Consider the following 71767-nt stretch of genomic DNA (forward strand, 5'->3'; position numbering starts at 1 on the left):
AAGTTGTAATCAGTCGACTTGTGGTGTTAGATTCGGATACCTGTGCTCTTGTGTTTACGTTTCACTGAGTGTGCTCACTGGGGAGAATCTACACTGCTTTCTGGTGTTAACTTTCTGGTGTTAACTGTCTGGTGTTAACTTTCTGGTGTCTACTTTCTGGTGTTTGCTTTCTGGTGTTAACTTTCTGGTGTTAACTTTCTGGTGTTAACTTTCTGGTGTTAACTTTCTGGTGTCTACTTTCTGGTGTACGTTAATTAAAAGTCACGTTATCGCAACCTCTGTCTTGGCGTCTCATTTATGCTTCCTGGCCTATTTCCCCCCCTTCCACTCCACCCCATCACATTGCCATGCGGCATGCAGTTTTTTTCCCCGCAATAGCCAACTTGCACAATACCCCGCTTGAATAGCTCTCCAGTGCGAAAGATAAGGAAGGTTCACTTCCCTGCGGGCAAACGTTTTGCTCTCACAAGCGCTGGTGTTCTCTGGCTTGTGTTAAAAAAAAAATTAAACCTCGATCGCCTTTCCTTTGTGCACGGGCCATGCTTGGGTACTTTGAACGAACTTTAGGATTATTCTTGCGGCTATCATTGCTGCAGCACACTGTTCACAGTGAAAATTCACATTTTTCAAGGCGAAGTGTCCGCATGAAACGCAACCTCTCACAGAGCTATCCGAACATGCCCGCATTTTGCGGCAAATCTCACAAGGTCACGTAAGTTAACGCAGATTTATTGCGCGACTTGGCGGCGCAGGCCGATAGGGCAAGTCGCGTAGTTATATATAAATCTAAGCTTGTACAAAAGGAATGATTGTGCGTAATTCTGCTTTTTTTCAAGCGCCTGTGGCGGCCACAATGAAGTGCATGAGAGATGAAATCCCTGTGTGCATTGGGGACTTCAACACCACCGTGCGTACCTTTGCCACGGAAATTGACCCCCGAGCTTTCCTTGTACCTATACCCGAAAAACTCTGCGTGTAAGTACACATGTTTTGCGAGGAAATATGAGCTACACTCACCACGTTTATAGTTTGTGTCTGTCTGTCTGTCTGTTTGCATGTGTGTCTGTCTGTCTGCCTGTTCGTGTTTGTTCGTTGTGGTCGCGTTTTTGTCTCGTATGAATGTTTATTTTCTGTTCATAGTCCCGACTGTGGAGTGATTGCCTTAATTCCCGCGCAGGGCCGAGTGCACGCATTGCCTACATTCTGTCTGTTGATCATTATCTCCCTGTGGTCGTCCCGCTAATGTGTGTGTAACTGTCCACTGACCAGAGCATCACAGACCTACATCAACTGTCTGCATCGGGTGTGTCCTGGTTTGATCACTCAGGTGGAGGTGGGCGCCATTAAAGTCAACCTGCTGCTGATCAACGTGGAATGCGGTCAGTGAACAATGTCTTTATACTCCATCTGTGACAAACAGAGGGAAGTTAGGGCAAAACCCTGTCACCAGGGCCGAGGTGCACGAGAACGTTACCAACCGGGTGGGAGCCACCCGCGGTGTTGTATGGCACAGTAAGCCTCCCGTAAACCATCACAGAGCTCCCCGAGCGTCTACATACAGTACAAGCATACTTCCATTTGAACGCTCACCGAACGGGAACATCCTGGCTGCTTTCTGTCGAGCGTGAAAAATTTTCAAAGAATTTATTTTCGTGGACTTGCTCCTCTACAACAATGGCGCCACGTTTTGGTGCTGAACGGCTGTTATGAATACTCAATACCGAAAATCACGCCCGGACAGTAAGTCTCCCGTAAACCATCACAGATACTGTCAGGCTTTTACACACAGTACAAACACCCTTCCATTTGAACGCTCACCAACGTAAAGAGCGAGCAATTTTTAAAGAATTAATTTTGCAGATTGTCTCGAACACTTTTTGGACCCATCCTGAACTCAGGTCAAAAATGAGTTACTTCCCTTCGGGTCTCATTCTATCGATGTAAACTGGCGATAACAATGGATCGATGATTATCAGAATGGTTTTGGACCGTGGTGCGTTTTTGCGCTAGACCTAACTTTTAAAATCTAAATAATAAATTGACAGCTTGTTACACAAACATTCTTTAATCATAAAAGAATTCTTTTTTCATCAAGACAAGATCAGTACAATTCCAAGTTGTGAAAGTTTGAAAAAAGAAAAGCCCGGAAGCAGGGTCACGCAAGGGTCGTAGCAGACGACGGTTTATGCATATCGCCGTTCCTCTCAACAGTCAAAAGCCATCGCTTGAGTTCTTGTGAACCACAGCCGTTTGTTTCGTGCATAAAAACGTGCTATTGTAAATAAGCTCACATCGAGTCCCATTCAAATGACTAACTGACGACTACATTGTGAAAAAGGGAAACTGAATCACACGGGTTCACGATGGCTCAGGGGTAAGATAAACCACGCAAAAATAAATTCTTTGAAAATTGTTCGCTCTTTACGGAGGGCACCTAGGATGTTCTCAATCGGTGAGTGTTTTAAAAATGAAAGGGTGTTTGTACTGTGTGTAAAAGCCTGGCCGTATCTGTGATGGTTTACGGGAGGCTGACAGTGCCTTTAAGATTTGTTGTGAATAATCAGACCCCACTTTCGGTTCGTGCAAATCAGCCCTGGTACAGAGTGACCCAAACGAATGCAACCCATACGAATGCTAACAACTTCTACATCTGATGACCAACGTACTTCATATTTGGCGAACATTAACTTCAGCTTATGGCACTTTGTAGCAGATATTTTAACCAGGGTTCAAAAAGTGTCGCAAGTTTGTTTCAATGGGTGATCTTGGGCAGTGTGTTCTTTGTAAGCGGCTAATCTGTATGGCGTGATTTCTGTTTTGTTTTGTTTTGTTGGGTTGTTTCGTGTACCATTTTTTATGAGGGGGTTGTCTGTTTGTTCGTGTGGATCATTTTTGTCTGGTTTCTGATTTTGTTCTTGTTCGTCTCTTGCTGCATTGGGTGGCGTGGTTTTTTTTTTCTTTCTTTGTCTGTTTTGTTTTTGTTGTGGTTTTGGTTTGTGTGTGTTTTGTTTGTATGTTCGTTTGTTTGTTTGTGTTTATTTGTTTTTTCTGGATTTGGGGAGGTTTGTGCTTGATTGCACAATTAGTTCAATTCTATCTGGCTTACTTTCCTGCATGATCCTTTGCTACCACATCCGTTATTAGTCTGTTCGTTACTGACCATACTCTCAATTACTATTCTTTATTTTTTCTCCTGATGCTCCTTTTCAAAATAATACTTCTAATTTTCGCATTACTTCGCGCGAATAAAAAAAACATGTGATAATTCTTGTGGGATTGTTCAGCTCTCCTTGCCGTCCCCACCGCAGCTTCACCAACTGGTACTGCAACGACGACAATCAGCATGCCCACAACACCTATGACGGACATTGCTTCAGTGATGAAAGCTACAACTGCCTTCCTGGGTAAGTTGGGTTCGATTGAGATGAGTAACTCGCGTGAGACATCAAACAAACAAAAAGGAAAATTGACTATTTTGGGGTTTTGTTGTTCCATGTGCCTTGGAGAGGGGGGGGGGGGGGGCATGCTGGACCGAATCAGCGTTTTCTTCATTCTGTTTTGACTCGGCTCACTTTTCTTCAACCATTCACGATGAAGACTTAGCACGGTAAAAGGTAAAAAGGTTCCATAAAACAGACGAGAAAGAAAGAAAGACAAGAGTGAACAGAAGTAAGGGGGAATAGAAAGAAAAAGTGAACAGATGGAAATAAAGGGCAAAGACAAAGGCGTGAAAGCAAAATGAATTAAAGAATCTGAAGGGAACGTATTTTGTTCAAAAATCTTTTTTTTCCAAGCAACATACATGGTGTTGGTGTTGGTGTTGTATTGTTGTTGTTGTTAGCTTCTTTGCTTGCTTACTTTCTAGTTTGCTTCAAATTGTGCGTGTTTACTTTGTGTAACAGTTTTCAGTTTAGCGTCTTTCCGTTAAGCATCTTATGTTGTTTCAGTTCCTCCTACAGACGCCACCACCTTTGCAACAACAACAGCAGCAACGACAGCAGCGGAAGCGACAACTACCATGCCACCATCACCAATCACAGACGCAGAACTACAGCAAACAGCTTCTCCTGCGGAAACCGGTGGGCCTTTATATTTCCCTCTTTCTCAGAGATGCAGGGCAGGTCACAGCATTGGCCATTGCCAAAGCATCGATTTGTCTTTTTGTCCCAGATTTACGATATAAAAAGTCAAAAGCTTTACACAAGTCTCACAGATGACTACATATAGCTGTAGTGTTGCCAGCCAAACGATACTTGATGCGGTTTGTCAGTTCGCATCTCCCACCAAAATGTAATTAACATTTCCTGTGAATAATTGTTTAGATTTCTTGTGAATAATCAGACCCCACACACTCTGTTTTATTAATTATATATTGTCTAATTTTCTCAAAATACTGAGAGAAAAAATCTTTTGTTTTTGACGATTCAGATCCCACCACTGTTACCACTACCACCACCACCACTACCACCACTACTGCAGCCCCAACTACACCAAGGACAGCTGCCACAAACCCTCCAGCCACCCTGGCCACTGAAGCAGAAACAGAGTCTACGGAAGCAGAAACAGAGTCTACTGAAGCAGAAACAGAGTCTATGACGGACACTACTCCATTCAAAACAGGTAAGCGGTTTGATTTAAATCTCGAAGAAGACGTTACCGGTTATAACCCTGCTTTCGAAGAATAAGAGGAACAGACAAATATTTCGTAAATTGTTTTTTTTATTATTTTTATTTGTGTTTTTTTGTTGGTTGGGAGTTTGTCATTTATGTCACGTAAGAATGAAGATATTCGAAGTTTTATCTGCGTTTTTAACATGATTGTTTCGATGGATATGTTTGTAGTTCTTCTCAAAGTACGTTTGTTTGTTTGTTTGTTTGTTTTGGGGCCGTTTCTAATGTATATATACATGCGCATGTGTGTGCTTGAATGGGTGCGCGTGTGTGTGCAATCACTTTTCTATATAGTAAAAAATTCAAAATCATCCACGCACTATTCATGCTGTTTTCTTTTCAGAATGATAGTACTACTGTATTCAACAGACATGTGCAAGATTTCTTCTTCGGAATTGGAACGACCTTGGAAACAATATCATGATGCATTGAGCTTTGGATGCATTTTCCTTATGTGATAATGTGGGGGAAAACATGAATTTATCTGAACATGACAAGTGCGAACTGTGTAACGATATTCTTTTCAGTCAAGAAGGTGAAATTGCGTAATTGGTTCATTTTCATTGACAGACGACTATTATATATTTAATTCCTATTTTTTTTTCGATGCCTTTGTTGAAGTTGTTACTGTACTTTGACAAAATGAAAACAACAAAGCAATCATGCAAGGTCCATGTACAAATATGAGGCGGTTTGGATTATGGACAACTGCTGAGTTCATTGAACCTAGGTGGCTTGAGTTTTCGAAATTAAGGTTGTCATGTATGTTTGAAGTTCTTGTGTAAAATTCTATATGGCCTCTGAATAAATTGTAAAATCACTGTTTCAGGCTCTCCGTGTCTGTGTGTGTGGGGGTCTCTCTCTCTCTCTCTTCTCTCTCTTCTCTCTCTCTCTCTCTCTCTCTCTCTCTCTCTCTCTCTCTCTCTCTCTCTCTCTCTCTCTCTCTCTACACGCAAACACACATGCGCGCATGTAAACTGCACAAGCACGTGCATGAACGCGCACGCACTCTAACACACTCGCACATGTATACAGGCACGCACGCACGCCCATCAATTGTACAAGCACGTGTATGAACACGCACACACGTATACTCGTACATACACACACACGCACGCTCATGCACGTCGGTATGAACAAACAGACACGCGCGCGCGTTCCGCGCTATCACACCACAGCTAATACGTCGACACAGACAGCAACTCTTGTCTTTGTAACGTGTGCAAAGAGAAACAGCCTTTTAAACAACGAGCCGAAGTGTATGATTATTCCCAAATATACTGTTCAAAAAAAGAAACGCATAGCTTGTAATATTTGGTTAATTTAGTTATATGGCTACAAGGATATCCACCAAACTGCAGAAAATGTTTATCTGGTCGTCGACCTTTCGTCCATTGCCACAAGTGAGCTCTGCACGTGACGCATGCGTTATCAGTGGCTACAGTGTCAAAATTGCTCATTTGGCATGACCACTCGTCATGCTTCAGTGTAATCTCGTGAAACTCGGGGAATATTGAGCTCTCACCATGTCTTCCAAAACCCATAAAAGCGGATTGTTCGCCACAAAGAAATCGGACGACAATTCAGCGACGAAAGATGGCCCGATTGAGCAGAGAAGACCGCCAAATTGCATTGGGTCGTTTACAAGCAGGCCAAAGTCAAAGTGCAATCGCCAGGCACTTTCACGTGTCCCAGAGCACCATCAGTAGACTGTGGGTCAGGTTTCAAGCCACTGGCTCCGTTGCTGACTTGCCACGAGCGGGAAGACCAAGGGCGACAACTGCTGCTCACGACCGCTTCATACGGCTCCGCCACCTCCGGAATCGTTTCCTGTCGGCCTCATCTTCTGTCCAGGCTCTCCCCGGGCCACACCGATTATCGGACCAGACCGTGAGGAACCGCCTGCATGAAGCTGGTTTGAGAGCTCGCAGACCTCACAGAGGAGCTGTCCTCACCCGCCGCCATCGCCAGAACCGAGTCCATCCCTGGCCATCCATGTCGCCAGACATGAACCCGATAGAACACCTCTGGGATGAATTGGACAGACGTGTGCGCAGGCGAGAAGAAGCGCCGGCAAATCACCGCGATCTATTGCAGGCACTTCAGGAGGAGTGGGACACCATCCCACAGCAAGATATCCGGCATCTGATCCAGTCCATGCCCAGAAGGTGCCGGGCAGTTGTTGCTGCTCAAGGCAGTCACACCCCCTACTGACTTGACAGCCTCGGCACCCAATCGTATTGATTGACTGATTGATTTGAAGATGCAAATGAACTGTGTGTGCATTCAACTGTGTCCATACCAAATTTCAAACAAATAATCTAAATATTGGATTTTCTGTTAATTTTTTCGAAAAATAAAACAAATTTGGCAAGTAGCAACTATGCGTTTCTTTTTTTGAACAGTATATTTGACAAGCGTTCATTTCATGCTCGTTCACAGATCAAAACGTCCAAAATCGCCATACGTCATTTTGACAGACATTTCTGCAAAACACTAGGACCTGCATGAGTTATGTAACAGGCTTCTTTAATCGTGCTTCTCAAATTGGCGTTAGAAACCTTTCTCTAAAATCTAACCTGCTCTGAAAGAGTCAAACAGACTTGCACCGCCGAATTGGTTAAAACTATTGCCCCCGGAAGAAAAAGCATTAAAATTGTTATTTTGGCCAAAAGCTGGGTTACTGAATGAGCCGATCTGGGCTGAAAGTCCTCCTGAGAATGATGTGGAAGCAGGGAAATTGTTCACACTTCTCTGCAAAGAACCAGTAGGTCCGAACGTGCTTTGAAATCTGTTTGTGTTTCCCCCAGTGTTTAAAGGGTTAAAGTTTGAAGGCTGGCCTCCTGCGAAACTGCCACCCCCATTAAAACGGTTTGCATTCAAGTTTTGCTGAGTAGCAGTAAAAGGGTTAATGTTGCTTTGTCCAGACTGTCCGCTAGGGAATTGTTGATTTGTTGATCCAAAGCTGTTGCTTTGTGATTGGCCGAAGGGAGTTCCCGGGAACCCTTCATGCCGCGAAAAGAAGTTCCCGAAACTGCCCTGATGGCCGAACAATCCGTTGCCAGGAATTTGTCCAAAGAAACTATTTCCTTGGTTTTGTCCAAAGGCGCCGTTTCCTGGATTTTGTCCGAAGAAGTTATTTCCTGGGCTTTGTCCGAAGGCGCCGTTTCCTTGGTTTTGTCTGAAGGCACTGTTTCCAGAGTTTTGTGCAAATAAATTATTTCCTGGATTTTGTCCAAAGAATCTGTTTCCAGGAGTCTGTGCGAAGAAATTGTTTCCATCATTTTGCTGGCCAAACGCAGGGAACAAAGTGGTACCAGATCCGCCATTTTGGGTGGGATTGAACTGCGAAAAACGACTCAGAAGAGAGTTTGTGGATGGGAAAACATTCGTACTTCCAAATAAATTTTGGACAGACTGTGTGTTGCTTCCTGGAAAAGTGAAAGGGGAATTCTGCGAACTAGGAAAAATGCCATTCCCGTTCACGCTTGTAAAACCGGTATTCGTATTAGGACGTTGGAACGCGTTACCGTTTGTTGGGAATCCGAACATGTTTCTTCCGATTTGGCCAAACTGCATGTTAGCGTTGAACCCATTGTTGGGGTTTGAAAATGCATTGTCGTTCCTCGGAAACCCAAGCCCATTCCCAGGATTTAAAGGTTGTCCAAACTGGTTTAATCCGGAATTCGTGTTTGTTCCGCGTTGAAACGCGTTGACGTTGTTCGGAAATTCAATGCCATTAGTTGGCTGACTAAAAGGGTTACCAGTCCCAAACGCGTTTGTATTTTGATTCAGGTTTTGGTTTGTACCCCCAAACCTGAACGGATTGGTAGCGCCTATTTGACTACTGCCAAACGGGTTCAAGTTTTGATTCGGGTTTTGATTGGCAGCCCCGAACTTGCTATTCCCAAACGGGTTTGGGTTTTGTCCTGGCGACCCAATGCCGAGGTTTGAAAACAACTGGTTGAAAGTTTGTCGTATCCGTGTAGTGCTTGAAACAGGGGTTAGCCCAGAGCCCTGCCCCGCCCCAAACGACTGCGAAAAGGGGCTCCCGCTGGTCGGGGCGAATGGGGCGGAGAGCGGAGAACCTGAGGGGGGTTCCAGCCTAGGGAAGAGATCCCTAAACGTAGGGATTTCACGCTTGAGAGTTTCGAAGGGGTCTGCAGCGTTGATGTCGAACCCGGTGGTCGTCAGACGGCGCTGGAAGGCCTGCTCGAAGGACGTGAGGGTTGGGATGGTCAGTTGGATGCTGCGATTGCTGGACAGAGAGACCAACACGGACACCGTCCCGTTGTTTCTGCTGCTGCTGTTAGGTCTCCCATTGTTGTTGTTGCTGCTGCTGCTGCTGCTTGTGGTATTGTCATTGGTGTTGCTGCTTCTTCCGATGCCGTTCGTGTTGCTTGTAGTAACACTGTCGCTGCTGCCTGTGTTCTGGTTCTTGTCAGTGTTCCCTGCGTTCGTAGCCGAAGTTGGAGTAGTCCCAGGTGTAACTGCAGTGCCTCGGTTGGCGGAAGAGGTGAAGACATTGTTCCTGATAGGAATTCCTCCCACATTCGTAAACAGGGAAGAAGATGTAGAGGAAGTCCCAACCTTCAAAGCAGTACTCCTGCTGTCAAATATCTGTGATGCATCATCAGTGTCACTGAAATCGTTATCGTCATCATCGTCGTTGTCATCGTTGGCTATGGTGGCGATGGTTAAAGCGTCGTTGGCGACGGTGGTAATGATGGTGTCGTCGTCGTCGTCGTCGTTGATGAAGGTGACGGCAGAGCGAGAGATGTTGAAAACTTGTACGATGAAGGTGTAGAAGTTGTCTGTCATAGGATACTGGTCGCTTCCTGTCAAGACGATTAAATCAGATCAAATCAACTTACGGTGTTTTTTTTTAATCTCAAACATAAGACGACAAGCACAAAACCACATTATAAGCATTTAAATACATTTTCTAAGGTTTCAACAGATTACTGATTAAACACCTCACTGCATACAAACAGTCTCGCCGTTCAGATGTAAAACATTTCTTCACACAAAATCACATTCAGTTCCTCTTAAAATCCAAAACTTAACAACTAACTAATTAGGCATCATATACAGCAACATCAGGATCAATGGAAACTAGGTACTGTTTGTTTGAAAGGGGAATTGAAAATGGTACAAAACTCTGCTCAGCCCTGACAAATGTATGTGGGATGGTAATAGTGTCGTAATATCAAGCAAGTACACGTGATTTGGCTAAAGTAAAGGAGAAGGTTCGATCACTATTAATTTGTTTTGAAAACAAAAATAAATTGACTTTCACAGTCTGCAGATTGGCAAACAAGCAAATAAATATATGAGATATGTAAAATGATACAAACAGACCATGAGAAATGGCAAACACATCCTATATCGTGAATCTGACCAGAATTTAAATCCAATGCACCATAAGCTTGTATCAGAGACAGTGGATTTTACCTGAAATTTCGTTCTCCAGGTAATGTGAATCCAGGACATAGACGTCGAAGTGTTGTACAACGATCCACACACTGCAACAAATCGTCAGTCGTCCATCATTGCATTAGATCTCTTTTTTACATTTAGTCAAGTTTTGACTAAATGTTTTAACATAGAGGGGGAATCGAGACGAGGGTCGTGGTGTATGTGTGTGTGTGTGTGTGTGTGTGTGTGTGTGCGTGTGTGTGTGTGTGTAGAGCGATTCAGACTAAACTACTGGAACGATCTTTATGAAATTTGACATGAGAGTTCCTGGGAATGATATCCCCGGACGTTTTTTTCTTTTTTTCGATAAATGTCTTTGATGACGTCATATCCGGCTTTTTGTAAAAGTTGAGGCGGCACTGTCACACCCTCATTTTTCAATCAAATTGATTGAAATTTTGGCCAAGCAATCTTCGACGAAGGCCGGACTTCGGTATTGCATTTCAGTTTGGTGGCTTAAAAATTAACTAATGACTTTGGTCATTAAAAATCTGAAAATTGTAAAAAAAAAAAACTTTTTTTATAAAACGATCCAAATTTACGTTCATCTTATTCTTCATCATTTTCTGATTCCAAAAACATATAAATATGTTATATTTGGATTAAAAACAAGCTCTGAAAATTAAACATATAAAAATTATGATTAAAATTAAATTTTCGAAATCGTTTCAAAAACTATTTCATCTTATTCATTGTCGGTTCCTGATTCCAAAAACATATAGATATGATATGTTTGGATTAAAAACACGCTCAAAAAGTTAAAACGAAGAGAGGTACAGTAAAGCGTGCTATGAAGCACAGCGCAACCGCTGCCGCGCCAAACAGGCTCGTCACTTTCACTGCCTTTTGCACTAGCGGCGGACTACGTTCAGTTTCATTCTGTGAGTTCCGCAACTTGACTAAATGTAGCAATTTCGCCTTACGCGACTTGTTTTATCATTTCCATCATTTTATTGTCCCATGGTTGGGAATTAACTCGGGTCGCTTCCTCCCAGTAGAAAGCTAGCAGCAACATATTCGCGCTACCAAGGTGTGTGCGTGTTTAGGTTTAATCTTGCAGCCACCTACACCTCTGGTAGAATGACCGGGGTCTTTTGACACGGTGGTGGGACATGGATACTGTCTCTAATTCGATCTGCACATATTAAGTAAACCCTTGTCAGTCCCGACGCTGATTCGCGTGTTACCCAGTTCTCTACCAACTGACTTACATGGCCCACTTGAATCGTTTCAGCTATGTTCATTGCAAAGATCACGCATTTAATTACCGTCGAAGCGAGTTTTAATTTTAATTTCAGTAGGTACAACAATGAATTTGACATTACTCAATCCAAACAGCTTTGCGGTATATATTGAACGTCTATATAATTATTATGTTTTATTCTGCGAACACGAGTCTATAAGCACTGAAAACTGCCGAAAATATTCCATTCACACTTGTATATAGGGTTTATTTCAGCTGCTGAGTCATTGACGATGACGACGATGATGATAATGATCCTAAACAACGACAATGACGATGATTATCACAACGACGACGAAGAATCTGTTTCCATACATTTCATTGCTATTACTCTTACTCTAATCTCGAATCTCACGGTGACATTACACGTACACGCCAACGACACCGTCTTACCGGAAGCGAATTCTGCCATAGTTTCTTGAATCGGGCAGCCAGGTGAGCGCGACGGATCGTCTGCTGAGACTGGCACGTGCGTGGAACGCGGTGTCGCCCTCCATCAGCGGGTCACATGACGCGATCAGCGCGTCTGGCTGTTCCATGAACCCCCCCACGATCCCCTCGTCCTCTGTGATGGCCACCACAGCAAAGCCCCGGATGTTGTTGCGGAACCCTCCACCTGGGTCGGCCGTGACAGACACTGCAAGGTGAACGTAAGAAATCCTGAGATTTCAGCCTCAATAAACGTTTTCCGGAAATAAGTCTGTCAGGTTTGTATGGGTTGTGAACGAGTGAATACTCTTGCTTTTACTCGGACAAACATTGGAGGGGCCAATCACTAGCGAGGGTGTGTCTGAAACACGTGGACAGGAGCGCGTGTCAATTTATTTGTCCGATGAAAAGCAAGGGTATTAACTCTTTCACAACCCATACAAACCCGACGGAGTTATTTCTGAAAATCATCTATTTGGTGAAGTCGACCACGCGTAGTTTAGTCCATGAAGCTCGCTGCACGAAGGTGAATTCTTCGCAAAGTCAACTTGGAGCAACTTAAGGACAGCCTTTGAGTATTTAGTGGGGAAGTCTGTTCTCTTGAGAAACGCATGACAAGGATTATGGCACAGAGGGTCGAGAGGAGCAGGACAGATTTAGTCAGTGTTATAAGTCAAACAGAAATTCCCAGATTTAGTTTAGCAATAATACACAGAATGTACACTATATGATTATCGATGCATCTAGTCAAAGTGCTGTAACTAATGCTACTACTACTTATGCTGCTGCTACTACCAATACCACTACTGCTCCTGCTACTCCTACTATTAGTATTACCACCAGTAGTATTACTCCTACTACTCCGACTACACTACTACGACTATACTATAACAACTACTATCTACTTTTTCTATTACTACTACTACTACTGCTGCTCCTGCTGCACGTTAGAAATAATCCTATCCAACTTAGATAAAGAAACAAAAAAGCGGGAGATCAGTGAATGTGTACGCCAAATACCGCAGTCACTTCGTAGATGTCTCTGGCGGTATAACACTGCTACCATAGCTTACACTGCCGAATAATAACTGATCCCTCGGGGAGGAGTGTGAATTTATTATCACTCAATAAAGACCCTGATGTAAAATCTCCAGAAAAACTTTGTTCGCATGTGCATGATTCTGCTTTGATTGGTGCGTGTGTTACACGACACTTGAGATTGCCACAAGTTCTCAAATGTCGTATAGTTGTGTTCTTTTATTCTACGTCGCCCGTCTTCGCAGCAGCAGAAAACAACTCGTCAAATTGAGTTCGAGGATTTATTTAGCATTCCATACATACAACTGCACATCGTAGCAGAACTCAAATAGAAGCTCTTTTAACATACAAATCACGCTGGCCTATATAGTAAATACTCAATCTCGAGAATATTCCAGACCGAACATGATACAACTAAAATTAGATGAATAGAACGGACTAGAATAGTGACGTTCTCTGTGACGTACATCAAAAGCGCCGACGCACTTAATCCGAACGAACGCCACGAACCCACGACTCAAAACAACGTGGTAAACAACTTGTTTTGACAGGACTAGAAAGTTCATCTGCATTCTCGTCCAAACATAAATATTGTGTTTACAAAATATAATATCGGTACTTTCCCACAAAGTACAAATAAATCAACCACATGCAACACACAAAACCGAACCAAAGTTCAGCAACGACAGCGTTTCCTAACAGCGTGTTTGATCAAAACTTTCTCTAAAGCTACATAAAATCACCCAAAATTTCATTCAAACTTCCGTTTTTCTTTAAAAAAATGCAAGCGTAGTATAAGCCCCACTCACTGGTTTTATCGCGTTGGTGTGCTAAAACATTACAGAGATTATGCCACAAGTTCAACGGTTAAACTGGTTTAAAGTACGTTGCATCTATTTCTAAGTACAATAAACACACTTAATAGGGGGGAGGGAGAAGGGGAGTTGGTTGGTTGGTTGGTTGGTTGTTATTGTTTATCGTTTCGGGAGAAGGGGGGTCTTTATTTGTACATCTTACGAAGTTCATCAAAACCATTGTTCCTATACGATTTAACAAAACAGTCAAAATATCCTGTTTAAAAGTCTCACATGCCGTAGTACTTTTACATAGCTATTTCACACCATCAATGAAAGGAAAGTTAACCTCAGTGTCCAAACCATCCTGACCCGACGGAACATAATATCAATATATATCAATATGAGGCTTATATCGCGCGTATTCCGTGGGTACAGTTCTAAGCGCAGGGATTTATTTCTATTTTTTTTATTTTATGCAATTTATATCGCGCACATATTCAAGGCGCAGGGATTTATTTATGCCGTGTGAGATGGAATTTTTTTTACACAATACATCACGCATTCACATCGGCCAGCAGATCGCAGCCATTTCGGCGCATATCCTACTTTTCACGGCCTATTATTCCAAGTCACACGGGTATTTTGGTGGACATTTTTATCTATGCCTATACAATTTTGCCCGGAAAGACCCTTTTGTCAATCGTGGGATCTTTAACGTGCACACCCCAATGTAGTGTACACGAAGGGACCTCGGTTTTTCGTCTCATCCGAAAGACTAGCACTTGAACCCACCACCTAGGTTAGGAAAGGGGGGAGAAAATTGCTAACGCCCTGACCCAGGGTCGAACTCGCAACCTCTCGCTTCCGAGCGCAAGTGCGTTACCACTCGGCCACCCAGTCCAATAATGACCGCAATCCATCAATTGCCTGACGTGTCACGTTGCCCTGGGACATACATGGTGTCTGAAGTGCCTTGTTTTACTGAGCTGGGCTTAATTAGACAGATTAGCGTTATATAAACTAATAAAGATGGACTGCTCAGATTGTGACACACTTTTTCGTGCTTAGATTTTACTTTTCATAAGTTTCTGCAAATTACGTGTCAGATTTTGACGATGGTTTATGGACTTTCTTGACTTTTATCTTTTATTCTAAATAGTTGAAAGAAATGTAGTACACGAACATTGTATTTTTTGTCATTACTCTGGCTTTGTCTTGTATGTATGTAGAACTAGAAAGCTGTACAAGCAGATGTCAGACGGAACAAAAAACAAAAACAAAAACGAACCAATGAGTTAACTCACTAACTCAGTGACAAATTCACTGACCCATCAATCAATCAATTAACCAGTCAATCAAAAGATAAGTATATTTATCTAAGTAACAGAAACTTTTTTATTAAGTTAATAAAACTTGCAAGTCAAAATAATTGGGGAAAACAATGGCACGTACACAATAACAATGACAAAACGTCCTCACCTCTGACACTGTCTCTGAAATAACTCGTGGCATTGACACGGATTGTGAATATATTTCTGACGTCATTCTTGGGAGCACACAATCCACGACACCTTGTGACGTCATAATGGACTGGGAACCTCTGGCTGGCAGGTCGATTACAGTACACTCCAAAGTTTGCCTGGTCACGACAGAAAATGTTACTTTTGATATATACAGATTACGTCATGTTCTAATTTTAACTCGCACTCGGAATCCCTCGCAACTTTTTGACAAGCATTGACCCGCTTACATTGCCCCTCCCCCCGCCCCCTCCCCCTCCCATAACAAAACACACGAACACGTGATAGGTTATACGTTAGTTATTCTAACATTTGCTTATTTACTTATAGGCCAAACAAACAAAACATTGACTTGTACATCGACCTAATGGGTTTTTTCGGGACGGACATGACTACCAAAAGAAGTTGGTAAAGGGTTAAAATTACCTCCTCGATATCGGGCATACGAAAGTCTCTCGGGATTTTCAGTGTTAGTAAAAGAATGGAACATGTTGTGATCTCTATTATGTACATAGTTTTTGCCAACCCCATACCCCACCAAAATTAGTTCCCACAACAGTAGAAAACGTTTTAAGCAAAAGCCATTGTTACTTGTGAAAGCTTTTTTTCTGTTGTGTTCAAGAACGTTTTTGTGAATGTTTGTCTGATGTCTTTTTCATATCAAAACAGTGGAGGCGAATTCAGTATTAGAGCTGCCTTGTTTTGTTTGGCGTGTGCTGACAAAACAAGCCCCGGCTCGTCAACCGTTAAACGGTTTGTCTTTCGCCGCTAGCCTGCAGGCGAGTTGCCGTTGTTTATCTCTGGTGGCCACTGTTTATAATTCAGAATCTCGGAACCGAGTCTCAGTAAAAACTCTTGGAGAAGTCTGCAGTCTGAATAGCACCACAGGGACTGTTGTCGCGACATTTCTACCTTGAGATGCTCTCCTCTTGTAACTGGTACATTCTTACAAGTTGATGTGAATAACAAGTAGTGTTTATGAATGGATACTGGGGAGCAGGGGTATTTGGACTTATGTTTGTTTGTGTTTGGTTGGATTGCTGGTTGCTTTCTTTTTGTTGATTTTTGTATAACACACACACACACACACACACACACACACACACACACACACACACACACACACACACACACACATAGATGCGCGCGCAGTTAATAAGTAAATAGCTCTTACCTGAATTTGAGTTCCTTGGCCAAATCCAGAAACAGGGGGAGGTGTTCGGCACAGCATGAATGTGACGATCACAATAGCTACCGTCGGGAGGGAAAACGACGAACAGCGGAGACATTCACGGTTATCCATTGTTATGTTAAAACTAGGTCTTGTGGATTTCAAGTATATTCCTGCAATAGATACAAGTTTATGTTCATTTGCATGTTCAAGGTATTGCCACAATTGTGGGTCGTGCGTTTGTCTTCCTTCATTCAGTTCTCCTTTCCTGCCCTACCTCTTCAGTTTTTTGTTTCCTTCCTACCTTCCCGCTCTGCCTCTTTTTTTCATTCCTTCTTCCTTTCTTCTTTCCTTCCTTCCTTTCCGATCTCCCTACTTCCTTCCGTACATCCTCAATTTTTCCTGCTTCAATACTTCAAAATAACACACACGCACACACACACACACACACACACACACACCCACACACACACACACGCACACACACACACACACACACACACTCACACACACACACACACACACACACACACACACATGCAAGCCTTCCTTGAGGTTTCAGCACTTTAAGTTAATCAAGCTTCACTATTCTCCCGTGCGTCATAGCTGAGGGTGAAAGGAAAGTAACTAACTACCGTTGACCTCATGACACTTTTAGAGTGTGACTCAACAAAATGAGTGAAACCCATCCTAATCTGCTTACGTTTGGACTACAGTATATCCCTTCATTTAAGATTGCCAATAAGCTGACAAGAAGGTGTAGTTTTAAAATAGAGGTGGCCTACCTCAAAATAGTTAGCAATTGAGAGATTAAAATCTAGGTTTTCTGTGGCAAGGTACCATCTGTATCATCTATATTTGAATGTTCAGAGCTACAATGCCTTCCTTCATTGTCCTATAAAAGTAATATTGACATATCCATACCCAATCAGCCCAGACTTGTTACCATTACAGTGAGCACTCTCACCAGTTCAAATGCACGTGTTCGTGTCATACCTGTAATGAAATCTTGTGCTTAGTGGTACACGTCACCCGTCCTAGCTCCTTGCTCTGAACGGTCTTTGTCGTCTGATACTTTTCATCTCTCTTGCTTCGTGCTCCTGAAAGGTAAACGGTAAATCATTCCAATGTCTCCCTCATTCTCAGCACGTCCATCAAGTTTAAGTTTGTGACACTTTGTTTTCTTTCTTTTTTCCATGCACGTTGTATTTGAGGACAAGAAAATATTGGTTAAGTCCGATGCGGAGATGTCGAAGTCAGACAGACAGACGGACGAATAGTGTAACTGTGTCCTGTTATGTACATGCAGGCGCCCATTTGTCCATTAATGTGCTTTTTTTTTAAATCAATAAACATTATAAGCTTCTTTTTTTACATTTAGTCAAGTTTTGACTAAATGTTTTAACGTAGAGGGGGAATCGAGACGAGGGTCGTGGTGTGTGTGTGTGTGTGTGTGTGTGTGTGTGTGTGTGTGTGTGTGTGTGTGTGTGTGTGTGTGTGTGTGTGTCTGTCTGTCTGTGCGTGTGTGTGTGTAGAGCGATTCAGACCAAACTACTGGACCGATCTTTATGAAATTTGACATGAGAGTTCCTGGGAATGATATCCCCGGAGGTTATTTTCTTTTTTTCGATAAATACCTTTGATGACGTCATATCCGGCTTTTTGTAAAAGTTGAGGCGGCACTGTCACACCCTCATTTTTCAATCAAATTGATTGACATTTTGGCCAAGCAATCTTCGACGAAGGCCGGACTTCGGTATTGCATTTCAGCTTGGTGGCTTAAAAATTAATTAATGACTTTGGTCATTAAAAATCTGAAAATTGTAAAAAAAAAAAAAAAAAATGTTTAACGATCCAAATTTACGTTTATCGTATTCTTGATCTTTTTCTGATTCCAAAAACATATAAATATGTTATATTCGGATTAAAAACAAGCTCTGAAAATTAAAAATATAAAAATTATTATTAAAATAAAATTTCTGAAATCGATTTAAAAACAATTTCATCTTATTCCTTGTGGCTTCCTGATTCGAAAAACATATAGATATGATATGTTTGGATTGAAAACACGCTTAGAAAGTTAAAACGAAGAGAGGTACAGTAAAGCGTGCTATGAAGCACAGCGCAACCGCTACCGCGCCAAACAGGCTCGTCACTTTCACTGCCTTTTGCACTAGCGGCGGACTACGTTCATTTTCATTCTGTGAGTTCCACAGCTTGACTAAATGTTGTATTTTCGCCTTACGCGACTTGTTTTTTTGTTGTGAATCACCTTTCCCCTGTTGTCCGAAAACACAAGGACACCCACAGGGACAACAAGTCGCGTAAGGCGAAAATACAATATTTAGTCAAGTAGCTGTCGAACTCACAGAATGAAACTGAACGCAATGCAACGCAGCAAGACCGTATACTCGTGGTCCACCGCTCACGGCATAGGCAGTGAAATTGACAGGAAGAGCGGGGTAGTGGTTACGCTATGCTGCATAGCACGCTTTTCTGTACCTCTCTTCGTTTTAACTTTCTGAGCGTGTTTTTAATCCAAACATATCATATCTATATATTTTTGGAATCAGGAACCGACAAGGAATAAGATGAAAGTGTTTTTAAATTGATTTCGAAAAAAAAAATTTGATAATAATTTTTATATATTTAATTTTCAGAGCTTGTTTTTAATCCGAATATAACATATTTATATGTTTTTGGAATCAGCAAATGATGGAGAATAAGATAAACGTAAATTTGGATCGTTTTATAATTTTTTATTTTTTTTTACAATTTTCAGATTTTTAATGACCAAAGTCATTAATTAATTTTTAAGCCACCAAGCTGAAATGCAATACCGAACCCCGGGCTTCGTCGAAGAGTACTTGACCAAAATTTCAACCAATTTGGTTGAAAAATGAGGGCGTGACAGTGCCGCCTCAACTTTCACGAAAAGCCGGATATGACGTCATCAAAGACATTTATCAAAAAAATGAAAAAAACGTTCCGAGATTTCATACCCAGGAACTCTCATGTCAAATTTCATAAAGATCGGTCCTGTAGTTTAGTCTGAATCGCTCTACACACACACACACACACACGCACGCACACACACACATACGCACATACACCACGACCCTCGTTTCGATTCCCCCTCGATGTTAAAATATTTAGTCAAAACTTGACTAAATATAACAAAAAGCAAGCGTTCCTAATCTGATAAATTGTTTCAGATTTTCCATCCTCTCATTTTTCCCTGCATTAAAGTGAGTTTCAATAGCAAATGTTCGCTTTGAACAGTGTCGGAAAACCTAAAAAAGAATGTTCATATACATTCTACACATATTCTAGTTGTTGTAACATGATATGACGTTTTCAGTAAGAAACTTGACTTTGAAGAGTACCAGAAAAGGAATGAATTTTTTTCAACGCTTAATTGTACATACATTCCAGTTATTGAAGTCTCTTATTGTGAAGTTGGTATCTTTTTTTTTAAACTGACTGGTCCTGAGGCACAATGTAAAAAACACAAAACTCACCTAAAACAAAGACAACATTATTAACCTTTGAATGTTGGCCCTTGAAAGCTTATTCCAAACCAACATAGATAAGCAAAAGAAAAGTAAACAAGTCAAGCATGGACTGAATGTAAAAGGTGAAGAAAGGTTTACCTCCATATCAAAATGTAAGGTAACGGTCTGTTGAGCTGGAAGGTTGACCCCGCAGTGTCATCTGTTTCCTATCCATCATTCCGCTGACATGATCGGTGTCAATAAGTGACGATCCTGGTCTTTCTGACCAATCAAAACGCGGTTGCAGCAAACACTGGAGGGTATGGAAGCTGAGAATGATATCTGCTATCCTCTGCGCTTCCGTTGTTCCTCTTCGTGCAGCCTAACCTCTCACGTACATGCGTGTGAGGGTGTTTGAGATGTGTGTACGTGTGTGTGTGTGTGTCGTGGGTTGGGGGTGTTTGCGTGTGTGTGGTTGTCTGTGTGTGTGTGTGTGTGTGTGTGTGTGTGTGTGTGTGTGTGTGTGTGCGTGCGAGCGTGCGTGTATATTTGTGTGTGTTGGGGGGGGGGGGCTAGAATAAATTAGTGACTGATTGGACAGAAATTATTTTGTGTGTGCGTGCGTGTGTTTCTCTCTGTGTATGTGTCTGTGTGTTTGTGTGTGTGTGTGTGTATGTGTGTGTGTGTGGGGGGGGGGGGCTTGAAAAAATTAGGGATGGAGCAGAAATTATTTTGTGTGTGCGTGCGTGCGTTTCTGTATGTGTGAGTGAGTGTGTGCCGTGTAGTGTGTGTGTGTGTGTGTGTGTGCAAATTCCCCCCACCCCCACACCCGCCCACATTCTGAATTTTAGCCGCTATAAGATGTGAAAAACGAAACTACTACATTTGTGATTAACACTCGGTTCGCTGAATCACCTGATTAATCTGTAGTAATTAGTAGTATGATGGATCGTTCGACTGGGCCAGACAGGAGCGGTCCACGGATGAATGCGTGGTCAACAAACCAAAGTCCAAGCAGTCACACACATTTCCTGAGGTTTAGAATAATCTAGACTGTTCTTTCACTCTTCCTTCCATCCTTTTATTTCGATTATGAAATTCAGGCTTAGAGATCAACAGATGACTTCATTCCTATTAATTAAGGACTAGAATAGTGTGATTGGCTATTTTCACAAGTGAATATTATAAAATACTACAAGTTCCTATCGATCCTGTTCATTGGCTCTATCGACGCCTGATTTTAACCGCTTGCTTCCCTTTATATAATAAACCGTCCATAAATCGTCGTTCTCCCGAACTAACTCCTAAGTATGTCATCGAGAATAGAGGATTTGGGGTATTTTTCATGCAATGACGTCAGCGCTTTTTGGCTATTGGTCAATGCATTTCGTATCAATAATGTCGGTCACGCTTGAAAATATCGCTACTTCATATTGCTTTCCAAATATATACAAAGTGACCGGGAGCGCAGGGTCAGTTATGAACTGAATTGGCCCCGAACAGTGAGATATAGAGAACAGTACACAAATGCGAACGGAGAGAGTCGGACACTCGAGTCAGTCGTTGCCACACTCGAGAACTCGAGTGTAACAATTGAAGTTAAAATCTCCCTCGCCTACAGTACGACAGAATAGTTCAGTGAGGCTGGCAACTCTCCACTGACCCATCACCCCCCCCCCCCCCCCCCCCTCCCCCCCCCCCCCCCCCCCTGAACTTCACCCCTGACCAAGCAATAGACCGGAACCACCATCACTAAGAAGAAGAAGATCCCGTATTCTAGTTTTAGTACTGGATATCCCCAAGGAAAGGTCAAAGGGCATATATGTATCACAGCGTGTCGACTGCTGGTAATAGTAGATAAATACTTCTAGATAATAGACTTCTGCTATTTTATATTTCAAAAGAGGACCTTTCAGACAAAACGTTCATTTTCTAGTTGCGGGTTGTTCAAACAACTGTTGAGGTGAGTCCAGTTTTCGTTGATATTGACCTCACACCCCTAAAATCACATACTTTAATTAAAGTAGGCCTAGTACAATGAATGATTGTGTGTGTGTGTGTGTGTGTGTACGTGCATGCGTGCGTGCATGCATGCCTCCGTGTACCTTAGTGTGTGCACGCTTATAGATGTGCATGTGGTTTCGTTTGAGCCTGTCTATTGATGCCTCTTGTCCGTGTCTGAGAGAGTGTATGTGTGTCTGTCTGCCTGTTTGTGTCTGTCTGCCTCTGTCTATATCTGTGTCAGTATTTATCCGTATGCCTGTGTTAAAATATTAACTTAAGATGTGGCTATAACTATGTATATTGCTATTTCATATGTTACATGGATTTCCATTGGTCAATTGGGCAAAACTGAGCTCAGTGCAAAAGTGATATCGACGACATTTCCGTCGATATCAGTTTTGATATCGACGACCTCTTTATTGCTTCCCCACTTCAAAAACAAAAACACCTAAATTTAAAAACAAACAAATATATATGAAAATTTAGTTATCCCAGAATTTAGTTGAGTGACTAAAGACTTTTTGAAAGAAAAAACATTTTGAAATACTGAAAAGTACAAGAAAAGAGTGAACAAAAAGAAATAATAATCAGAGGGAGGGATACGGAACAGCCAAAACTGAGACAAATACTTTTGTAATTTCTTTACAGTAAATATAAAATGTCCAGAGAATTAGCAATATATCTAACATTGACTGACTGTGTGATGATATCTTCTGCTATTGGTCTGTTTCGACAGTGATATCAAAATCTCGACCTCCGGTCTCGATTTTGATATCACTGTCTCAACAGACCATAGCAGAAGATATCATCAAACAGTCCGTCAATATTGGGTACTGTGAGCAGACAGGAACATTGACACACACACACACACCCACACACACACTAACACATACGCACACAGGATCAGGGTAACAGAACATGAATGTAAATTATGCAAATGGCAGCTATTGCTTTGTAGTTATATTATCACACACATACACATACACACACACACACACACACACACACACACACACACACACACAAATAAACAGGTAACAGAACATCAATGCAAATGCTTTGTCATTTTATTAGCGGGTCTAAGAAAAAAATCAGATTTATCTTTTAAACTAAACATTCAACTTCTTTTTGTAAACTGTGCGTCTACTGTTCAACATCTGTCACTCTTTTGACCGCTTTAGTTATAACATATGGCATGTTTGTGGTGGAAATTTCTAGCCAATTGCTTTGCACACGCAGTAGGTTGTTTGGGTTATTTTGCTCATGAATGCTTTTATTAGCATACAGCTCGGGTGTTTCTTTAATGATTCGCCTCAAATTTGGCGTAAGCATTGGCTTTATAAAATAACAGTTGAATCATTTGACAATCTCCAGAATTTTTGCATTTCATGACCATAACCAAAATTTGATAGAACCAGCCAGAGTCACATCTGTGTCAACTCTTCTACTCTCACACTTAAATGTCTCTTTGGCCACTAGCTGCCACATCAAGTTACATTTTAACAAAAGACAGTTGCATAGAAAACCTTCATTGTTGGTACAGTAGAACCCCCTGTTTACGACTTTGGAAAAACCTTGAAAATTAGGTCGTAAAAAGGGGGGGTCTTAAAAGGGGGGTTTGAGTTTTTGGCCGGTTGGTCATGAATTTGGTTGCAGTGTATCTACTGTCATGTTTACACACAAACACACAGTTGCAGTTTACTGTCATATCAAAACACACACACACACACACACACACACACATTACAGCAGAACAACTTGAACTCAAATTTCAAAAATTTACTCATGGCGTAATACTCGCTCCCCGCTGAGTGAAGCACATTTGACATTGTGCCGCAACCAGTAAAATCCGAATGTCCTAACTCGATAAAAAGCATAACGACTTTTCTCCCGAATCATCTTTCCGCTCATATGAATGATTCGTCACCTTGCATCGCTAAACTTGACCACGATCGTTGAGGTCTTCGTACAGGCTCCTCTCTTTGCGTACTTTCGCTTCGCTATCCTTCTCACTATCTAGATAACACCGAGTCATTATCCTTGACGACACACAGGATTTTCGTATTCCCGACTCCCAAGGAAGTTGCCGCGGATTGCCACTTCGCTCGATTAGCGATTACTTTATTAGCTCTCTACTCAAGAGTCGGCGCTTTTCTTTTTCTTTCGCAAATCTTCGTTTGTCAAGAAGACAGTCCTCGTGACAAGATAGTGTCCAGAAAAAAACCCAGATGTATCAGGATCTTGCGCTCGCGAGATTTGGTTTTTATTTCTTCTTGCGATAGTTGGAGGAGCGAGAGCCGCCATGTTGTGTTTTCGTCTGCTCGAAATATGCGCAAAAGTCGTAAATCATCCCAAAAAGCTCGGTCGTAAGTCGCGTTTTGGGTCTTTATCCTTGACGATACACAGGATTTGCGTCTTCCCGACTCCTAAGGAAGTCGCCGCGGATTCTATCGTGCGCGAGATTTAATTTTTTTTTCGTCTCGCGATAGTTCGAGGAGCAAGAGCCGCCATGTATTGTTTTCGTCTGCTCGACTACAAATGCGCGAAAGTCGTAATTCACCCTCAAAAGCTTGGTCGTAAGTCGCGTTTTGGGGTGAGTCGTTCACTGGGGCTTCATTATATAGTAGAATGCATCCGTGGTAGCAAAATCGATCGTAAAAAGGGGGTGGTCGTAAACAGGGGGGTCGCTAAGGGGGAGTTCTACTGTACATGTAGATCAGCTAAAGTACTGGCAGCTAAGTGTATCCATTTCAAATCTTAAACGCTCACACCAGTGTCTCTTTGGTCACTGCTGAACAAAATTTTATTTTAAATTAAAATCCCTGAGAATGACAGTGGCAAAAAGATCTTATTTTGTTGATAGATCAGCCAGAGTACTGGCGGCAAGCTGTATCTGTTTCAACTCCTCAACACTCGCGCTGATCTCATTTTCTCGTTCACCTGAAGTTACACCATTCCCTGAAGCAACCACTGCAGCGTCTTGAGAAGAAACTTGTGGCTCCATATCATCTCCTTCCTGCTCCTCCAAGGCAAGGTGAATAAGAGTGTGCTTCTCAGCCGCCTCGTAAGTCGCAAAACATGCGTTGCAGGTACCGCACAAAAAGACAGGTTGCTCCGAGTCCTGAGTTTCTAGAGTGTCCAAGGCTACTGCACTGAGGTCGGATTCAGGGGTTGTGTCTGGTGTGGTGTTGGTGTGGATTCTGGTGGTGGTTCTGGTGTGGGTGCTGAGCATCGACACTGCAGGGCATTTCAAGGTGTGCCGTCTGAGAGAGGTTGCAGCTGTGAACACCTTGAAAACAGAGAAAATTTGGAAATGAGTTTTATTTATTCTTTCGCTTATGATATTTTGTTGTTGTTGTTTTTCAAAGGTCAGCAAAACTATTAAGTTTTCTTGAAAGAACAGAATGCTTTATGTGAGAAAAATTGCATTGACAAAGTCAGGTCTTTATATATCTACCACAGCTTAATTATGCTTGAAAAAAAATTCATCAACATGATAGGTTAATTTGACTGCCACAGACAGTAACAAGTACAACAAAAATAGTTCAAACAAGTAATGACACATTTTAGACCCAGATAGTGCTTTGTCTCCCCTTGTTATCCTTGCTTATTAACATAATTTTAAAAACTTCAGTCTTGGTTTCATCAGTGCAAAGATGCAATGAAAAAAACCTTAATATGCAGTCAATAAAACTAAGGTCCTGCCTAAAAGCGTGTGCTAATTGTGAACAGATATATATACGTCTTATACAAAATTCTGATTTTTTTTAAAAAGCAAAAAGGTACAATGTATACCTTTTCGCATATGTCACAAGTATGCTTGGAGACGCCAGTGTGTGTGATCATGTGCTCATCCAGTTTGGGTTTCAGTGAAAAGGTCTTAGAACATTTGTTGCATGAAAACGGCTTCACTTTTTCATGAGTCAGCTTGTGTCTGCGTAAACCAACCCTGCAAAAACATGAACGCACAGCATGTCAGAGGCATTATATATATACAGCTGCAGACATGAGCACAAAAATACAAGGCATATACACACAGAATACAGCACACAACAAACTGGTACAGTTGAACCTGTCAATAACGACCTCCCAAGGTACCAACCAAATTAAGTTGTTTGTCACAGTCTCTATGGAAAGGTAAATTTAATTGAAAAAAATAGTCAGGGATCTTTTGGGCTGATCGTTTTGGGCAGGTGATCATTATAGAGAGGTGGTCTCACTTGTTTTATTTCTTTACTTACTCTCTCACAGCTGTTTACCGTAAAAAAATAAACATTGATTTTATTAGGTATTAGCCTGTTGTATGTCTTACATTGTTTGTTCATTTTAAACACAGCAAAAGATTTATAACTGTTTCCTGCACTGATTTAATGAAGCATTCCATAACTTATTAACTAAACCTTTCCAGCTTTTGAGTCGTATCTCGATCTACACAATTACCTGTGACCAAATGTTGCTCCACACTCATGACACTCAAAGGGTCGCAGCCCAGAGTGAGTGTTGCAATGGTCGCTCCACGTCGCCTTGTTGGCAAACTGTTTCCCACACAGCTCACAGCGATACGGTAACGACCTCTCGCTCTCTGCCTTATGCAGCTCCATGTGAAACTTGAGCTTGTGTCGCTCGAAGAAACGCCAGCCGCACCGGAGACACTCAAACTTCTTGACGCCAGCATGTCGCTGGAGGTGGGTGCGAAGGTAACGTTGACACTGGAACTGCTTGCCACAGATCTGAATCAATAGAAGAAAGGTGATGTGCAATAAAGATCATGAAAAGTGACAACAAGAATTTGGAGTAAATTTCTTGATGCCAGCATGTCACTGAAGGTCAAAGGTTGCGTTGACATTGGAACTCTTCGCCACAGATCTGAATCAATGGAAAAGTGAAGCGTATCATAAAGCCTGAAAATACTTTGAACAAATAACAAAAGGAGTTGACAGAAAAATTCTTGATTGCCAGTGTGTTGGTGGAGGTGGTTACAGAGGTAGCCTTGGAACTAGAACCTCTGTCACAGATCTGAGTCAAAAAGGGAAAAGTCAATGTAGGTTAAAAAGCTAGACTCAAAACAAAACAAAAGACAAAAGGAGCTTACATGAAACTACTGTCTCTGAGGGTGCAGGTACCAAGGTAGCATTGTAAAATAAGTTCTGGCCACAAATCTTAATTTGAAAAAAAGTAAAACAAATCATAGAGCATGAAAAGTTACATGATGTGGGAAATACAAATTCTTGCTAGAAAGAAACAGAAACAAGATAGTCTCGACTAACCACCCCCAAAGACAGTGACGGACAACGCTCGTCTTCGCGTAGCGTGCGAACGCAGTACAGTGGAACCCCCCGGTTAAGACTCCCTCCTTTTTAAGACCTTGTTTTCTCAGACTTTCTGTTCATAACCTCTGTAAAAGTACCCCCTGTTAAGACTCCCTCCTTTTTAAGACCTTGTTTTCTCAGACTTTCTGTTCATAACCTCTGTAAAAGTACCCCCCTGTTAAGACTCCCTCCTTTTTAAGACCTTGTTTTCTCAGACTTTCTGTTCATAACCTCTGTAAAAGTACCCCCCTGTTAAGACTCCCTCCTTTTTAAGACCTTGTTTTCTCAGACTTTCTGTTCATAACCTCTGTAAAAGTACCCCCTGTTAAGACTCCCTCCTTTTTAAGACCTTGTTTTCTCAGACTTTCTGTTCATAACCTCTGTAAAAGTACCCCCCTGTTAAGACTCGCTCCTTTTTAAGACCTTGTTTTCTCAGACTTTCTGTTCTTAACCTCTGTAAAAGTACCCCCATTTTAAGACTCCCTCCTTTTTAAGACCTGATTTTCTCAGATTTTTGGAGGTCTTAAAAGGGGGGTTCCACTGTACTTACTTAACTCATTCAAGGTGCGTCTAAATTTCCCCTGTCATCCCTGCCAGCGTGCGATTTAGAGCCATTTTGAAAAAATTATAAAAAATCAACAACACAAGATAACCTTACATACCTTTATATTTTTGCAAAGTTTGGAACTTATTCTTTTAGAAAATATATGAAACATTTGAAAGTACATTTCTTTTGTTGTCTTCATATCCAGGCAAAATATCCAATTTGAAGCACACAAAAAAACTTTTTTGTTCTTGAATGAAACACCAGTAACTCACTGTTGCAGTACTTTTTCTCACAAAATCAAGCTGATATGCACTGTTTCAAATGTCAAGAGTGTTGCTGGTGAATCAGAAACAAAAATTACTGTTAAATAGACTTGAACTGGTGAGTGTCAAGCATAATCGAGGCGCGTATAAATTGTTAAATTGTCCCTGTGTTCCCTCAAATCGCACGATTTTGACCCATTTTTAAAAAAATAATAAAAATCAACAACACAAAATAACCTTACCTACCTTACATTTTTGCAAAGTTTGAAACTTGCTCTTTTAGAAAATATATGAAACATTTGAAAGAACATACCTTTTGTTGTCTTCACATCCAGTCAAACTACCTCTTTGAAGCAAAAAAAAACCAAACTTTCTACGTCATGGGTTCATCATACACAATGTCATGATCAACACTTTCATTGTCAGGATCATCACCTAAATTATCGTCCATTGGCACAAACTCGTCACCAGAATCTAAAATATCATCTCCACTATCATCATCACTAAGGTCAAGATCAGAACCGTACTGAATAACAAGTTCTAGCACTCATTTCAAGTTACTACGTCTTGTAGCAGAGCGATCCGCCATCTTGGAAAAGTCAAAACACACCGTCAACAAAATCAAATTAATCCCAACAATTGAAAGGAAGGAACTGTTTACAGTGAATGGTTCCACTGTAGACAGATAGAAGTTTATTGTGGGGGTTGTTTCCCTTGGTCAGCAGGGCCGTTTACACCGTTAAAAATTCGTGATATCCGTCGGAACTAAACTACAGACGTGCGGGCAACGCTAAACACAGGTGTCGGAATTCCAATTACGATACACAGCGAATGAGTTAACCTATTTTTTGTAACTGAGCACATTTTTAGAGTAAACATAACACATGTACATGTATATATTTTTGAATTCAGAAGAAATTGAGGAATACGATGCAATCATTTTTAAATCTGTTCGTGAAAAATCGATTTTAATGACAACTTTAATGAGCAAACTAATTAACTAGTTTTTAAGCCTCCAAGCTGAAAAGCAATACCAAAGTCCGGGCTTTGTCAAAGATTACTTGACCAAACTTTCAACCAATTTGGTTGGATATGACGTCATCAAATATATTTATCAAAACAATGAAAAAAATGTCTGGGGATATTATTACCCAGGAACTCTCATATTAAATTTTATGAAGATCGATCCACTAGTTTTCTCTGAATCGCTCTGCACACACACACACACACACACACACACACACACACACACACACACACACACACATACATACATACATACATACATACATACATACATACATACATACATACACACACACACACACACACACCACCACCCTCGTCTCGATTCCTCGTCTATGTTAAAACATTTAGTCAAAACTTCACTAAATGTAACAAGTCGCGTAAGGCGAAATTACTACATTTAGTCAAGCTGTGGAACTCACAGAATGAAACTGAACGCACTGCATTTTTTCACAATGACCGTAGTCCGCCGCTTGTGCATAACGGAGTGAAACTGACGAGCCTGTTCAGCGCGGTAGTGGTTTCGATGTGCTGCATAGCACGCTTTTCTGTACCTCTCTTCGTTTTAACTTTCTGAGCGTGTTTTTAATCCAAACATATCATATCTATATGTTTTTGGAATCAGGAACCGACAAGGAATAAGATGAAATTGATTTTAAATCGATTTCGGAAATTTAATTTTGATCATAACTTTTATATTTTTAATTTTCAGAGCTTGTTTTTAATCCAGATATAACATATTTATATGTTTTTGGAATCAGGAAATGATGTAGAATAAGATGAACGTAAATTTGGATCGTTTTATATAAAACAATTTTCTGATTTTTAATGACCAAAGTCATTAATTAATTTTTAAGCCACCAAGCTGAAATGCAATACCGAAGTCCGGCCTTCGTCGAAGATTGCTTTAAAAAAATTTCAATCAATTTGATTGAAAAATGAGGGTGTGACAGTGCCGCCTCAACTTTTACAAAAAGCCGGATATGACGTCATCAAAAGTATTTATCGAAAAAAAGAAATAAACGTCCGGGGATATCATTCCCAGGAACTCTCATGTCAAATTTCATAAAGATCGGTTCAGTAGTTTGGTCTGAATCGCTCTACACACACACACGCACAGACAGACAGACACACACACACATACACCACGACCCTCGTCTCGATTCCCCCTCTATGTTAAAACATTTAGTCAAAACTTGACTGCATGTAAATTATGTAAAAAAAGAAGCTTGACCCTGCTTTCGCATGCAGATATATTCCCCCAAGAAAACTACTTATAAGGACAAAAATAAAGCAAATGACCAATGTTCGGACACACACACACACACACACTTTCTCTATCTATCTCTTTCTTTCTTACCTGACATGTCAAGTTAGCAGCTTCATGTGTGGACTTGAGATGCACCAGCAGTCTCCTCTTGTTGGGGAAGACCAAACTACACACGTCACAGTTCACCGCCTTTTCTCTCGACGCGTGTATCACCTCCATGTGTTGTGCGACTTGTTCCTTGACCAACTCCTCATGGCATAAACCACATCGAACTGCAGAATCCAAGGGAAGTATTCCAGGTAACGACGAAGGTAGAGTTTGAACAAAGTGGCTACCCTTTCTGGTCTGTGATTCATTGTGTGATTCCGTATCTCTACTCTCAGTCACTGAAGCACGACTTGCAGTCAAAGTTTTCATGGAAAGTTGGTTTATCAGTTCTTGGGTATTTGATTTTTCTGGAATTCCATCAATGATTTTAGATGATACCCTGCTTTCAAACAAACCCCTAGCTCCTAAAGATCTGCATGAAATATTTTTTATAGAGTTGTCATTGTGTTCATCTGTGTGCACGCAATTCTCCTCTGCCTCTCTGTAAACAACAGTTTCACCAATGGCCTCAGCATCTTCGCAATTTTCTGTTGCTGTGGAAACAATGGTAGAGTTGACAGCAGCATTGTGGGAACATTTTTGGACTGGTGGTATTGGTATTGGTACTTCAACTGTCACTGGAACATCTTCACCACGGTTGCTCTTTATGTAAACTGTGGTTACGTCTGAAATAAAGCAAAAAGTTTTGTTTGACACATTCACTCACATCAAAAGTGAGTCATACAAGTATAAATTATAATAGTAATAACTGTAAATGTGTATTATACAGTAGTTTTTTTTTTATTATTCAATAATGTACAGTATCTTCATTATTAAAAGGATTCTGTGTGTTTTGTTACTTGTTTGTTTTAGTTGTTGTTTCTCAGGGAATTTATTGTTTATTGTTGTTGTTGGTTTTTTTTTGGGGGGAGGGGGGGGGGTGGTGGTGCATCTATATGTCTTGGGGCTAGTTAACTAGTAAAACAAGAAGGGCAAAGCCCATACGACTCACATGCTTGACCTTGACATGACCTTGACCTTCAGGGTCAAGGTCAAATAACTAAACCTAGCAATGACATCATACACTAAGAACTGCTTTACACATTTTTCCTACCAAAATACATGTGACCTTGACCCAAGGTCAAGGTCATCCAAGGTCATGCAACACAAAGCTGTTAATTCAAGACATAGGAAGTACAATGGTGCTTATTGGCTCTTTCTACCATGAGATATGGTCACTTTTAGTGGTTCACTACCTTATTTTGGTCACATTTCATAAGGGTCAAAGTGACCTTGACCTTGATCATATGTGACCAAATGTGTCTCATGATGAAAGCATAACATGTGCCCCACATAATTTTTAAGTTTGAAACAGTTATCTTCCATAGTTCAGGGTCAAGGTCACTTCAAAATATGTATACAATCCAACTTTAAAGGACCCTTGCGACCTTGACCTTGAAGCAAGGTCAACCAAACTGGTGTCCAAAGATAGGGCTTACATTGCCCTGTATAGCATACATAGCTAAGGTTGCCATTCTCGATAACTTCAGAAAAAAATGCGAAAATGTGAAAAATGGTCATTTTTAAGACAACAATTACGGCCCCTGTGACCTTGAACTTGAAGTGAGGTCAAGTTGCCGCACATGTTTTTTGAGATCTTGTAACCATACACCATCAGGTGTTGATAGACTTAATAGTGTCCAAGAAATATCCAACGTTAAAGTTTTCCGGACGGACGGACGCCGGGACGGACGGACGGACGGACGGACGGACGGACGACTGGGGTGAGTACATAGACTCACTTTTTGCTTCGCATGTGAGTCAATAAAAACACTGACTCCATTTTGTGTAATTTCAGGGTTTTTTGTGTACGCTCATACATAACTTTGTTTTATACAAATCAAAAGTCAAAATAGAGAGAGAAAATGATGTACACACTTTGTCCTCCCTCTTTGTTGCTGTTTTCAGCAGACACATCAGAAACAGCATTCACTTTTGCAACACATTCTTGTGCTGTAGGAGGCACAGACGCTGCCTTACTTTTTATCTGCACAAAGAGTAAAGTTCATTGAGAGTTCACACATTTCACAACACAATGAAAGTCATGAAAAACTTAATATACAATTTAAGACCTCAAAACCTCAAGACCTAAACAAAAACATCCTGAGAAAATCAGGTCTTAAAAAGGTGGAGTCTTAAGATGGGGGTAAATTTACAAAGGTAATACATTGTAAACAGAAAATCTGAGAAAACAGGGACTTAAAGGGAGAGAGTCTTAACTCATTGTCTCCCAGGTACGGATATATCCGTACCCACTCATATGGCTCTATCTGACCTGGTACGGATATACCCGTACACACAGTCACTTCCTGTAACGTCGATCTAACGCCTGCATTCAATCGTGTTGATACACAGTTGCTACACAGTTACTACAATGGTCTCAGCTAAAAAATAACTTGGTCAACAAAGGTGGGGTAGAAAGTGTTAACTTAATAGAGGGATTCCACTGTAGTTTCATTTCATTTACTCAGCAAATAAAGTTTGATAGACTTTTAAAACCAGATTCTTCAAACAAACAAACAAAACTGATTACCTTTGCGAGCCGCTGCAAGACACGATGCACCTGTTCGATTGTGCCTTTGATGGTCAGTTGGCCTTCTGACTGTTCCATCCTCACAGGGCTTTGTTCCCATGGCAACGAATCACCATGGAGAAAGCCTTTCACTGCTGCTGAGGACACTGTGTCATCTTGGACGACTGCCACAACATTCTGCACAGGCTCCTGGCAATTAGTGAGTGAAATAGATGAGTCAACCCAAACAAGACCAGAATCAGTGAAATAGTGTCTTAAAACACGGACAATATTTTAATATTTGAAAGCCCTGTCATTCTGCTACGTCAACCTCAGCTTTCCTTATAACTCTCTCTCTCTCTCGCTCTCGCTCTCTCTCTCTCTCTCTCTCTCTCTCCAACCTTCAGACAGACAGAACAACCTAAAATTTCAAATCAATAAATACCTAAGTCATCCTAGCTTTGCTTAGAATTTTAAAAAAAATGTATTTAAAATCAAATGTTAGCAGCTTGGTACTTCAACATATTTCCCTGCAAAAAGCAGAGGATTTTAATGAGTCAGATATTATCACAGTGGTACCTGCGATGAAAGGACACCCATGGGACCAGCTGGAAGGGTCCCCACATTGCAGGTGGCCGGTCATGACAGGTAAATTTTGGTCAAGATAATAGGCAACAGGATTACAAAGGTTGTTCTTTATTGGGAGGTGTCCCTCTGATATGAGGTGCTTTACATCGCAGATACCAGTGCACTTCCAAGGGCGGATCCAATATTCTGCTCATGTTACTATTGTTAGAAATAGAAGCAGTAGTACAGTGATACCTGCTATGTGAGGCCCCTACAATGAGAGAATGCCTCACATGTAAGGACACACTCTGTTGTCCCTTTTGTCTAACATCATCACCAATATACCTATCATGACAGGCAACCGGAAATGTAGGAACCCTTTCGGCTGGTACCAATGGTGTTCTTTCATCGCAGGTACCACAGTATTGGACACTTTACATAATTAGCAAAAGTTAGTTCTGACCTTCCTTTCCTGTGCCTCTGGCTCTGTCTGCCCATCTTGGGTGGGGGCTGCTGCACCAGTGCTGGGCAGTTCCCGTTGCTTGCTGCGGTCTGGTGTGCCTTTCTTGTGTTTTCCATTGTCTTCCTTGCTCACAGGCTCTGCCAGTACCTTCCTTGTTGCCGCCTGGCGTCTTTTGATATTGTTGTCATCCCTGCACATTTGCAAACTATTTTATTTCATTTCAGACTCTATTCATTATTATTATATGAAGTCTTATATCGCGCGCGTATCTCCAGACTCGGACTCAAGGCGCAGGGATCTATTTATGCCGTGTGAGATGGAATTTTTTACACAATACATCACGCATTCACATCGACCAGCAGATCGCAGCCATTTCGGCGCATATCCTACTTTTCACGGCCTATTATTCCAAGTCACACGGGTATTTTGGTGGACATTTTTTTTATCTATGCCTATACAATTTTGCCAGGAAAGACCCTTTTGTCAATCGTGGGATCTTTAACGTGCACACCCCAATGTAGTGTACACGAAGGGACCTCGGCTTTTCGTCTCATCCGAAGGACTAGCACTTGAACCCACCACCTAGGTTAGGAAAGGGGGGAGAAAATTGCTAACGCCCTGACCCAAGGTCGAACTCGCAACCTCTCGCTTCCGAGCGCAAGTGCGTTACCACTCGGCCACCCAGTCTATTATCCCAGGGATGAGCCTGAGAGTGAGACAAAATAAAAGACACAAGTCATTTCATCCCCTCAAGAAAACTGTGATGGGATGTATATATAGTACAAGGAGCAAAGAGCAAAGCCCCTTCCTCATGCCCTCTCCCTTGTGTTTCCAAAAAAGCAAACTGATGCAATCTGGTGCCATCTGAGCTTAAAATTTGCATTCAAATTGTCTGACTTAGTGCATGCTTTGCTTTACTCGTTCCAACACTGTCCTCACTCTAATGTAAAATATGTGCACACGGTGGCTCAGTGGTACACAATCTTGGTGCACCTTTATGTGACCGGGTGACGTACTAGCTAGTCCCTCTTGTCACAGGCAGCTGCTCAGCATTGATGGAGTTGTCTCCCTGCCAAAGCACGAGTTATTTATAGTAGTACAGCACACCCATGAGATATGGAGAAGCTGTTTGTGATGTGTGTACCAACAGTTTTTATAGGGTTATTAATTTATAGCTCTAAAATCTCCATCCTGTTTGACTGGCTTAATTTGCCTCCAAAGGTGATTCTTGTGCTTCAGCTTAGTCCCTGTGACTTGCTGAAGGACTTACACTTAGTCCCTGTGACTTGCTGAAGGACATTTTAGATTGTATGCACCAATGGCACATGGTGTGTTAGTAAACCAAACCCTGTTATCCCAATGCTGGGAAATTCATATCGCTTCTTCCCTAAGTTAAGCTGGCAACAAAAAGAGTAACGCTACCAGGTGTGTGCGTGTTTAGGTGTTATCAGCCACCTGCGCTTCTAGCAGAATGACTGAGGTCTGTCATGCTCCACGTCTGTGACAAAGGGGAAGGACATGAATGCTTTCCATGACTCTGAGACGTCCCATAAAGTCGACCAGTGTCAATCCTTGTCTGGATTCTAAGGTGTGGCCACAAGTCTAACTCTCCATTAACTGAGTTATGAGACAAGATCATTACATGTACTATGTTGCCTGTTGATTTTAAGTTTAACTTACCGTTTGGGCGTTGCTGTTCTGCCTTTGACTTTGAGTAAATCGGAGTAAAATCCTTGCTCTTGCTGAACCCTCCTCTCTCTCTGCTTTACTGCTGGCAGGTCAGGTGGAGTCTTCTGCATTGCAATTTCAAATGCATCAAACTTAGACAAATGCCATCAAGGCAACAGTGTTTGGGTTAATTAAATCTGTGTACAATTTTGACACTCTCATTCATGAATCATGCTAATTATTATTGTAATTCAATCGAGTTGGCGTTTTAATGAAACAGATCCTGTGATTGGTCAGAATGCCCCAACTCATTAAAAATTACCGGTCATTAATTGTCGATAACCACTCGCTAAAAAAGCCATTAACAACCTGCTGGCGAGGCGCATTGATACAACCTCAACAAGTCTCGGTTAGCTTTGAGGGTCATTTTACAAGTAGGAAATATGAAGTACCAACGAAATACCGAGACCATAACGGCATAAGGTATGCGAAGTGATGACGTACGTAAATTGATGCATGAATTCTTTCGGACAACATCAGTCAATTCCAAAGATCGCTTTTGTGATGAAAAGAATTTGTTTTGAGTTTGCTGTCCAGAAACCCGTCAAAAAAGAAGGGAAAATGTATGTGAAAGAAAACAAAACAGGAGGAGAGTGATACGATAAGAATACAGAGACATATTTCTTGGGACTTGACCCTTGCAGGTAGGTGGACTGAAAGTAGTGTGTGAACAGAACAGAACCAATTCTGTCTGTTTACCATCGCATGAAAGCAGGAAAGAGATCGTCGTCAGATTGAATTACAATAAGTGAATAACATTAACACGCTTCCATTTGAAACTTCTCGGTCGTCATCGTGGATTGACGCCCTCCCAAAGTCTAATTGAAGCCCTCCGTCGCTTCGCTCCGTCGGGCTTCAATTAGCTTTGGTCGGGCGTCAATCCACGATGACGACCTCGAAGTTTCAAATGAAAGCATGTTAATGTGTAATTGTTGTTGTTGTTGATTGTTGCTGTAGCTGAGGATGGGGAGGACAAGAAAGGGGTGGGGGTGAGGGGGAGCTTGGTGCAATTAGCAACTTCATTGATCTTATAGCCTCTGTGATTGCTTTATAATATAATACGTAGGTAGGTGATTCTGGTAAATCTCATTCTCAACATTTGATTTGACACTGACAGTTACAGTGGGCTTTTCTGCTGAGCTCAAAAAGGCTGAAGCATTCCACTTACTCAACATCTACTAGCTGGTCTGTCTGATTGAGCTGTTAAATCCTATCAAAAGATTTCGAGAATGGTACCTGTGACAAGTGTATCGATATCGAAACTAATGTTTTGGTGCGCCGCCATATTGAATCGGATCAATGCGAGTGTCACAACATGGACCACTTACAAAAATGTCCATGTAAACTTAAAAGTGAAACATTTTGCATTTTTACCTTCGCTGTTGTCTTCTTCGGCATATTAAATAGCTACTGCTTCTCGTAAACGAAGAACTCTTATCTTCAAAAAGATAGTTACGGTGCTCGCGTGGAACAAACACTGACTTTGTCGTCGTTGTCAGATGTCTATAAGGGTAAGCTACTCTGTGGTAATTTAAAGATAGGGTAAAATAGTTACCTCCCGTATTGTGTTCTTCACAAAACGAAACTGCAATGTATACAGCCGGTGTGACGTTTTCATCTTTCGCCGTGTTGATATTTCGCTTCTCGGCCTCGTCGATCTAGTATAAACTCTACACTGAACAAAAAAACACCCTTCGATAGTACTGATGAGCGACCTTGTGTACCTTACATTCATGGGGCCAAATTTGTCCAACCAATTTGTTTTATTTAACTCAGAAAATGATTTGATTCATCCTAAAATGTTTCCTTCTTACTCAAGGGACGTAACCACTCAGTACACGTTTTCGAAGAATTCGATTTTGGGGTTGAAATCTATTAAATTTTACCACCAATTTTCTTCACATGCAAGAAACTGACCTGCTTTTCGTCCTTAAATAATTTCACTTCTTAATTTTACCAGGAAACAACATTTCAGTCTTGAGTATATGTCGAGGGGGAAATATGTACACAGGCGAAAGATGAAATCGTGACACCGGCCGAGCAGGAGAGAGAGAGAGAGAGCACGGGACAGTTTCTATCCTTAGCGGAATATGACTTTATTCAGTTATTCTGCAGAAAAACAGAAATGCTCCAGAACAAAACGGGTTTTCTCCAGCATATTTCTGAATAAAGTCATAATCCGCTAAGGATAACTTTCACCACCTAATGCATTCTCACTCATCGCTCCACGGCTATCGCCAGAATGAGACCCGAAGGGAAGTAACTCATCATCTATAAAGTGACACTGACACACACACACACACACACACACACACACACACACTGACACACACATGGCTGTCGTTCATTCATATTCTGCTAGATCTTGACCTGTCCTTTATGTCCGAAGAAATAAAAATGACGAGAACTTCATGGGTCCTTATACGTAATTACTGTGTATTTGACTTATATTATTATTATTAACGAAGAAGTTTCTCGTCAATGTCACAAAGATGTGAGTAGCATAATTGTGATGTGATGTGAACAACGTCGTGATTTTAACCTCCCTAAATGTTGTAGCGCGAGGCGTAGAGACTGGAGAGCGTTAATCATGGGTTTGGTGCGTTGCACGAGAAAACCATAGTTTGATATGAGTTGTGTTGAGAACTGTAGCTGGTCTGGGGTAAATAACGTCACAGCGTTTGAGATTTTCAACCGGGAAGGTTGTCGGCGCGTGTCAGTCTTGTTCTGGGAACAACTACTCTTTCAAGAGACGGGTCTCTTAAGGTAAATGATTTACTATGTTGTATATTATTGAGGTTGGAATACATAGCTGGAATGTAAAGGTTAGTGTATACAAGTGCACTAAATTCTAGTGTGAAGTTTTAAGAGAATTCTTGATGTCATTGTATCACGGTTTTTCATGGGGAATTTCTTGCACATAAATGTTACGCATTTATGTTATGTTTAAGACGGTGATGCTTTGTATGGCAGTGTTATTCATAGATTAAGCATTAGTTTGGATATTGAATGTGGACGGAATGTGAACGTAGAATGAACGAGAATGTATGAGTTGGTACATGAACGTTTGGACGAAGAGATGGTTTTAGAGAATGTTGTATTAAGACTTGGTTAAATTCTTTAGGAGTTTCCATGAGGGTTTTCCATGGCGTGTACAAGGGAGGGACCTTACACGGAAGAGCGCGGGACGATGGTGGCGAGCAAGGGACCACATCGGCGCAGGATGACTAGACGAAGGAGTCTTCATCGTTACCGGTCGTAGCTGACGACGGTTCTTTTCGCTAATGGCGGAAAGGTTTTCTCGGGGAGAAACGTGAAAGGTGTGTGTTGGCATCTACAATGAGAGTTTCTGGGAACTCATCATTCTATGAGGTTTCAGCGAGACAAGGAAGTGAAACTGGCGACATGCAGTGAGCCGTGATTCGAACTCGTGAGTGTCTGTCAGTACCTTCTTTTGTGCGTTAATCTATTAAGATGTATTTACATGCATTGAGTGAAAGCTAAAAGATTGTGTGAACTGTGTGTCGAAAAGTTGATTCGTATTGATGTATTGGAAGTGAAGAATTATGTTGTTTTTTTGGTTGAGGAAATAATAAGCCTGTATCCTCCCAAATTCTGTTGTTAAAGTGTTTGGTGTGAAAAGGGTAGAGACAGAGCAATAGGGCAGAACACGTACATATGAAAGTAATTTCATTTATTTCACATGCAAACCACTTTATGACAGTCAACAGCAAAGTGGCTCCCCACCTTTACGCACAATCGTTCTGGGCCCGTATGCTTATGGGGGAAGTTCGCGACAACTCCCGAAGTTTTGAGTGACATCGGAAGTACTTGCCTCACTTTCGTATGCATGGGCCGGAAAAAGGGTTTACCTCGAAGCAAAGCGAGGAAGTAACTCAGGGTATTTTACGACTACTTCTAAAGTTTTGAGTGACATCGGAAGTACATCCTCACTTTCGCATGCATGGGACGAAAAAAGAGTTTACTTTGGAAGCTAACGAGGAAGTAAATGAGGGTAAATGTACTACAGCCAGACCCAGTAGTAAACACGCTACTTCCACAGTTTCTCAGTGCAAAAAGGCAGGGCTTTTCTTCAGTTTTTCATGTCAAACCGAGCTGACGCTCCCAAAGAGAGAAAATAGAGGGAAAAGTCGTATCTTCTGCATGCATTTCGTGCAAATTTCCCTGAATACAAACCTGAGTTGCCAGCTTTGACTTTTGTTTGTTCTGGGTCATTGGCCACCACTCTTTCATTCCCGCTTATACGAGGGGGTTACTGTGTTTCTATGAAAATGGGCGTCGTTGTGTGTATGTGTGTGTGTGTGTGAGTGTGTGTGTGTGTGTGTACCCACTCCCCACACTATGATGAGCTGACTATATTTGCGCCTTGATAATTATTTTATTCATGTTCTTACGTTTTATGCTGTTTACTGTGATTCACCACACCCGAGTTTATCGCGATATCGTAATTGAGATAATAAAGTGTTCTATGTCTATGTATTATGTCTAATACACATGCACACACGCACGCAGGATACAAAAATCCAATCTTGACTTTGAACTTTATATAAACATACATCCTCTTCACAATTAACGAGGACAAACGTAATTTACAAACACCTAAGTACAACAATTTTTCTGTTTTAAAAATTCGGACACACATTTTCTCAAATAATATGAAATTCGCTGAACTTATCTTCTTTTCACTACACCTTATATCTTGATTCCCAAAAAATGGAGTTCTGCCTTTTTAAATTTACCATGTAACACAAACATTCGCTCTGACCAAACTATTTTTGTCCAGCAGTTTTACCGATACACAATCATTAAAAAAACACTACAAAAAGAGTTTTAAGTTAACCGACTTCGCTACCACATAAACAACCTTTTTTTATTGTCCCCAACATTCTGGTCAACGAAATCATTATTATAGACAGTCATTCTATTTAAGGACAATCATCACAGCTTTCGTTCAACCAGTTAAAAACAACAATTATAGTAAAAGCTACAGCGCGATCAACGTTTGCCCATTTACGAACTCGCGATGAGATTTGTTTCTTCTGGTCACCAAGCCTACCGTTTACAAACGCATGCGCACTAATTGGGATTCCCCCAATTTTCTCGACCTTGACCTCAGAACTCTCGAAGCCACTACTTCGGCGTTCAATTTAGCTCGTGCATACCGAGTAGCTGGCAACTTTGCTTTCGAAGTTCCCACTTCCAATGTCAAGGGCCTCTCGCTTGACATAATTATACGACGATATCGCATCTCAAGGGTCCTTACCCATCCAAAAGAAACCTCCAGCGCATACTACAATTGCAGGACATTCCGTTTTTAAAGGCAGCTCATTGGGAAATGATCTCAGACACAATATCGAAGACGTGAAATGCGTCAATCGAGCAACTGTCGTAACTTGGCTACAATGAGACGGTCTCCTACCTTGCACCATAGACACGGACTGTGACATTCTTGTTTAATTTAGGTGAAATGCTGAAAACAGAGTGACTCAAAAGCGACAGTTCGATCAGTTACTGACCGAAAAAAACGTGCTCGAGTCATTCGGCGAAGGTGGCGAGCTTTCAAACCAGCACGACTGAATAACTCAGAATGCCTTTTTTCATCATGCCTCTATTCTACACGAGTAACATAGTGCAGTGGTAACGGTTCCGGACTCTCGTTCATTCGCTCCGGGTTCAAGTTCCGCCGGGAGCTATATATTTTTTTTTATTAATCTTTTCCTTCAGTTTAAGCCTCCGCAATTGCATTCCGGCTGCAAAAACCGGGTTTTGCCTCTGTGTTAATTTTATTCATTTGCAAAGGAAACCTTCCTATGCTTTGAAAAAATCATATCATGTCTTGACTTTCAACTGTACGCGCGTGTGTATATGTGTGTCACTACGGTGAGTATGTGTGTGTGTGTGTGTGTGTGTGTGTGTGTGTGGGTGTGTGTGTGTGTGACGTGTCACTTGTGTCATCATACGGTTTCAGTGTGTGTATGAGTGTAGATTGAGACGAGAATGAGAGAAAGTGAGAGAGAGTGAGTGTGTGGTTATTTGTTTGTGACTGTGTGCGTGCGTGTATGGGTGCGTGTGTGTGTGTATATGTGTGCGCGCGAGCGCGCGCGTGTGAGTGTGTGTGTGTGCAGTGTGTGGTGTGTGTGTGTGTTTATGTGTGCCGTCAGTGTCACTTGTGTCATAGTGTCAGTATGTGCATGAGTGTACGTTTGTCTGTGTGTGCGTGTGTCGTAAGAGAGAGAGAGAGAGAGAGACTGAGAGAGAGAGAGAGAGAGCGAGAGAGAGCGACACTTCTCAGTTTGCGGCAATTTTGGACCAGACAGCGTCTTTATGTTTAACAGTTAGACTGTTCTGAAATTTGGACAGAATAACCGTTCTTTCGTAAAACACTTCTGTCAAGAGTACAGCAATTTCACCATCTGAAAAAGGCGCATCAAAGGTGCGTGTCTACTTTCTTTTTGAGCGGCACACGTGCCTAGCCATTTTCGTTGACTGCCATGTTGATAGAAACGTGCGCATGCGTATTAGTAGGGATTCCCCCAATTTCCCCGACCTTGACCTTAATACTCTCGCTGTCACTGCTTTGGCGTTCAAGTCAGTTCGCATTGTGAACAGTTAGAAAGTTGACTTCGGGAGTTCCCACTTCGAAAAGAGGCCTCTACTTCCAGTGTTTCTTACTTCTAGTTCATGCATACGGGCCCTGGTAGTAACAACTTTGGGTTCATAGTTACCCCCTTTCCCCCATCCGCCGTCTCCACCACATCTAGTTATACTCGTTAGAGTACTACTGTATTATTATTATCATTATAACGTCACTTGATATAACGTACGTCCATGGCTTTCCAAGTAGAGTCATAATAGTGCTTTAAGAGTGCAGTATCACTTGTCTCAATTTGTCGGTTCACTGCACTTGGTGTTTTACCTTTACAATTTAGCCTGAGCGACCTACTCAGCCTGTCGACAACGCCCAGTTGAAAGTGAAGCTCAGCCTCCTCGTCGTGGGCAGTTGTAGTCAGTATTCTACGGACCAAAAAACAAACAAACGTCGTAGTCTGTTCTCATCCTCTCGACCTTCTCCTACTGTCATTTCAATAATCGAGTTTTTTTTTTAAAATAATTATGCGTGATTGAAGGACAGAAGTATACACGCGCTCGGAACCTATACAGATTCATTCGCACGCGCTAGCGCAGGACTGAGTAACCATGTTTGCTCGATATAAAACTTTTTTTTAAATTTTTTTATTTTTTTATTAAAAACCAAGACAGAAACTCACAAAACGAATGAAATGCAACATTTTTTTTTTAATTAAAAACCTAGAACACTGAGGAACCTAAGTAAGGAACTCACTGACAAAGCGAAATGAAATGAAACATTTTTTATTACTGACTAAAAACATAGAACAGGAACTCACAAAACGAAATGAAATAAAACATTTTTCTTTTGATTAAAAACCTCGAACAGGAACTCACAAAACGCATGCAGCAAAAATGAGTATGCCTTGAACCTAGTTTTCCTTGGGCCTCTAACAACGGCAAAACGAAAAAACTTAAACTTGTGACAAGTGAAGGGTAAATGAACATGCCTTGACAGTCGTTCACCATGCAAACTGTTGCATATGGGGATTGATATGACGTTATAACCGACATGAATGAGTGACGTTATAACTGGGTGACGTTATATCCGGTGACGTTATATCCGAGGTTAAAATAGTTTGGAAAGAAGGAATTGAGCCGGGACCGGTGTTTGGGTGACGATATAACGGGGTGACGTTATATCCGGCGACGTTATAAACGAAGTAGACTGTATATATGCTTGCTGTGTGTGTGTCAGTGTGACTATGACATAGGCTATGTGCGTGTGTGTGTGTGTGTGTGTGTGTGTGTGTGTGTGTGTGTGTGTGTGTGTGTGTGTGTGTGTGTGTGTGTGCGAAAGTTTGTGTGTGTGTGTATGTTTCTTGTAGAGTTTTTGGAACCTTCTTCTCTTTACCGTGACAGGCCTCAATCGTGTAACTTATAGTTTCAAACACGGAGACCGCCTCGATAACCGAAGAAGAACACGTCATTTAATCAGCCCTAAATAGCCCAAAAACGACATGAAAAATCATCGACATGACCAGCCAACACTAAGTCTGCGGTAATCTTGAACGTTAGCGTGTTAAATTCAGAGCTCAGAATCCAGGGACATTCTTTACTTATTTTTGATACAAGTCCATGTAAGCAAGCCAAAGAACATTGGTCGTGAAATTAATTGACGGATTGAGCTTCAAACTTAAGCATAATTAATTAATTTGGTTGTTCAATCGACGAAAATGCACCGAAAATGGCGTACGTTGTCAACCATGGGACATCATTTGCACGAAAGAGTTGTCTCCCTTGTTCGCTCACACGGATATTTCCTTCTTTGACCCATGTAAACGAAATGCATTTCGTACAGTTCATCGGAGTTCATTCCGTAACTTCAAAAGGATCTAAAATGACTTGTTATGATTACAAGTGCTGGTTCTACAAATTTGGAGACTTAAATGCCTCTGAATTCTGAGCTATGAATTTAACACGCTAAAGTTCAAGATTACCAAGTCTGCCTACCAACACAGGCAGCTGGTCAGTGAAACATATGTAAACTTTATAATCGCTCTATGGTCCACGGTTTGGTCCATGTTTTCATCAGATTTTCAAGCGAGCAGGGTGGCCGCTGTGATATTGAAGAGCGACAGTATTCAAACACCGTCGGTCATCTCCCCAAGTCGTGGGTTCGAATCTCACTCCCGTCAAGTATTTCTCTGTGTGTTTGTGTATCGCGACCTAACTAAAGGGGGGGGAGTTAACGTCCTCTCAGAAAATATTTCTATTTGGGACAAGAATTGGTGATACGCTAAGGATATCCCGACCGCTTCGACAAGACCGTTGCAAGACTGGTACCAGCGTGATGAGCACGCGTGTGTTTAAGTGTATGAACGGCCCATACTTTCTAAAGAAATATTCAACATTAAAAAGTATCCTTCTACACAACCCACGCCATCCAAATAGAAATAAACAAAGTAAAATGCCTTCTTTAATTCAAAAGTGGGTCGTCCACAACCCACCACATATAGACAGTGTAGTTCAAATGACGTCACTATTTATTTGTTTTTTTACGGAATAATTCTTCAAAAATCGGTCGTTATGAACGATCTATGGTGTTTGAGATTTACATGAAGTCTCGATCAAAAATCCATGTCCCACCCCCATATTACCAAGGGCGGCTTCTTGACCCCGTTAAGGTCAACACTTGTTTATTCTGAATTATGATACGTTGGCAGTCCCTTTTTGTGTGAATTTTTTCTCTTTCAGTGAGGTCACGCCGCTTTTGCAAGGTACATGATTGTATAATTAAATATCTACTGTTCGTTAAAAAAACCAAGAAATTCCTATGAGGTAGGAAAAACACCCCCGTCAAAGGGAAATAACCTTCTCAGTTGGTGGCAGTGACTGAGTGAGAATGGTTATTTCCCTTTGACCATGAAGATGTGCCTCTATAAGTCCTTGTAGAATCTTAATCCACCAATAACTCCCTAACCGTGTGTTTGACTGGTCCCAATTTTTGTAAGGACCGTCTCAGGAATGTATAGAACCTGTTCACCAAGTTTGGTGACGATCGGTCCGTTCATTCTTGAGATCTATATGCGAACACAAACAAACAAACACATGGAGCGATTGTGCCTGTATAAGTCCTTGTAGAATCTTAATCCACCAATAACTCCCTAACCGTGTGTTTGACTGGTCCCAATTTTTGTAAGGACCGTCTCAGGACTGTATAGAACCTGTTCACCAAGTTTGGTGACGATCGGTCCGTTCATTCTTGAGATCTATATATGCGAACACAAACAAACAAACACATCGAGCGAAACCTATACACACCCCTATACCGGGGGTGTAAAAAAACCTGCATGACTATACAGGTAACTGCAAGGTATAGTGCGCCAAACTAATTTCGAGAGGGACTCGAGAATCACTCATATCACGATGAACGATGCATTGTACTGCATTGCAAAGTTTTTCGGTAAGCCATGCAGAGTACATGCGTCCGTGTGTCAGTCACAAAAACACAGTAACGGGTTGGACACATCCCATTCACCAAATGCTGTTTGTTTGTTGTTTTTACATTTAGTCAAGTTATGACTAAATGTTTTAACATCCAGGGGGGAATCGAGACGAGGGTCGTGGTGTATGTGTGTGTGTGTGTGTATGTGTGTGTGTGTGTGCGTGCGTGCGTGTAGAGCGATTCAGACCAAACTACTGGACCGATCTTTATGAAATTTGACATGAAAGTTCCTGTGTATGATATCCCCGAACGTTTTTTTCATTTTTTTGATAAATGTCTTTGATGACGTCATATCCGGCTTTTCGTGAAAGTTGAGGCGGCACTGTCACGCCCTCATTTTTCAACCAAATTGGTTGAAATTTTGGTCAAGTAATGTTCGACGAAGCCCGGACTTCGGTATTGCATTTCAGCGTGGTGGCTTAAAAATTAATTAATGACTTTGGTCATTAAAAATCTGAAAATTGTAAAAAAAACAATTTTTTATAAAACGATCCAAATTTACGTTCATCTTATTCTCCATCATTTGCTGATTCCAAAAACATATAAATATGTTATATTTGGATTAACAACAAGTCATTAATTAATTTTTAAGCCACCAAGCTGAAATGCAATACCGAAGTCCGGGCTTCGTCGAAGATTACTTGACCAAAATTTCAACCAATTTGGTTGAAAAATGAGGGCGTGACAGTGCCGCCTCAACTTTCACGAAAAGCCGGATATGACGTCATCAAAGACATTTATCAAAAAAATGAAAAAAACGTTCGGGGATTTCATACCCAGGAACTCTCATGTCAAATTTCATAAAGATCGGTCCAGTAGTTTAGTCTGAATCGCTCTACACACACACACACACACACACACACGCACACACGCACACACGCACATACACCACGACCCTCGTTTCGATTCCCCCTCGATGTTAAAATATTTAGTCAAAACTTGACTAAATATAAAAATGCCTTAAAATGCATAATGCTTTGACTTGTTCCCTATTTAATGGTATGTTGTACGTTTATTTTTGTTTTATCTAACCAATCTGTTTATATTCGTCAAAATGTCATTTCAAGTTTTTCCGTGCTCAGGCATTTCTTACGGAAAGACCGGAAATGAATGATCTTTCGCATGCATACAAAACCGAAAGTGATGCATCAAAATGATGCATCAAACTGATGCATCATTTTCTAAAAGGATGCATCATTTTCGTATCGGATGCATCAGTTTGGGAAAATGATGCATCCTTTTTGAAAATAATGCATCCTTTTGTGAAAATGATGCATCAAATTGTGAAAATTATGCATCAAATCTTGGTTTTGGATGCATCAATTTGATGCATCAGTTGATACGATCCGCGTTCCGTACAAACATGCAGCAGACCCAGGCTGGGCCTACGCATGTGACACCTGCAAAAAGTAGGGCTTTCGAATCAAAGGGGATTATCATGCCCACATCAGCCGCCATGAGGGTGTCAAACTCTACTGTGACATTGTGTAAGGAAACTGGACGAAGACACACTTATCAAAATGTTTGCTCTTTAGTAAGTATTTAAACAGGGATGGTATTGCACCAGAAAAGCCACAGTCGCGTGTTGTTGCACTCATGAACAACATGCATTATGGGTTATACATAAGTCGAATTAGGGGTTCTAAAATGCTAATTGCACAAGCTTTCTACCAAAAATCACAAACGTCATGAAAAGCGTACGAACGGAAACAATTTGATGAAAGTGGTACGAACGGACACATTTTCCCGTCAAAATCAGTACGAACGGACACAAAACTGTTTTATGCAAATTCAATTCATCTTATGGTTCACATAGGTCCAATATCACACGCATTCGTACTTTGTGCTATTTGAAGACGATTGGAATACACAGAACTTGTAGTGGGGGCCTGTTTCACTCTGATCTAACGAATGTGTATGAACGGTTTCGTACGAAGGGAAACATGCACTTTTGTACGAACGGAAACATGGGGTATGAACGGAATCTGTTTGGTTTCAAAAGACAGGTGATTGTACAAAAGCCATGGGTTTCTATAAACTTCTGTTCAAGCGAAATGTCGTAACAGGCAATGGTTTTGGTGATCAGGGGTCAGATTCGATAACAGAGCGAGAAAAACAAGAAAATGTTAAAAAAAATCAGGCAATTTTGCCACGTTCGGCCCGCGTGTGTTATTATTAGGATTCACTAGCACCTTGGTACTTATCGTACACATAGCCCAACCATTTCGCTACCTTATTCTTTCAATATCACACAAGCGCGCTGCCCACACGACTTATCACAACGTTTTTCCCGAAGCAAGTGACGAAAATGAACGGACACATCCTGCGGATGAACGGAAACATCCGGTGGATGAACGGAATCAGTTGACACACCGTGGTAGTGAAAGAGACATTTTTTTGTCAGCGGCCTTGCAATTGTTATGTTTGGAAGCGTTGGGAATTTCAAATCGAGACTTCGTCGTGAACATGTTTATATCATTGAAAGACGTGGAAAGTCAACAACAAGATGACAACTAAGCTTTGCTGCTCACCGGCGCTCGGAGTCATGCTCATAGGCTGTGGACATTTGCCGTTAGTGCCAAATCAATGAGGTTCAGTCTCCAGATCTTTATCTGAAGGTCGCTTTCGTTTGATGCTGTCCTGTGAAAATGACTGGGTGACTCGGTCTTCGTTGTCTTAACAAAATGACTGTTTTCACCCCCTTAAAGAGTTTTGTAGAGATCACTTAATCCCCATTTCTCGACTCTGTGAGTTTATGTGTGTGTGTGTGTGTGTGTATGTGTGTGTGTGTGTATGTGTGTGTGTACCACGTGTGAGAGGGCTATTTAATAAACAATAAAGTCTGTGTAATAGCATAGGTGAAAAAAGTTCTGAACATTTTATTGGTGAGAAAGAGCCATGCATGGAGCTAAAAACCAAAGTGTCCAAATATTGCATGTCACCATGGTAAAAACACAACACTCTCTTCCTCCACCTCTTACCAACAAACACACACAAGCAACCGCACATTTACGTACACAAACACATGCACACACACACACAAACACACACAGGTATAAACACTGGCAACAGCACATACTGAGTAAAAGGTCATCTAGGTTATCCCCACAAATTTAATTCCAATGGTCATTTCATAATGCATTTCAAATGTAATACAGCGGTTAATAGCATTGTGCGGAATGAATAATGCAAAACAATACAATAATACTTTTCAAATATGATACAATAAGGCTGCAATATGCGTAGTGAGGAATGAAATAATGCAAAATACAATTATTCAAGAAAAAATACTTTCAAGCAATAAGGCAGTACAAAAATAAAGTAGTATGCCCAATATTTACAAGACAAAGTGGCAAGAATTATTTGCGAATCAAATGCAAAGAGGTCCATGCAAAAGCATAAATTATTGCATCTAATTTTCACCATCACTTTTTACAGCTTTGTTAAAACAGTCAATCTTTGTAAGGTCAGCAGCAGTGAATTATCAAATAATGTCCATAGAGACCTCACACACTTGCACTTCAAAACTGTCACAACTTGTGAAATTCACATCATTATTAAACACATTCGGTTTCTTGCAACAAACAGAGACAAAAACATACAGATAAAAATAGTTAAACTTTAATGTTTTACAGACACTTGTGATATTTATAAACCTTCCATATAATTATACATGTATATATTAAAAGCCCTCTTGTTACATAATATACATAAATTCTGTATTACATCCAGAATCCACTAAAATAAAAACATTAGAGTGCTGTAAATCCTTCCATAGGTATATTACCAGGTAGACACAAAAATTCTCTCTCTCTCTCTCTCTCTCTCTCTCTCTCTCTCTCTCTCTCTCTCACACACACACACACACAGTCATACATTTACAACTACAACCCTGGATACATTATTTATTATGGATGTTACAATGTATTAGATGCTTTTATTCCCATCCACCTTCCTGAAAACATAACAAAAGATTCAACCGTTTGTAATATATTTGTTTGTTTGTTTATTTGTTGCTTAACGTCCAGCCGACTACGCAGAGCCATATCAGGACGAGGAAGGGGGGATGAAGGGGGCCACTTGTCAAGCGATTCCTGTTTACAAATGCACTAACCCATTACTTGTGTCCCAGCAGGCTTTAGTAAAACTAAATTAATACCTACTGGAAGATTACCAGTTTCCAGTATGTTAAAATAGGCTTAACCTATCTACTGCTGGACTTACATCAGAACACTAACAGATTAAACTATACATGAATCGCGAGACAAGCGGCAAGAGAAGAGATTTTTGGAAAAAATACAGGTGAATGAGCAAGAAGGCAGAAAAAAGAAAAGAATTCATGAAGAAAAAGAGAGCATGACAGGAAAGAGGAACCAACAATCTACCTAACAGCAAACTAGAAAGCTCCTGCGGTTCCAAAAACAGGAGGGGCCTTTAATTTCATAACCGCAGTGCCCCACTGCGGGAGTTTGTAATATATATATATATATGTTTTAATATATAATTTATATAATTATAATATAATAATGCTCACAACGTAATTTCTATGCATTCTCGCTCTTGACGTCATTCTATATAATTTAACTTTTCTTTAAAAGTACAAGCGATCGAGTGCACATTTTGGCATTTTTACTTTTAGCAGCGCTCTCATTATAAATTTCTATTTCGTTGCTTCAACAACCAAGAGCAGCTGCTGATACTTCAAATTTCTTTTTCTTTCTCTTCACTGACAGTTGCAGGGGAATCAAAGAAAGATTCTCGTCTATGCAGAGGGCCTACCGCAGAAATGTGGTTTTCTCTTTTGCATAGAAGTTTGAGAGTTCTTCTCTGTTTTAAGCCAAGAGACTGCCTGATGAGAGCTTCTCAGCTCGAAACCGGTAGCAGTCTTGGTTAAACAAAAACGGACCTAAGTTTCAGGTTCAGCACTCTATGAGAATGCCCTTAAATGCATTGAGGTTACAGAACTCTCCTCGGGTTATTCTTGTTTAGTGTTGCAATCGGCTCCGAAAGGGTTTGATTCTCCAGTAGGCTGTCTGTGAAGAGTTCTTTCTAGATCTAATTCTTACCCCCCCCCCCCCCCCCCCCCCACCTCTTGCATTACCTCTAGTGTGCTCCCTGCTTTCAAAATTCCACGTTGGAATGTAGGCGGCGGAGACACACAGAGTAAAGGATGATCTCCCTTGCTCATGACGTAATTTCTATGCATTCTCTCTATATATATAAGTTATAACCCAAAGTTAATACATAAAAAACCACTTTCATTGTTTCAACACACACTGATGTACAGTGAAACCCGGCTATATTGAAGTGGCACGGGACCCGGGAAGACCTTCAATATAGCCGGAACTTCAATATAGGCAATTCTCGGTTATATTGAATTTCCCTCCTTGTTCCTTCAGAAATTCAATATAACCGAACTTTTTTTCACTATACGTTCTCATTTCCGTGTCCACACATTGCGTTTGATGTGAGATATATTCCCATTAATCTTTCACCTGTTGGCTGTTGTTCTTCGAGCCTCCTTGCTTTTTTCTGCACACACACACACACACGGACACACACACGCACGCCCCCCCCCTCCCTTACACACACACACATTCCATATTCCTCAGCTACTTCCTTTCTTTTTTTGCAGCCAGTTTCCAGCTTCTGAATAAGCTCGATTTTTCTTTTAATTGTCAGACTCACCCTTTTTACATTTAGTCAAGTTTTGACTAAATGTTTTAACATAGAGGGGGAATCGAGACGAGGGTCGTGGTGTGTGTGTGTGTGTATGTGTGTGTGTGTGTGTGTGTGTGTGTGTGTGTGTGTGTGTGTGTGTGTGTGTGTGTGTGTGTGTGTGTGTGTCCTGTCTGTCTGTGCGTGTGTGTGTGTAGAGCGATTCAGAGTGAACTACTGGACCGATCTTTATAAAATTTGACATGAGAGTTCCTGGGTATGATATCCCCGGATATTTTTTTTCCATTTTTTGGATAAATGTCTTTGATGACGTCATATCCGCCTTTTTGTAAAAGTTGAGGCGGCACTGTCACATCCTCATTTTTCAATCAAATTGATTGAAATTTTGGTCAAGCAATCTTCGACGAAGGCCGGACTTTGGTATTGCATTTCAGCTTGGAGGCTTAAAAATTAATTAATGACTTTGGTCATTAAAAATTCAAAAATTGTAATTAAAATTATTTTTTTATAAAATGATCCAAATTTACGTTTATCTTAGTCTTCATCATTGTCTGATTCCAAAAACATATAAATATGTTATATTCGGATTAAAAACAAGCTCTAAAAATAAAAAAAATAAAAATTATGATTAAAAATAAATTTCCGAAATCGATTTAAAAACAATTTCATCTTTTTCCTTGTCGGTTCCTGATTCCAAAAACATATAGATATGATATGTTTGGATTAAAAACACGCTCAGAAAGTTAAAGCGAAGAGAGGTACAGAAAAGCGTGCTTTGCAGTACAGCCCAACCACTACCGCGCTAAACAGGCTTGTTAATTTCACTGCCTTTTGTACGAGCGGCGGACTACGGTCATTCTGAAAAAAATGCAGTGCGTTCAGTTTCATTCTGTGAGTTCGACAGCTTGACTAAATGTTGTTATTTCGCCTTACGCGACTTGTTTGTTTTGCAGCCATTTTTGCTAGTGTACAAAGGGAAACTACTCGCATGAACAAGAGAAATTAAGTCGGGGAGATCTACCACAAGACTACATGGCGTAGCTGTCAGAGGCCCGCAGCATTGTTAGACTGTAATTGTTATCAGAGACCTTCTGACTCGAAAGTTGATGCTGATCTGGCCTCTCCCCTTCCTCAACTGATTGCGCTGACAGAGGCGTGTCATATCATTCGGCGCCCGCGCAGTCATTGTTCTTAAAAATAAAAAGTTAAACAAATCTTTGGAGCAAACATTTACAGTACTCCTCGGATAAGGTGACCCCCCTTGGGACCAAAAAAAATCGTGATCTTATCCGAGGGACACGTTAACCGATCCTTGGATAAGATCAATTTCAGTAGAAAAAAATTGATCTTATCCGAGGAGATCAGAGTTTAGTTTGAGGCCCCATAAAAGACTTCCCGCCAATTGAAAGTCAATGACGTAATAATGGGCAGATCCAGAGAGAGACACACACTGACATACATACTGACACTGACACAGAGACCATCAGCTGCATTAGAGAGAGAGAGAGGAGGTGAGGTAAGACAGACAGAGATAGAAAGAGAGGAGAGACACAGACAAACTGATCATGACAAACAGAGATAAAGAGAGCAGACGGAGAGAGAGACATAGAGTTAAAAAGAGGGAGATCGAGAGAGAGAGAGAGTAGGGGGGGGGGATTGAAAGGAAGAGAGAGAGAGAGAGAGAGAGAGAGAGAGAGAGAGAGAGAGAGAGAGAGAGAGAGAGAGAGAGAGAGAGAGAGAGAGAGAGATGGCCAGAGGGGCAAAGATAGAGAGAAAGAGAGAGAGGAGAGGGGTCGGAGACTGAGAGTGAAAGAGAGACAGACAGACCAGACAGAAACAGAGACCATGAGAGAAGAGAGAGAGCGGGAACGAAAGAGAGAGAGAGAGAGAGCTTCCAAATATCTCAAATCTTCAACAATGTCTTTTATTTTAGACTAAAATTGGCACTACTCAAATATCGCTTATTGCATTCATTACAACATGAGGTCAATTCTAGCCTCATGCACCTCTGCAGAAGGGGAGCGGGCACACTGCAGTTACATCTGTCATCATCCACGGGTCTCACTCTGTCAAAGTGGTTTCCGTTGGCAATTTTGATTGGTTCAGCGACTTTTTTGGCGGGAACTATTTTCCAAGTTTTATTTGCGAAAGATTTCCTCATCCTCATCCTCTCTGGGGTAAAATAATCGGGCCAAATAATCTGATGAGGTTTACATTTGTGCGTCACTTCTCTTTTGACGTCATATGGAGAAAAAAAACTCTGTCAAGGCCGCAAAATTGGGAGATTTTTTTCCGTTTCAGTTTCGCTTGATCTTAAGCGGTAGTCTTCTGCATTTAGAGACCAGAACGGGGGTCACCTAAAAAGAGGTGTTCCCGTATCCGAGGTCACGCTAAGCGAGGTTTTCTTAGTCATACAAAGAAGGCTTTAGGTCGGGACCAACACCCTGATTGATGTTATCAGAGGCGTGACCTTAAACGGTAGTGACGTTAACCGGGGAGTACTGTAATAGCCAGGTAAAAACGTCCCGTGGGCTAAATTTTTCTTTCAATATAGCCGGGATTTCAATATAGCCGGGATTTCAATATAGCCGACTTCAATGTAGCCAACATTTTTTAACAAAGAAAAAGTAGAGCTTCAGCCGGGACCTGAAAAATTCTTCAATATAGCCGGGATTTCAATATAGCCTACTTCAATATAGCCGGGTTTCACTGTAGATCTATACCACTACCAGTATGTACTGATATTTAAAAGTGACTGAATTTAAGGGAAAAAATGTTCACATAATAAACTGTAGCATCTAATATAAAAGCCATTAAAGCAGTCTTTTTGCCTCACGTAAGTGTAGCCTATGCGATGCTAACTTTTGTCTGTCTGTGCGTGCGTGCGTGCGTGCGTGCGTGCGTGCGTATGTATGTACATGTATGTCTGTGGTAGAAACTTTAACATTTGAAGACGTCACAACATTTGAAGACGTCACATTATGACGTAAGAGGGTTAGACGTCACGCGAAGGAAAATACTGAAAGTCTCGGTCATTGTTATTTTGCCGAGCGGGCCGAGACTAGTTTTTTCTTCGAAATCGGCCATTCAGATCTAGATCTAGTGTCTCGCTTTCTTGCACAGTGTCACCTATGCCGCTTACTATGTGTGTGTGTGTGTGTGTATGTGTGATGAAGTGATTGAGTTTGTGTTACTGTTTGTCGATTTCTTACGTGAGCCTTGAAGGCTTCGCCTCTTGTTTAAAGTTCACTTCAGTCTGTATCTGTGTTGTAATAACAAAAAAAATCCAATCAAACACTTGCATGGCTACTATGTGCAGCACAAACTCAGCAATTTAAAGGAAGCACTATAATTCTGAACATAGTTTGAATGATACTCAATACATGGCACTGGATTACTACTGAACTGTAAGCACCGTTAAAAGTTTAACAGATTCTGGCAGTAAGACAGAGCATACAAAAAGTACTACACAGTGGAAACCCTCTTTTATCTCCTCCACAAATCCGAGAAAATAAGGTCTTAAAACAGAGGGAGTCTTAAATTAAAACGGGGTACAAATTTACACAGCATGTGAACAGAAAACCTCAAAAACTAATATCTTAAAAGGGAGGAAGTCTTACATTGGGGGGTCTTAACAGGGGGGTTCTACTTCCACTGTACATGTATGTATTACGTCACACCATTCTCTTGGTGGCACAATCTGAATCATCCTTCATCATTCTATCACCCTGTGAAGAAGCCTCCTGTGGGGGCGAAAATTTGGATCATCATTAATAAACATATTCCATATTCATCACAAAAACTTTTGAGGAGATTGTTTTTAAATATTTATTATGATAAATTATATTATTAACAGCTATAGTGTTTTCAGCGTAGCAATAGGGCCCGATATTTAGACGAGACAAGTATAATGCCGACGAGTCGAAGACGAGTCGCATTATAATTGTTCGAGTCTAAATATCGGACCCTATTAAGCTACGATGAAAACACAATAGCGTTTATATAGCTATTCTGACATTAAATTCTGTGTTAAAATCATGTTTTTGTCAGCAACAAGTACCAGAATCGAAAATTTTATTGTAAATTTTCATTTAATAAATATACCTACCCGAATCACATGTAGCATTGACACAATCGGAGATGCTAGGTTCTGTACAGGCTAACCGTCTAAGGGAAGCAACCCCAACCACAAAAGTGTAAACGTAGCCATGGTAATGCCCATACACCCGGGGAGTTACCTCCCCTCGTGCATGCCATGTCACTACTGCTACTGAACACGTGGTTCCTATCATTCGACCTAAAGAATAAATTCTCCAAATCAAAAGCGGGGTTGGCGGGAGGGAATATACTATGTGATTCGGGTAGGTATATTTATTAAATGAAAATTTACAATAAAATTTTCGATTAAATTACATATTCCTACTCCGAATCACATGTAGCAGATTACAAAAACAAGGCGGTGGGAAAGAAAAATCTAACTCACTCAAAAAACCTTGCCAAAAACCTGGACCGCTGCCAAAGAATCAGGGCGGTCCCAGTGGGAAAGAAAAACTAACCCACTCAAAAGCCCTTGCCAGGGCTGGCCCACTGCCAACAGGCAGTGAGGGAACCAAGGAAAGTCCTGATTGACAGCCGAGAAGTATCTCAGGCGAAAGCGAAAGAGACAACCTCAGAGATCCAGAAAGCTGTGCTCAGCACTTCTTCCAATCTCCTAGCCGTAAAAAACAGCACAGGAATAGACCCAAGCCTTGGATTAATAACCCTGGCGAGCCAAGGGAAAGACAAGCTTCCCCCCCCCCCCCCCTTTTATTGGAAGGAAATGCTAAAGTCCTGAGAAGATCCGTGCGTAAGGTTGTCCCCTCAACTGAGAAGGACGAACCCCCGCGGTGACCTTAAGACAACCATGCCAAAGTCTGCAAACCTTGGGATGTAGTAAAGCCCAAAAGGCTTGTGAGAAAGAAGTCAGCTCAAAATAAGAGTGACCAATCCCCACGAAAGAGCGAGAGAGAGACATCCAAGCACTAAGTACCAGAGTCCACCTCGAAGGGAAAACTCACAAATAGAAGGTCGCCAGTTATCCCCTACCAGTCCCTGCGAACGCAGGGAGAGAGGTAGCACCCGACAGCAGCCACTTACGACTGTGCGTAAGCTACCGGAAGTGAGGACCCACGGTGGTCAAAAACCGATGTGACTGGCAACCATAAACAAAATGGCTAAAAGCCAGAATGTTCCCAAAACAGTCTGCTTGAAGGTAATCGAGAGTGAATCAAAAACCGAAAGCAGAAAACCAAGACTGGTAAACGTAAACCGTGAAGCCAGCCAGCCATAAGACTCCCGAAACCAGAGTTCTCAGGGAAAAAACAGGCAGTTAACTTCCTAGCCAAATCAAGAGCCTACCTGAGTTTGGCCAGAAAACCTCGAGCGCGTCTGTCCCTGTCTGAAGACAGAGTCCAACGCGGAGAAAAACGGACAACCGCCCTAGACAAAGTTGCCTTTTGTAGCCGGGTGACTGTAAGGAAACCCGACCCAACAGACGTCATCCTGACTCGCCTCATACTAAGATGAGGAAGAAGAGAGGAAAGGCCCAAGACTGAAGTCACAGGAACCGAACCTTAGCTAAACCTCTGCCCGAAGGGGAAGAGTAGCCAAAACCTGAGAGAGAGGAGGAAAGCCACAAAGAACTACTCCTCAAACATCCATTGTCCAAGACAATGCCCCCTCAGGAAAAACTGAATGTTACTTCCGAGGCCAACTCAAGCGTACCTTAAGTTTGGACGAAACACCATAACGGGTCTGATCACTAGAGAAAGACAGAGTCCGACTCGATGAAAGACAACAAGGACCAAAGTCCAAACGTTTGTGGCCAAACAGGGGTAACCTGAAGCCAGAGAACCTCACAAGCCACAAGAAACGGGAAGGCAACAACCACCATCGCAGCAACGTGGAATGGCTGTTGCCCAGCCAAGGCTGCCTATTGGCTGCCAGCTTAGCTTAACCAGAGGAATGAGCATGCTTCTGCTAAGCATGTTTCTGAGTATGCTAGCCTTACCTTCCTTCAACCCTTGTAAAGCAGTCAGAGACCTGGTGATCTCTATTCGACTGAATCTCTACTGCAGGCAAAGTTTAAGCGACTCTCTTTGACTGTTCAGGGAACTGAGAAAGCGAAAGAAACGAGTCCCTCCGACACCCGCCGTACGAGCGTAGTGAAGGAAGGGCAGCCTCATCTGCTCCATGCTCACCCTAGCAAGGGCTGGCCAACAGAGTAGAGAAAGGAGGCAAGTTCCAAAGGCTGAATAAGCAAGAAGGAACAAAAGGTGAAGCCCGTGTAGCCGAAGCCAGCCAAGGCTGAGCATGTTCCGGAACTGAACCATAGTAGAAACAGCGGCAGAACCAAAACAGTAGAGATACCACCTTCGGGAGGAGATGGCCTAGCCAAAACCTGCAAACCGTGGTACCTACAAAAGGTGACTAAGGAACCGGAAGTAGGAAAACATCCTATCTTCACGGAACGGAAGTCCGACATCGACAACAAAGTCAACCAACAAGGAAGCCACCAATGTCGATGCACCCAAGGGAAATCCTGAGCCGAAGCTTGAGCTTCGACGGAAATCCAGAACGTGTTCGATTGCTGACTAAAGACTGAGAACCAGAATAGCTCAGCTACGAACGCAAACCGAAGTCACAGTTGCTGGTGGTAAACTGATGAATGAGATGACCGGAAACCGGAAAACCATCCAACCGGAAAAAGACCTGACTCATCCCCCTACTGACGGTCGTGAATAGGGGAAACGTCCAGGGCCACCTGAACTGAATAGGCAGTAAACGCAACACCCAACAGGTAAAGTGAAGACTGCCCCGGCTGAGGCTGAAAGCCTAAATGCCCGTAGGCCAGCCGCTGTTCCTCACCCACCGACCTCCGGAGGAGTGTCAGGAAGAGGAGAAGTGTATCCGAACAGAGCCGGAAATGCAGCAGACAAAACCGCAAAAAACGGAAGCGAAAGTTGCATAGAGTAGACTGAGGCCGGAAGCCCAAACGCCCGTAGGCCAGTCCTCTGTCAACTCCAGTCAAAACCGCAACGTGTACTTGAAATGGAGGACTTATGCTTCCAGTAAAACCGGAAACACCACGCCGACAACGGCTTCTGCACTTGTGAAACACAAATGCCCACGACGGAACAAGAGTGAGACAGAACAGAAGAGGACTGGGGCCGGAACCCGAACGCCCGTAGGCCAGTCCTCGATCAACCCCAGACAAGCCACTACGTGCGCTTGTGATGGAGGACCTATGCTTCCAGACAGGAAGTGTAGGAGGCCGAAACCCCGTCCGGGAAAACCTTCGACGTGACCTCTGCCGCAGCTTAGAGGACAGCGTTAAGCCTTTTTCCCAATAACCAGCACATGTGGAATCGCTGACGACAGACTGAATGTCCGACACAACCGGCGAAAAAACCGAAGTCCACGTACTGGTGGAAGGCCGGTGAAACGGCATAACCGGAAAACCGGAAATCCGTCCCCCCCGACGTCGTCCTAACTCATGCCTCGACCAGGCTAAGAGAGAGAAGACGGCAAGTCTGCAGCCGCAGGAACCGGAACGGCAGTCGACGCGACAACCGAAGGTTGAAACGCTGACTACATCGGCCAGGGCTGAGACAACACCTGCCCGAAGGGCTGGCGTTGCTCCTCAGCTACCGACATCCGGGAGGAAGTGGAAGCGAAAGGAGCAGTAAATCCGGGCGGAGCCGGAAAGCACAAGACGAGACCGCGAAAAGCGGAAGCGCCGAATGCGAGGACGGAGGCCAGAAGCCCGAATGCCCTAAAGGCAACGTCCGGTCAACCCCGGAAACGACCACAGCGGGTGCGTACGTCAGAGGACCTATGCTTCCAGCGAGTGCCGGAAGCGCAGCGCCAGAAACGGCTACCGCCATTGCTCCGCCACACAATGGTCTTCAAGGAAGCCAGGGTGTGACTGAACAGAGGACGAATGCCCGGGGGGCAACGTCCGGTCAACTCCGGAAACGACCACAGCGGGTGCGTACGTCAGAGGACCTATGCTTCCAGCGAGTGCCGGAAGCGCAGCGCCGGAAACGGCTACCGCCACTGCTCCGCCACACAATGGTCCTCGAGGAAACCAGGGTGCGACTGAACAGAGGACGAATGCCCGGGGGGCAACGTCCGGTCAACCCCGGAAACGACCACAGCGGGTGCGCACATCGGGGGACCTGGTCAACCCCGGAAACGACCACAGCGGGTGCGTACATCGGGGGACCTATGCTTCCGGCGAGTGCCGGAAGCGCAGCAGTCGGAAACGGCTAGACAACTCCGGAAACGACCCCAGCGGGTGCGTACGTCGGAGAAGTAGCCGGAACCAACTGCCGCCATTGCTCAGCCACACAATGGTCTTCAGTGAAGCCAGGGTGCGACTGAACAGAGGACAAATGCCCGGGGGGCAACGTCCGGTCAACCCCGGAAACGACCACAGCGGGTGCGCACATCGGGGGACCTGGTCAACCCCGGAAACGACCACAGCGGGTGCGTACATCGGGGGACCTATGCTTCCGGCGAGTGCCGGAAGCGCAGCAGTCGGAAACGGCTAGACAAATCCGGAAACGACCCCAGCGGGTGCGTACGTCGGAGAAGTAGCCGGAACCAACTGCCGCCATTGCTCAGCCACACAATGGTCTTCAGTGAAGCCAGGGTGCGACTGAACAGGGGTTTGCGGGTCGTGAACCCGCCGAAAAGAGCTGTGTCCCAGCAGGGACTGTCCGACGGCCTCACGAGGGCCTGTGGACCAGCTCGACTTACTTGAATCGCCAACCACAGCGGTAGAAGACGAAGAAGCAAAACATCCGCCCAAGACAACGTCTCGGCCGGAAGCGTCAAAGAAGCCAACAAGGTGACGTCGCCCACAGACAGCGGGACCAACGGAAGACGCAGGCTTGGAACGCGAACATTTCTTCACAAAGATAACTCAGACACCTGATCTGCTAACGGCAGAGAAGGCGAGGAGAAGAAACAGGACGTACAACAGTATATGACTGCCCCACAAAGTGTTTGTTCGAGGCAGAAAGAGTAACGAACAAAACATAACAAACATGTTAAATTCGAAACCACGACAAGTCCTACGGACTGGTAGATACCTGCTAAAGCCTAGCCAAGTAACTGTCAGCGACGCTGATACACAAAATGGCGGCCAAGCGATAAGTTACTGGACAAAATTGAGAAGTCCAAAACGGACGAAAATTAAGCAATAACAAAAATTCCTGTCAAAGTAATGACGAAATATGAAATGGCTTACCAACTAACAAAGCAGAAGGCAAAAACGCAGGTAAAGTAAGGAGAACCTCACCATAACATAGGCCTAGCCACCGAAATAAGCTGTCAGGAAAGCTGAGCAACCGAAAGTGGCGGCCACAAGATAAGTTACTGAAACGCATTTAGGAGTCCAAACGGACAAAAAGTCAGCAACTATAGATAAATTCCTGTCAAACTAAAGACAAGAAGGAACAAGCTTACCAACTAAACAAAGCAGCAAGCAAGTAAGAAGGTAAAAATACGTTTACCTCCAAAATACATCGGCCTAGCCACAAAAACTGTCAACTCATGCTGACAACAAAAATGGCGGCCAACAGTAGTCACTGAAATATCACAGGTCCAAACACGGACGAAAATCAGCAACTACAACAAATTTCCTGTCAAAATAATGACCAAAATGGAAAGAGCTCACCAACTACGAAGCAGGAGGCAAGATAGACGGTAACGTGGCCGGTGGGTGTCAAAACAACACCAACAGCGCAGCCACAGGGGAGCCCAAAAATACAACAACCTGCTCCCTCGAAAGCTGTAAGGTCGAATGATAGGAACCACGTGTTCAGTAGCAGTAGTGACATGGCATGCACGAGGGGAGGTAACTCCCCGGGTGTATGGGCATTACCATGGCTACGTTTACACTTTTGTGGTTGGGGTTGCTTCCCTTAGACGGTTAGCCTGTACAGAACCTAGCATCTCCGATTGTGTCAATGCTACATGTGATTCGGAGTAGGAATATGTAATTTAATGGTCCATGTCGTTGATTGCAGACGACGGTTCCCTTTCCGCATGAAGCCACGGAAATAACCGAACATTGAAAAACCCACAGACATGTATTACGGAGAAAACTCGAGATAACCGGATGTTTAGCATTACGTCAATATGCTAGGAATCATATGACGTCATGACGTATCATGCTTGCCTACGTATATTGTATGTTCGAAAGTCTGACTTCTGTTGGGAATTCGCGTGGTGAAGACTGCGGTAAATCTGTAGATGATAAGAGAACAAGGATTGTCTCAGAAGAAACGACTAAATGTTTCAGACCGGTAACTTCATTTCAACATTGCACTATACAATGGACGTTCTATGTGACAGGAGAGTTTGCTGATTTTGTGTTAAACATTGGAGAGATCGTCTGCTAGAATCAGAGATAGGTCGCTTCAGATTGCAGCTTCTGGAAATTTGCAAGGTTTGTTGCCTGTTAAAGGCATACTAACGCACTCCCGTGTTTACAAAGTGTAGTTTGCCCACAATCGATGTCAAACGCACCATAAGACCATATAATGACGATTCGTCACCATGCGCGGACCATAATACATGCATTACAGCTTGTTCTAGCCTCTGAAAAAGTGAGGATGTCAACAAAGCCGCGGTGTTCTCTCCCTTGCATCAACGTTACATTGTGTTGCCAAATCTATAAATAGGACGATCCAGATCAAAATGAAAATTCAAATATCTCAACATTTAAGGGGTCCTAGACCACAATATTTTGCAGGGAACTTAATTTAGTCTGTCTCCAGCTGTTGGTAAAGCAATTAGCGTGTATAGTCATCGAGTACATATGGCTTTAAAGAACTGGATTTTACACGTAATGTATGTCATGTACAGTAAGCAACAACAAAAACACACACAAAGCAAATGGCATCGTCTGTCGACTAGTCACAGAAACAAACCTGGCGAGGTATGCGTGTACTTTATACACGTGGAAGAAACCAGAACCATGCGTCTTTGTTATTGACAATATGCTTTTGGATATTGAGAAAAATGGCCGACTTCCGTAGCATTATGCTTTGATGATCGGAAGAGACCATCCAATCACAGCCCCCGAATTCCCCCACGTGTTCATCAGAAGCTATATATTATTTCTGATGTTTTATAATGTGCAGACATGGGATTCAGAAAAAGTGATAATTAAGGAAAAAAAAGTGGGGGTCTGGGGGCCTTCTGCGGCCCCCAGTAGGGTCCAGGGGCAACGCCTCTGGTCGGGGTCTGGGGGCGAAGCCCCCAGAAGCTGAAGGTTTTTAGTATTTTAGACACACAAAAATGGCCCTGAAATGCATATTTCAGCTTAATCATAGCCCCCCCCCCCCCCCCTCCCTTTTGTAGTATTCTCGGATACAGGCAAATATAGACACAAGGCGTGTGTAGTTACAACGTGCTTTATTGAAGACCAGAACGAGGCTAACCTGCCAGAGTGATGTCCCTTGGACTGTACATGTATAAGGTCATGGAAACGTCGTCTGCTAAGACTGACGGTACGATATTACCACACCTCCCTTCCAAGTTATTGTTCCAGTAATAATAACTTTAAAACAATCTTAATTATAATAATCTGAATACTGTTTAAATGACAGATGATTGTCCATTTCTGTATCAGTCCAAGTGTTAGCGATACTGTATTTAATAAATCATTTGCACAAGCATGCTTTGGTAAATTAGCACCAATGACGAATTAATACTGCAATGTTAATATCTTTGAATAGAAACTAAGACATACAGTTCTTTGTTTAGTTCAGAAGGGACACAGTCTGTTACTGGATTTCATGAATTTTCCACACCGTTGATGACTTGAGAAATTCCATTTTGAATAATACTGCTGGTTTCAGTCTGTTACTGGATTTCATGAGTTTTCCACACTGTTGATGACATGAGAAATTCCATTTTTGAATAATACTGCTGGTTAAGTGAAATAGATTCATAAATCTATTTTATGCATACTAGTTTTACTACAAAGTGTCATACAAAGGCAGTTACAAAATTACATTCGTGATGTAACTTAGTGCATGCGTTTGTGGAAATACATTGACACTGACATACAAAGGCAGTTGCAAAATTACATTCTTGATGTAATTTAGTGCGTGCGTTTGTAGAAATACACTGACATGTGTTCTTCCACGAAACTAAATAGAAGAACCGTGACTATGAATTCCTACACAGCACAACAGAAGCCTAAAGCTTTCGAATTTTCTACACATCGCTTCACAGATCAAGCCTGTTAGGCTTAACCACGGGCCTGCCGGATCTGGTACACGGTGCTGACCCTGGGTTTGGTGTGAGTGAAGGCTGTGGTAGTGATGACCGTAGCACTGCAGGGGATGTTGGCTGTGCGTCTGGTGTTGGCTGTTGTGGTGTTTGCGACGCCTTTGGTGTGGATAGCTGGTTGTTGCCATCTGCTGGGGTAGACACCATAGCAGATCTGTTGCGCCGGATGGTGCCCTTCTCCGTACGGATGATGTAGGATCGAGGACTGGTGGTTTTGGCAACCACCTCTCCAGATCGCTTCATGTCGCGGACCCAGACGGAGTCGCCGGGTTGAAGCGATGGCAGATCTTTCGCTGCATGTCTCCTGTCGAAGGTTTGTCGCTGTTTTTCCTTGCTAGCCGTTTCTTTTGCCTTGACAGAGTCATGGTCAGGGGTTTGGGGTTTGAGGGTATTGGGGAGTACCGGGACAAGAGTCTTGAGTTTTCGGCCCATGAGCAGTTCACTGGGAGAAAGGCCATTCTGGAGGGGTGTTGACCTGTACATGAGAAGAGCAAGGTATGGGTCTTTGTTCTTCTTGAGGAGGAGTTTTACTGTCTGCACAGCTCTCTCAGCTTCACCATTGCTCTGTGGATATTTCGGGGAGCTGGTCACGTGGGTGAACCCATATGAAGCTGCGAAGCTTGTGAACTCATTGCTCGAAAACTGGGGTCCGTTGTCAGAGACTACGACATCTGGTATTCCATGGACCGCAAACACACTCTTGATTTGGTTGATTGTCTCTGCACTGGACTCAGATTTCAGCAGTTTTGTCTCCACCCATCTCGAGTAGTAGTCCACGATACTGAGGTAGACTTTACCATGGAGTGTGAGGAAATCCATCCCCACTCTTTCCCAAGGACGTTCCGGGAATGATGATGGGAGGAGGGGCTCCTTTTTCTCTGGTCGGTGGATGGCACACGTGGTACACTTGTTCACCATTTCCTCCACCTCTGACGCGATGTATGGCCACCAGACTGATGTTCTGGCTAGGGCTCGGCATTTGGTAATCCCCAGGTGACCTTCGTGGAGGCGACCGAGGATGTCGAGCCTGAGGCATCTTGGGATGACGAGACGATCGTCGAAGAGGAGGAGGTCGTCTATGATGGTCAGATGTTCTCTGTTGAGCCAGTATTGCTTGAAGAGAGGGTTCTCAGGCATGTACACTGGCCACCCGATTGTACAATACTCCCGGACTTGATGCAGTTCCTCGTCTGCTTTTTGTGAGTCGCGGATTTCTTGCAGTTTTCGTGTTGTGGCCGGTAGGATGCTGACCGTCTGGCTGGCCAAGGCTGCGACGTTCTCGATAAGGTCCAGGTCTGAGTCATCAGGATCAGCGACGGGCGCTCTGGATAGAGCATCAGCTGTAATTTGATCCTTGCCTGAGACATGTACTACCTTGGGGTTGTACCTCATGAGACGAAGCCTGAAGCGTTGGATGCGGGGTGGCATTTTATGCAGCTCTTTTGTCCCAAAGAGGGGGACAAGCGGCTTGTGGTCGGTCTCCAGGGTGAAGTTCAGTCCCATGACGTAGTCATTGAACCTTTCACATGCCCACGTTGCTGCCAGTGCCTCTTTCTCAATGACCGCATAGTTCTTCTCTGCGTCGCTGAGGGAACGAGAGATAAAACACACAGGTCGGCGTGACCCGTCATGTTGTATCTGAAGGAGGACCGCCCCGATGCCTGTAGCTGAAGCGTCGGCGGCGATGATGGTCTCTCTCCGGGGATCGTAGTGAGCCAGGACTGCCCGTGAGATAAGGAGGTCCTTGACTTTCTGGAAGGCTGTCTGCTGTGGTTGGTCCCACACCCAGACTGCGTCTTTGTGGAGAAGATGGCGCAGAGGAGCGTTGGTCTCAGCCAGGCTGGGTATGAACTTGGCCAGCTGGTTGACCATGCCCATGAAGCGCTGCAGCTCTGTGACAGTGGTCGGAGCTGGGAAGTTTTTCACTGCCTCTATCTTCTTCGGGTCTGCATGTATCCCATTGGCGTCAATGATGTGGCCCAGGAACTTTATGGATGTCTTGGAGAACTCACACTTCTCGTTCAGTGTGAGGCCAGCTTCTTGAAGACGTGTGAGGACAGCTCTGACGCGCTGATCATGGATAGCTTGGTCAGCAGCGTGGATGAGGATGTCATCCATGTGACAGATCACTCCGTCAAGGTCGAGCAGAATCTCTGACATGATCCGCTGGAAAATTTCAGGCGCAGAGCTGATGCCAAAGGGTAGCCTGTTAAAACAGTACCGTCCAAAGGGTGTGATGAATGTAGTCAGTAGCTTGGATTCCTGGCAGAGAGGAATTTGCCAAAATCCACTCTTGGCATCCAGCTTTGTGAAGATCTTACTCTGGCCTAGTTTGGCAAGGCTTTCGTCGACTGTGGACATTGGATGGACCTCACGCTGTACCGCTCTGTTCAGCTGTGTTAGGTCAACACATATCCTCACTGCCCCGCTTGGTTTTGGGACGACGACCATGCCCGAGCACCAGCTTGTTGGCTCTGTCACTGGGGAGATAACGCCTTGTTCCACCATTGAGAGCAGTTCGTGTTTCACTTTGGGCACGAGGGGGTGAGCAATCTTTCTCGGGGTGTAGAGGCAGACTGGTCTTGCATCTTCCCTCAGTGAGATCTGGTAGCTCTTGTTTATGGAGCCCAGGCCCTTGAACAGAGATGGGAATTCTTGCTTGGCTTCTGAATCGCTAACTGCGTCAACGCGTGAAACTATTCCTAGTTCAACGCATGCCCTTTTGCTGAGGAGAGAGCAAGGTTGATTCTTTAGGATATAGAGTTTCTCCTGTATTTGGCGGTCATGGTATTTTAGGGTGACGTCGAGGGTACCAACTGGAGACAGCTTGGTGCCGCCCGGTCCACGCAGTGTTTTCTTTGGCTGCTGGAGTTGCCTACCTTGTAGCCAATCTTCAGTGTCGCTGACTACAGAGACGGAGGCGCCTGTGTCAAGCTTGAAGCGAGTCGATCGGCCGTCGACTTTGATGTCAGCACTCCAGTACTCTTCCCCGCCCTGGTCCACTGATCCAAGGAAATGGCTGGTTTCTTCTTCTTCAGACTCGGAGTCACTGTTGTCGCTTAGCTGGTTGACAGGCCTGCCTTTCTTGGACCTACACACTGTTTCATAGTGTCCACGTTTGGTACAGGCCCGGCAAGTAGCTTTCCTCGCAGGGCAGCTCTCACGAGAGTGTCGTTCCTTGCCGCAGTACCCACACTTATCGTGCTTGTATGTAGACTGGGAGGTGTTACTTCTGTAGCTGTTTTTCTGCTTTGTTTCTGGGTGTGACTTGTGTTGCCTGTGCTTCACGAAGTCCACCCCTGCTTTGCTGTCCCTGATGAGGGGCTGACATTCCTTTCTTGCCTCTGCCTGTCTGCTGTGCTGTATGGCTTCCGCAAGTGTCAGGTTTGCCATGCTCTGCAGTTTCTCTGATAGATCATCATCCGTCACTCCCACTACGATCCTGTCTCGGATAAGTTCTTCCCTAAGAGTGCCGTACTCGCACTCCTCCGCGATCCTGTGTAGCTCCTGGATGAAAGAGTCTACCGTTTCGCCGGTCTTTTGGGTTAGTTTGTTGAACTTGGCCCTCTCCACAACGATGTTTTTTCGGGCCCCAAAGTAGTCATCTAGGGCCCCCTTTACCTCGTCGTATGTAGCAGTGGCTTCGACAATAGGTAGGGTTGTCAATATGTCGTCAGCTACCTCCCCCATTGCATACAAAAAGGTGCTGACCTGCTCATTGTTTGGCTTTGTTGACAGCCCAGACCCTGTTCTGTATCTGTCAAATCGCTGGCGCCATTTTGGCCACGATGCTGGCGTGCCGTCGAACGTTTTCGGCAGTGGAAGTGCTGTGTGGCGCTGACCCCTTTCAGCTGCCGGAGCCTGTCTTCCATCTTCGTTTTGCATGTTTGTGGGTCGATGAGATCCGCTGCCACCATGTAGTATTCTCGGATACAGGCAAATATAGACACAAGGCGTGTGTAGTTACAACGTGCTTTATTGAAGACCAGAACGAGGCTAACCTGCCAGAGTGATGTCCCTTGGACTGTACATGTATAAGGTCATGGAAACGTCGTCTGCTAAGACTGACGGTACGATATTACCACACCTTTCTCTTCCTTCCCATGTTTCTCAAATTAATTTTACGCTAAGACTCAAAATAAGGAGGAGAAAGAGAGAGGGAGAGAGAGAGAGAGAGAGAGAGAGAGAGAGAGAGAGAGAGAGAGAGAGAGAGAGGCGGGGATGGGGGGGAGGCGGGGATGGGGGGGGGGGGGGGGGGGTGGTGGCGTGTGACGGTGTGGTTTCAATGTTCTTACCTTGTCGGTGCCAAACGACCCCAGTGACTGATTACACGACTGGGTTTTCAGGATAGTCAGGTGCTTGTTGCTTTTCAAGTGGCTTTTGAGGGCAGTCTTTCCATTGGAACCGTAGTTGATAACATTAACATCGTTGCACAAAGTGCACTAAGCTTTTCCCGGCAAGTTGATTTTAGCAAAAGCATCGCCAACTTTCAGTTTCACGTCTTGTGTCTTCTGGCCTTTCTCGTATTTCCAGCTCAATGATACAACTTCATCGAGCCAGTCGAATCTCCAGAGATTTTTCTTGTACTTCTGCTGGTCAATTTCCCGGGATAGAACGGTTTCGTCTCGCTTTAGCTTCCTCATCATTTTGGCAAGTGGCTCGAAGCGATGTAAAAATGGCGCCGAATCATTCTCATACGGTATGCTTTAGCTTATACTGAATCCCCGATAGCTACGTTGAAACGGTGACTGTAGGAGACAAAGACACAGAGCGCGTTCCCATACGGATCGACCAGCAACAGTCTGACCATTTTTGGAACCAACCGTTCAATAATAGTATGGAATGGAGCGTCGCGATCAGCGGACCGGCCGAAAAACTTGGGTCTTTACCTACATATACCCCAACATTTTCTCAGCGGATTTGCACGAATCTCAAGAATGATCCCTGGAGCCTAAAAATTTACGGAATTCCGTAATTTTACGGAAGAATCCCATGTCTGAATGTGGTCACCGTGAAAGTTGCATCGCCTTTGAAGCGATCCAATTGAGCAAGTCTTGCAGAAAACTTCTTCTTTACCAAGTCCTGTGTTGAACAGCAGTGAAAAGTTGACCGCTTTTCCTGTTTAACCTTTTCAAAATTAGATCTAACTTGTTCGCGTATCCATTTCTGGATCTGCAGGCTGGTACAGAGTTACCTCCCTTTAGGCTTTTTCAAATTTCCCTTGTTTCAACCTAATTTCTTGGTTAAAACTTGTCTAAATTTCTAAATTCTTTCTTAATAAATATCAATTCCACACTTAGGCCTTTAATCAAAGTGTTTCCCTTCACAGATATCCCTTTGGGGTTGTCAGATGAGGGTAGTCTCCCATGCCAACAGAAGCTACCATTCAGAGAGTGGTTTGCTTCTTAGTTGGATACCATGGGTTGACAACTCTTGCCTTCAGTACCACCTGACCACTGATGAGACACAATAGTGTCAAAACACGTGTCTGGTCTAGGTACAAAAGCAATGGTCCTCCTCAGGACTAGCTTACCCCACAAAGGGACTTTTCTTTGTAAATCTCGGTCCCCCTTGAGGAGTGTCTGATGCTCCCAATAGGCTGTCTGTGAAGGGATACTTATATCTCTCTTTTCTCTGCTAAGAGATTTTAACAAATCTCGGAAGAAAGTCTCTGCTGACTTTCAATTGTTTCTTGCACAATTTCTGATGTTATATACTGTATATATATAAATATGAGGAAAAATTACAATTATGTGCAAAATGCAATGCTCCCGCAATTTCATCAGAAATTCTCAGCTTTCACTTGCAAAGAAATGCTCAAAAGTTTTCAGCTGGCCACTTCAGAGCCTTCTGTCTTCTCGTGTTCTTTTTCACGCCATTTTATTAGCAGTCGATCACGTCAAATCTCAAACAGCATCCTTTATCATGCTGAAAACAAAGCTTGCAATACCATAAAACGACCTGAATAAAATATATGTTAACAATACATGCACGTAGATTATGTATGCATATTTTTTGCTCCAACCAAAAAAAAAGGTTAAAAAGTAAGATACACAGAACCAGAACCACAAAGCAAAAAGTAACAAGAAAAGAGAAAAGAATTGAAAAAATGCGTTTTCCACATTATTGAAACACATGCTTTCAACTATGTAACCATTCAAACAAGATCAAGATATGTAATAATAGTTCATACAGTATACCTGAAGTTTGGGTAGCTATGTAACCATTCAAACAAGATCAAGATATGTAATAATACAGTATACCTGAAGTGTGGGTAGCTGCTAGGCTTATGCAGCCAGCAGCTGCTATGCCTACTGACAAGAAAAGAAGGGAGGGGGGAGGATGAGACGCAAGCAAAGTGAGGGGGAGGGGAGTAGCTGCATGCTATTGACAATGTGTTCGGGGTAGGTGGGCGGCAGTACTTTTCAAGGAACGGGGTGGTTGAGTGGGCAGTAGGGAACAGTACTGTGACTGACCAAGTTTGAGGTCGCTAGCAGGTGGGCTGTACCAGGAATTTGATTCTTTAGAACTCCCCCAACATGATTTCTACCCACCTCAGGTGGTTGGGTGGGTGCTAAGGTATAGCACAGGTTGAGAAGAAGCATTCAATGAAACAAAATTATGCGTAAAGCTTAGTGATAGATCTATACACAGCCAGACCACAGAGCAGCTTACAGACGTGTTGCTTCCACAACAAACAGATCATCAAACTGAACGAACCTCTTAACCCTATCCGGCACATCCCCGCTGTCAAGAAAACGCCTTCGCCGAGCTCCACATCCAACAGCGTGTGAGACGGCCAGTCGTGACAAGGACATCAGGGAAGGGACTGTACTGGTGTACTTCTCAAGAACCCCAAGCAGAGAGTGCATATCCGCAGACTCGTAGGGCAAAGGCAGATGCTGTATAAACTGTTTCCATAGAAACAGCTCATTGTTGCTGCATGCCCCACTGCAGATGAGAACCTCTGCAACCTCTGGGTTCAAGGTCATCTTCAGCGGACTGGGACTGCTGTGGTGGCAGGCAGGGAGGTTGACGTGATGACAAGGGCCGTGGTTCCCCCACCGTATAGTCTGACACTGAAGAGGGGCCTTGTCTTGCTTCGACGGACTCTGAGTCCCCAGTGCTGTCAGCTCTGGTTGACGAGTGCTGACACCAGCTTCCACAAGAACTTGAAGGATTGGCATAAGAACAGAGCTGCTGCTGTGTCTGGGCCAACAGATCCCAAGCAGATTTCTCAAGACGGAACGTGAGCCGCCCAACTTCAGGGGGTCCGCTCCATGGTCGATGAGTTTGCCGAGAATGATAACGATGTCACTAATGTCAGGCCTGTGCGAAGTTCTCGCAAGTCGCAGTTGAATTGAGCTGATGAAGAAGTGGAGGGGGGTGTGGTTCATTAGCCGGAACGAGCTGCGCTGGCTGGTAATTGGAAAGTCAGGGTCGGCACCACGAGACAGCAGAGACTCCAGGAACACTTGAAAGTCAACGCTGAATCGAGTGTCCTGACTTCGTATGTGAAAGACGTAATGACTGATGAGATGTCTAGTGAAGTGAGCTCCACACTCCATCAGAATCAGAGCCACCTGGTAGTTCTTCAGCTTCAAGGCTTCTCCCAACACCAATGTTAGCTCGGAGGTGAAAGAATCTGAACTTGCCGAATAACTTTTGCCCAGCTCTTTGATCATCTCAATCACCTTGCTTCTGGATAGGACATTCTTGGGCATGAAAGAAAGACTGTACACAAGGTTTCGTATCGTCACATCACCCAGCTTCTCTGCATGCAGCCTGGCTCCACATGCCAGCAGAATCCAGCACACAGGCAGGTGATAAACTCTGTCTTTTATACGGCCGGGCTGTAGAGATAGGTACACAGCGTTGTTGCCTTCACGGTCCAGGCTGTTCACATCCAGGCCCTTGCTCTCTGCCAATTGTATCAAACGCACGAGATAGGTTGTTGTATTCTT

General features: G+C 42.9%; 4 protein-coding genes across 7 annotated transcripts in view; 1 reads left to right on the top strand and 3 right to left on the bottom strand.

Annotated features, from left to right (window-relative positions):
* LOC138978584 (uncharacterized protein DDB_G0290587-like) overlaps window positions 1-5494 on the top strand; it is a 10018-nt gene extending 4524 nt beyond the window's left edge. The window contains exons 1-7 of one of the 2 annotated variants that reach the window (XM_070351331.1): window positions 356-547; window positions 837-975; window positions 1270-1379; window positions 3285-3404; window positions 3948-4079; window positions 4429-4620; window positions 5015-5494. In XM_070351331.1, coding sequence (XP_070207432.1) covers window positions 854-975; window positions 1270-1379; window positions 3285-3404; window positions 3948-4079; window positions 4429-4620; window positions 5015-5019 — 681 coding nt within the window. In that variant the 5' untranslated portion in view covers window positions 356-547; window positions 837-853 and the 3' untranslated portion in view covers window positions 5020-5494. Of the gene's footprint in view, window positions 1-355; window positions 548-836; window positions 976-1269; window positions 1380-3284; window positions 3405-3947; window positions 4080-4428; window positions 4621-5014 lie in introns of those variants that run through there. The other variant, XM_070351330.1, reaches the window with a different exon arrangement.
* An 878-nt stretch (window positions 5495-6372) lies between these two features.
* Window positions 6373-17134, bottom strand: LOC138978585 (uncharacterized). The gene is made up of 5 exons (XM_070351332.1): window positions 16351-17134; window positions 15136-15295; window positions 11786-12029; window positions 10126-10196; window positions 6373-9509 (listed from the first exon to the last, which is right to left on the bottom strand). The coding sequence occupies exons 1-5, from the start codon at window positions 16477-16479 to the stop codon at window positions 7246-7248; spliced, it is 2868 nt and encodes a 955-aa protein (XP_070207433.1). The 5' UTR covers window positions 16480-17134; the 3' UTR covers window positions 6373-7245.
* A 5764-nt stretch (window positions 17135-22898) lies between these two features.
* LOC138978586 (uncharacterized) lies at window positions 22899-37202 on the bottom strand. Of its 2 annotated transcripts, none has more exons than XM_070351334.1 (9): window positions 37052-37202; window positions 35630-35742; window positions 33950-34139; window positions 32941-33117; window positions 32286-32394; window positions 30351-31033; window positions 26286-26575; window positions 25641-25794; window positions 22899-25134 (listed from the first exon to the last, which is right to left on the bottom strand). In XM_070351334.1, the coding sequence occupies exons 1-9, from the start codon at window positions 37073-37075 to the stop codon at window positions 24694-24696; spliced, it is 2181 nt and encodes a 726-aa protein (XP_070207435.1). In that variant the 5' UTR covers window positions 37076-37202; the 3' UTR covers window positions 22899-24693. The 2 variants fall into 2 exon arrangements, with proteins under 2 accessions (XP_070207435.1, XP_070207434.1); XM_070351333.1 differs by having other exon boundaries at window positions 32941-33129.
* Window positions 37203-68049: 30847 nt separating this feature from the next.
* Window positions 68050-71767, bottom strand: part of LOC138978588 (ankyrin-3-like) — a 14590-nt gene continuing 10872 nt past the window's right edge. For both annotated transcript variants that reach the window (XM_070351336.1, XM_070351335.1), the window contains exon 4: window positions 68050-71767. This exon is cut by the window's right edge and continues 542 nt beyond it. In XM_070351336.1, coding sequence (XP_070207437.1) covers window positions 70475-71767 — 1293 coding nt within the window. In that variant the 3' untranslated portion in view covers window positions 68050-70474.

Source organism: Littorina saxatilis, linkage group LG10, assembly GCF_037325665.1.
Source record: "Littorina saxatilis isolate snail1 linkage group LG10, US_GU_Lsax_2.0, whole genome shotgun sequence".
Taxonomy (NCBI): domain Eukaryota; kingdom Metazoa; phylum Mollusca; class Gastropoda; order Littorinimorpha; family Littorinidae; genus Littorina; species Littorina saxatilis.

Bases quoted from the DNA above. Each gene is read 5' to 3' on its own strand.
- LOC138978585 (XM_070351332.1), bottom strand. From the start codon at position 16,479: ATGGATAACCGTGAATGTCTCCGCTGTTCGTCGTTTTCCCTCCCGACG. The intron at 12,030-15,135 runs GTGAGGACGTTT...TTCACCTTGCAG, and splicing joins TTTCAGAGACAGTGTCAGAG to TGTCTGTCACGGCCGACCCA. The intron at 10,197-11,785 runs GTAAGACGGTGT...GATTTGTTGCAG, and splicing joins TATGGCAGAATTCGCTTCCG to TGTGTGGATCGTTGTACAAC.
- LOC138978586 (XM_070351333.1), bottom strand. From the start codon at position 37,075: ATGCCGAAGAAGACAACAGCGAAG. The intron at 32,395-32,940 runs GTAATCAGTTTT...CTCTTTGTGCAG, and splicing joins TCTTGCAGCGGCTCGCAAAG to ATAAAAAGTAAGGCAGCGTC. The intron at 25,135-25,640 runs GTATACATTGTA...TCTGTTTTCAAG, and splicing joins CTTGTGACATATGCGAAAAG to GTGTTCACAGCTGCAACCTC.